At 45.5% G+C, this 72089-nt stretch overlaps 1 protein-coding gene across 1 annotated transcript; it reads left to right on the top strand.

Annotated features, from left to right (window-relative positions):
- The first annotated feature begins 22995 nt into the window (after positions 1-22995).
- On the top strand, positions 22996-43471 carry LOC138259795 (carbohydrate sulfotransferase 9-like). The gene is made up of 3 exons (XM_069207686.1): positions 22996-23081; positions 23201-23440; positions 42736-43471. The coding sequence occupies exons 1-3, from the start codon at positions 22996-22998 to the stop codon at positions 43469-43471; spliced, it is 1062 nt and encodes a 353-aa protein (XP_069063787.1).
- The last annotated feature ends 28618 nt before the right edge of the window (positions 43472-72089 follow it).

Below are 72089 nucleotides of genomic sequence, written 5' to 3'. Positions count from 1 at the left end.
CCAGTCTTCTGCACTGCGATGTGGTGCCTTGATGCCATGCCCCTTACCTTCTCCCACAGGTCGTTCCATCTCTTCCGGATGTGTTCCCTGGTGCGTGGATGGTGTCCCACTGCATTGACCCTGTTCACAATGGTCTGCCATAGCTCCATCTTCCTTGCGATGGGTGTGTGCTGCACCTCAGCCCCGAATATTTGTGGCTCCACCTTTAGGATCTCATCCACCATGGTCCTTAACTCCCTTTCGGTGAAGTGTGGATGTTTGGGGGTGACATGGTGAGTGTGGTGAATGGTGTTGGGGCTGGGAACGTGGTGAGGGTGCTCTTCTGTGGGTCAGTGTGCGTCTCCTGTATGCCGGTGTTCGATGTCTGCCTCTGGTGCTCTCTGTCTAAAGGATTGTGGGGTATGTCTGGGGGTGTTTTATGGGGTTATGGATGTGTGTCAGGTGTGTGGGTTACACGCTTATCCAATGTGTGCACTTCTTGCTGTTAAGTCCACTTGCCGCCCGTGGCGGTCGAGCGCCAATGGTTGTTAGGCCTCCACAGTCCGCCAAGGTCATTTGTGCATCAATATTTGGAGGGCGGAATGTGGGTGTGCTTGGCGGTGGCAGGATGGAGAGGTCCGGGATTCCCGCCGACAGGGTCACGGTGGGGAGTGGTGATCTGGTGATTTTTGGCGGGGTTGGGATTTTCATTCATTGTATGGTGGGTTTCCATTCACCGCCAACGGCAGCATTCTGTTCACCCGTTTCCCGCTGTGCTCATAATGACCACCTTAGTGTTGTTTGTGGGCATTGCTCATAGTCCTACGGTCTGCAGGTACTCTCCAAATACCACACTAGCCAGGTCAAGAGTCTCTCATTGTTTAGGTAGGATGGTGGGGACTGCTGAAAGTACACTAGAACATTGATCCTTGCTAGGTTCCAAACTCATTATCAATTATAGAGTAGAGACTCCTGGTGTGATCTGGGACATTTGACTTTTGTCAGGTCCCGTCACTCTCTGTTTTTGAACTCAAGGCTAGCAAGTTATTTCTTTTTCCTCCATCTTATTCTTTTTATTTTTATTCATACACCTCGACGTGAGAGACTCCTGATCTTCGTTAGGGCAAAGGACTACTTAAGTATTGATGTTCATCGATTGAAGCTTGAGTCCTCTCTCAATTTTTCTGCTTTTATTGCAAACTTTGAGTTCTCTTTAAATTTTTGGATTCCAGCAGATGGGAGTCCTCTTTATTTCAATGATTTACTAAATGGTCACCCTCAATCTTTAAACGGGAGATAGCAGAGGATGGGGCTGGCCCTAGCATTGATGACCGGCTCACAGGCCCGAGCCTTCCCGGAGACAAGCAATCAGTTCTGGCTTACTGCATGGAGCTACCGCCAACTCTTCCGCACCCTGGCGAGAGAGTGCTCCGCAATCCTCTCTCCTTTCACCAGACCCTCTAGTGGTAATGTTATGAGCAAGAAACACAGCATGGTTCTTCATGGTCCTCACAAGGTGGATGTCTCAGGTCGGCCTCGTGAAAGCTGAATTACTAATGATTTTCATGTATTTTGGATTAATGGTTTGCATAACATTTGACTAATGTAGAAAATAATGTGCAACTTGGAAAATGTGCCCACTTGAGTGGCCGCTATTAATTATGAAGTTTCTTTATTAAAGGAGGAATAATATTAATTGAAGTGCCTTCATTTAGAAATTGTACTAGTGTATCATGTTAAAGATTTTACTTTATGTATTTAGCTTTATTAATTATAGACTTTAAGTTACCGAGGGTTGGGACTAGTCTGCACAGCCTCATATTAAGCAGCACTGTTTGAGAAAATTGTGGGTATGTATGTTCAGAGAAATAGAGATGTAATGTTTACACTGTGTTGACCAAATATTAGCAGATGTCTTTAACTTTCTCATGAGAACTGCCTGCTAGAATGTCTTGTAGTAGAAATTGTTACTTTGTATAGTTTGATGCGTGAGACAGCTATGTTCCCAGGAGCTAACAATGGATGCACTGACTGGAGTACGGATGGATAAAAAAAGGATACCTGATGAGCCTGACAATGGGAACAGGAGAAGAGGAGCTAAACATCGATATGTGAAGGACAGTTTAGTTATATCTTAGATTTGGGTTTTATTCCTTATTGGACTAATTGTAAACATATGATTTTCTGACAAATGGCAACATAGGAAGTTCTTTAGGTGATTCTAACTTAGCCCGATTGCACAGAGAGGGAGCGCCCTTTTTTACTACTTTGATTTCCTCCGTAGAAGGCTCATTCTATTCCGTCTGAGGAGCTGAACATTTCCTGATGATTTTATTTCTATCTTTTAACTTTATTGCTTACATTTCTGAGGTTGAATGCTGATCCCTTAAATATTGCTTCTTAAATGGTTCAAATAGTTTAGAGCCCCCGTCTCAGAACCATTCCCTTTGCTGAAGCTGACCGAACTGATGACCAGCTGTCGAAGAGAATCGCAGCTTGCTGATCCATATGAGGAGAGGTATAACGAAATGCTATTATTCTTATTGTAGGTTATGTTCTTTGTTTGAGGTACTAACCGCTATTTTGATAGAGCCATAGTTAGATGTTTTCCAAATTAACTTTGACTAAATTGTTTTGCATGAAGTCCAAACATGCTATTCTAATCAGAAGGTTAGTTAAGGTGACACCGAAAATGATAACAAATTATTACTAAAAAAGTTGATGTTGTTCATTTGCTGAATCTATATGTATGCCATTTCTATTGTGCAGTTGTTCTTGCTCTTAATTTGTACTGTAACTCTTGAATGCTTAGTATTCAATGCGTTAGTTAAATTAAGATTCTTTAGAAGATTTGGTCAACCGATGTTGTTTATGTATGTCTACCAGTTGGTTTTGAGACTAATTTACATGACATTAGTATTGTTAATATAGGGAAATAATCTTTCTAACTTTTACCTAAAGATGTGGTTATTCATGACCAAATGGGTCATGGTGTGTGTAGATTGCTGTCTCCAAAGAAAATCCGATGATGTTTATTGATTATGATGATGTAATTGCATTGAATTTGGAACTTATGGTGGAATCACTCCAAGCGTGGTCAAAAGGTCTATCAAACCACTAACGCGTCCCCTTATAAATGTAACAATAAAAAGGCCAAATAAGGACAGACACGCTAACAGCCTCTAGGCATCAAGATGCTGTCCAGACCACGAGGAACAATACAAAAACCGTTGGACCAGGGCACTTCGTTGGCACCATTATGCTCAGGGCTCCCACCTCTATTTAGAAGGAGAGCATTGCTTTTGCCTGGCGGAGACTCCCATGACCTTTCAATGACTGGTCTCTGCAGCGCTCCAGCTCCTAGGTGCCGTCATGTTCACACCACAGCACCTTCCCACCAGGCTCTTCCCTCCATGAATTTCCCCCACAGAAGAGTGATCAGTTGTGGGGATGAGACTGTTGTTTAAAATGTCTTTCTGCAACCTCACCAATGCCCTCACCTCCCCAAGTTATCTATCTGAGTGGTGGATGGCTGGGGCAAGTGCAGGATTTACACTGATAGTGATCCTGGCCCCTGAATCTCATTCTAGAACCTGTTCCTCTGTCAGCCATCTTGGATATCTTGGATTAGTATTTTATAAACTATTCTCCAATTTTATATATGGTCCAGCTAGGCCTTCCACAGTTCAAATAGCTTTTAGGGTCTTATCACGACAGAGACATCGTAACATTAATTTTCTATATGTCCCACTTATAAATGCAATGGACTCTACCTTGTGGACTCCAGGATTAGGATTAGGATAGGAGTGATTTGCTAATATTTCAAAGAAAGGTTTTTACCTGTCAGAAAGGGTTGTTTTAGCAGGTCATGCTGCCGGTCTTACACTGCAGCAGTCAGGCTACAATGGCAGGCCTGCAGCTATGTTTGCACTGTCACTATAGTAGATGACACATAAAGTGCTGCAGCCGGCAAGCAGTCTTTAACTTTCAGGCCCTGTGTGCCTTTTAAACAGCGTATATTAGTGACTTACAAGCAAGTTCAATATGGCATTTAGGAATAAACAAATGTAACCATGTTTAAAGTGGGAGTACAGGCATGTTACCCCTGTTTAGCAGGGATAAAGGACACAGAGTTATAAAGCCAGCAGAAATAGGGTCCAGAAAAAGGAGAAAAATCTGGGCTGACCATACAGGAAAGGAAGGATTTCCTACAATAACGTTGACCCTACGGCCCGTGTAAGCACTGTAATTGTGTTTGGGGTTGTGTCTTGGCCACAGAAGATGGTTAGACCTTCTATTTGAAGCAGCGGAAGCAGCGTTATTTCAACCATTCAGTGGCAAATGGTTTCTAGTTACGGGGCCTTAAAGACATACACTGTTTTTGGCTGAAAATGTAGCATAATTTGGTGACATAAACAACTGAACATAACACATTAACGAGCAAAAATTAACATAACAACACAAATAAAACATTACAGGGCACATCAGAACAAACCCACCAACAAAGCTTGGTAACAGAGAGCAGGGTTTGCCTCTGTCTGGTTAGGAGCTGTGCTCTCTAAAGTAATGCATTAACTCAGAGAAATATTGGGTTACATGATTTCACTTTACACTCTGCTGGTGCATTAAAATAAGTCCTCAGCTCTGAGCCAGTCCAGCGCATCATGATCTGACCCATTGTGATCAAACCATATTCCAGAAAGAAACAGGATCCACAGTCCATCCTCTTCTTTAAGTGGGTGGAATTGCACTCTTTCTTCTAAAGCAATCTCTGATGTTAGGGTTACATGATAAAATATTTATGGCTAACCAAACCAACATGAGGATTTCCTCTACTAGTTACTAACTGTACCCACTGCTCGGTGAGAGATATAAAGATATTATTGCTAGCTGATAGGACACTTGCGTGTCCAAGACAGGATACAACCATTTCATCTCTGCAGCAAGAACCAGAAGGTGCATGTTTTGAAGGGCAGTGAAGGATATTCCACCCATACATCAGCTGACTTCAAAACAAGAAGGGAACTTCACTGGCTCATAGTAAATGAAAAAATCAGTTAAAATACCTCACACTGATACATAAAATGATTTATGGGTGTGGCCAGATTATGCAGACTTGCCATCCAATCAGAAATCTACTGCCCAAAGATAACATGCTCATTGGCCAGAACTGAATCACCAGGTCCACAGCAGTGGGAAAAGTTTTTCCCCAAAGAGTGGCAACATTGTGGAGCAATTAGGCGATTGGTCTTGGACTGATTGTGCCTTCCCGGCCCATGGGGGCCGACCCCCACATCCCAGGGGCTGCAGGGTGTTACGTCCCAGCTGTGAGTCTGTCAGATGTGCACTATTTATATAATGTCTGCAGTATTTTCTTGAAGACGCATAGAAGCAAATGTGTGTGAATTCCATTCGGCGATGAGCATTTGAAGATTTTTCTATTTAATATCTTTTTGAATACTGTATAAAATGGCTGGTGCAAATCTAAGATTCTAATGGACATCTCTGCAGTTGGCAATGAGGTACTGCAGAGTGGCTCTCTTTTTTGAGACTGCTGACTTCAGAAGTAAATATATGCGGTGGCGCCGGACCCCACATGCTGATGTTGTAAGTAGCAATGAAACGGCCTACTGAAGAACCTGTGTGCTAAGAAAAGTGAATGAGCCCTGGTTACATTCATGACGGAAGACAACCCGGCAGCTAAACAAGCCCTGAAGTGTGCAGGAACCTGCACTCTGGATTGCAGGGAATGGCGTATTGATCTCAATATAGCGATAAAGTAAGCTGAGTGGATCTAGTTCAAAAAGTGACAAGTTGGGAACCAAAGGATCACTGGAAGGTGAACATGCAAAAACCGAGGAAGATATGGTGCGAGGTTAAGAAGGGCAGAGCTCTATTTACCATTTGAAGGTTGTTGCACCCATAGAATGCACAAGTCCTGCTTCTAGGCGAACTGGAGAATTTCGACAGGATGCTAGGAGTTTTGCCGACCCAAAAAAGACTCATAGAGTGCCAAATGTTTGACACAGTATGCTCCTTAAAGGCCAACGAACTAGAGTGAAGTCCGAATCCTTAGAACAAAAGAAGAATCCATAAAAACTTGAAAAAGTTACTACTGTTCCATTATTTGGTGGTTTCCCACAATGTCATACTCAAAAAGCATACATTATTATTTTCTAAAATCATTAGATCAGGTATTCTTAACCTGTGGTCTGCAGACCCTTTGGCGACCACAATGCCTTCTGAGGAGCTAACAGACTATTTAGAAGACTACATAATATTAGCAGATTAATAGAGTACATGTACATAAAAAAGCAAAAATGAAAATTGCAAGTTTTAAAACGCTCTGTAATTGTAAAGTAAACTTGAAATTGGATGTTAAAAATGAAGGTGCAAACGGAATCTAGTTGTAGGAAAGTACCCTCTTTTTGGCCTGTTACCCCCAATTTTTGTCTGATGTCAGTATGTTTGACTGTGTCACTGGGATCCTGCTAATCAGGGCCCCAGTGCTTATGCTCTCTCTCCTCTCAAATTTGTCACTGCATACTGGTAACCCAGTATTTTATCCCAAATTGGCATACTGATCACCCCCTCTAAGTCCCTAGTATATGGTACTTAGGTACCCAGGGCATTGGGGTCCCAGGGGCTCCCTATGGACTGCCGCATTACTTTTGTCACCCATAGGGAGCCCATGCAAAGGCTTCTGCAGGACTGCCATTGCAGCCTGCGTGACATGGTGCATGCACCCTTTCACAGCCATTTCCACTGCACCAGGTCACTTATAAGTCACCTATATGTCAGGTCTTTCAACCCTGAAGACTAGGTGCAAAGTACCTGTGTGTGAGGGCACCCCTGCACTTGCAGAGGTGCCCCCACGTCATCCATGACCATTTTCCCAGACCTCGTGAGTGCAGGGACACCATTTTACGGGTGCACTGGACATATGTCAATACTTATGTCCAGCTTCACAATGGTAACTCCGAATAGGGTCATGTAAGGTGTCTAACACCTGGGAATTGTACCCCAATACTGATTCTAGTATTGGTTGTACAACTCCATGCACTCTGGTGGCTCCACAGTGGACCCCCAGTACTGCCAAACCAGCCTTCTGAGGTTTTCCAGACAGCCCCAACTGCTGCCACCTCACAGACAAGTTTCTGTCCTCCTGTTGCTCAAGCAGCTCAAGCCCAGGAAGGCAGAATAAAACATTTCCTTTAGGAGAGGGGTGTTACATCCTGTCCCTTTGGAAATAGGTGTTACAGGCATGGGAGGGGTAGCCTCCCAGAGCCTCTGGAAATGATTTGAAGGGCACAGATGGTGCCCTCCTTGCATAATCTAGTCTACACTGGTTCAGGGACCCCCAGTCCCTGCTCTGGCGCAAACTGGACAAAGGAAAGGGGACTGACCACTCCCCTGTCCACCGCCACCCCAGGTGTGGTGCCCAAGGCTCCTCCAGAGTGTCCCTGGGTTTTACCATCTTGGATTCCAAGGTGGTGGGGCACTCTGGGAGCATCTGAGTGGCCAGTGCCAGCAGGTGACATCAGAGCCCTCCCCTGATAGGTGCTTACCTGTGTAGCTGACCAATCCCCATTTCAGGGCTATTTATGATCTCTCTCCTGGGTGTTTCTTCAGATTCAGATTGTAAGACTCCAGCAGGAATCCTCTGCATCCTTTACTCCATCTTCTACCGACGAAACTGCATCTGGACCCTCCAGGAACTCTACAAACTGCAACAAAGAAGCAAAGATGACTTCTGCAACATTGTATCTTCAGCTTCTACCAGCCACTGCAACTGTTTTCAGGTAGTGCATCCTCTGAGGACTGCCTGTCTTCAGCCTGCAGCAGAAGAAGGGAAGGAATTACTGTTGAAGAGAAGGAGTCACTTCCCTGCTTCAGCAGGCACACCTGTGCAGCGACAACCAGTGGCGTGGGTCCCCTCTCCAAAGTGCGTGGATCCAGCAGCACAGGTGGTGGACTGAAGTTGTCCTGATAGTCCTAAGGTCCAGCTGTCCAACTTTGGTGGAGGTAAGAGTTTGCCTCGCCATGCAAGACAGTACCCCCATGCACCGGGTGTTTTGCAGTTGCCAAGGCTTGTGTGCGACCTTCCACCATGTTCTTTGTGCACAACACAGCTCCGGCCCCCAGCACTCCTTCCTGTGACACAGCTTCCTGAGTGGTTCTCCGGTGGCGTGGGATTCCTTTGTGTCATGCTGCATGGGTCTCCATTTGCACCTTCTTTGTCCCCGTACTGTGGGACTCCTGTGAGCGCTGGCTGGTATTCTGAGGGCTGTCTGAGTTGCTAAGAGCCCCTTCTGGGTAGAGGCCACCAGTTCCCTCCTGGTCCTGGGCATTGCCATTTTCTGCTAACTGCGAGCTTTGCGTATGCCAAGGCTTGTTGGCGGAATCCAGCGACTCAAACCAGACTGCAATCATCCATCCAGTGGGGACATCATCTGCACCAACCAGGAACCCGCATCCGTCTTCTTGGTTGCAGTACTGACTGTTCTTCTTCACCAGTGGTTCTTCATTTGCACCTTCATCATGGTTAGCAGGGGCTCTTGTTCTCCCTGGACTCTTCAGTGCTTTATGGACTTGGTCCCTTTCTTCCACAGGTCTTCAGATCCAGGAATCTATTGTTGGTGTCTTGCAGTCTCTTCTGGTTCTTGCATTATCTTCTATCACGTGTTCTTGTGTTTCCTAGGAAACATACTGTGATTTACTCCTGCTTTCCCGGGCTCTGGGGTGCGTTCTATTACTTACCTTTGGTGTTTTCTTACACTCCCAGTGACCCTCTACACACTGCACTTGCCTAGGTGGGAAACCGACTTTTGCTTTCTACTATTTTAGTATATGGTTTGTGTTCCCCTAGACCCATTGCTATCTATTGTGATTTTCACTATTTGCAGTTTTCTAACTGGTTTTACAGCTATTTCTGCATTCTAGTGTATATACTGTTTATATTACTTACCTCCTAAGGGAGTATAGCCTCTAAGGTATGTTTGGCATTTGTATCACCAAAATAAAGTACCTTCATTTTTCTTCATGTGTGTAAGTACTGTGTGACTACATTGGTATTGCATGAGCTCTGCATGTCTCCTAGATAAGCCTTGCCTGCTCAGCTACAGCCACCCCTAAATAGCCTGGCTTCTAGACACTGACTACAGTTCACTAATAAGGAATACCTGGACCTGGTATAAGGTGTAAGTACCTTTTGGTACCCACTACAAACCAGGCCAGCCTCCTACACTAGTATGGACAATTGGTAGCTTTAATTGACGCATCATGAGTGTGCATTGACAAACAAAGAGAATGCACAAGGAGCAAAAAAGACAAAGGGATATGCTGGAGTCTGGCATATTGTCCCATCTTTTAGAAATGAAAGTACAGTTTGAAAAACTCCATTCAGCTCAATAAAATTAAAATTTCAATGGTCCCACTTTTTTGTTTGTGAATGTAATGCCTCGTTTTGCATGATCATCGCCATTTTTCTGAACTGATGCTGTTGGTTTTTGGACTCAATACACTGGGACCTTGCTAACCAGAAGCCATTGGATGTTCTCTGACCCCTAAAAACTTGTTGAAATTGTAAAAATTCTAATTGCCACATTTACCTCACCTATAAGTCTCTAGTATATGGTACCCAGGGCCCGTAAGTTAGATGCCACTAGTGGACTGCTGCACCTATTGTGCCACTACCCAAGTGCCAATGAATAGTATGTCATCAGGCCTGCTCGTGCTGCCCAGGTGGGCAGTTTTAAAACTGCAAATGCGATCTGGCAAAATAAATCTTTTGCTAGCCCTAACATTTCTTTTTAATACTTATAGGACACCCCTATGGTAGACCCTAAATGCCCATAGGACCGGGTGCATGGTATTTAAATAGTAGGCATGTGTATTTAAGTTTTATATGTATTGAAGTCTTTTTTTCACTGCACCTAGGTGACGGCCCCTGAGATTAACTTGGCTCCACCTGGCATACAGGGGTCACAAGCCATGCACTTAAGGTGGCATCGCTCTTTGGGTCACAACATTGCACAGGGTGCTGACTCTATGTTAACCACAGTGCTGCACCTTTGCAATGGCCCTTAAGCTTCACTGCAGGTCCCTACTTGGCATAAGGTGGTTTTCAAGCCACGTCCTCTTCGGTTCACAACACTATGGGCCAGATGTAGCAAGGTCCGAATTTGCGATTCGGAAATTGCGAGTCGGTGCGACTCGCAATTTCCAAATCACTAATTCGGATGCAGAACGGTGTCTCAGACACCGTCTGCGACTCGCTATGGGGTCGCAAAGACCCACCTCATCAATATTAATGAGGTTGGTCGCATTTTGCTACCCCATAGCGAGTCCCTGCACTCACAGGGTGGCCTGCAGAAGTCAGCAGACCTCCATGTCTGTGACTGCTTTTTCAATAAAGCAGTTTTTTGTTTTTTTTGCAGCCCGTTTTCCTTAAAGGATAACGAGTTGCAAAATAAAAAAAATAACAAAACCTTTTGGTTTCATTTTATTAGTGTAGGCAGTGGTCCATTGGACCACTGCCTCCTCTGAAAAAAACTTTTTGCCAACATGCCCCTTCCCCATGGGACCCCTTCCCTTTTGCGAATGAGTTACCACCAGTGTGGCATTTGCGGTCACAAAGCAATTCTGCATTGCGATGCGATTCGCAAATAGGAAGGGAACACCCCTTGTTATTTGCGAGTCGCATTCACAATTTGCGAGTCGGTACCGACTCGCAAATTGTGAATGTGCATCGCTGAAGGCTGTTTGCATGGCGCAAACTGCGATTTGCACCATGCAAACTGCTTCCTACATCTGGCCCTATGTCCCTATCTTCACCACAGTGCTGCACAAGGGTGACGGCCCTTAAGATTTACTGCTGCTCCCACCTGGCATGTGGTGGTGATATTCCATGTACAGAGAAGACAGCTACTTCGTTATGGTGAGCCTGATGGACCAGAATCTCACACTCAGTTCCTGGGATCCACTCGGAAGGATTCCCACTGGACTTCGTACATTCCAGGTAATATTAATCTCCTCACAGGTACCTTTTGCCTCAGGTCCGGCAGAAGCTGGTACTCTAGGTGACTGTTCTTGATCCCCCTGGGAGATGTCCCCTCATCTGTTGAGTAAACTAAGACCGTGGCTTAGCTCTAAAAGGTTCGGTTTCACATCTGCAGGCGATGTGGCTGAACAGTACAATTCTCCAACGATTGGATGTGAAAGATAAGTTACTGTAACCCCACAGGATGCCACCCAACGCATAGCTGAAGTGGCGTCAAATGCTTTTGAGTCACTTACAGTCCCTAAACAGGGATCCTGGGATGCAGCAGTAATTTGAAATGCCAATTTTGTTTCTTACAATATCACAAACAAAACATGCACTTAGTAAAAGACACTTTAACTAAAAAGTGTGCATTTCAACAGCCTCATCCTGTTGCTTAGCACATCTAAAATAACCACACAGAATATCATTATAACAGCAAAAATGTATGTATCGAACAGCAAGAATAAAATGAACATTTTTACCATAATTAAAATGTAATCTAACAACCAAACACCCTGAAACCTCTTATATGCCCTACACCAGGACATGGAGTAGCATAACTTGCATCTAGAATTTCTCCGGATGAACAATGCACTGTATACCTATTTACAGCAAAACTCTGTACTCAGAAGTTGAGGGTGCAGTGTTCCTGTGAAAGGAAAACTAATATTGCATCAGCTCCTCTACTCCCGCAGTTTGCTTTTGTATCAGCTTTCAGTGTCAAATGGAATGCAGCATCCCTGCAATCTGGCTGTCAAGAACTTCTGTAGCAGTATCTTGTGCAATTATCTGTGGCAAAGATCTCTTTTGATAAGTGGTCAAGTGGCATGGCTTTTATACTGTATCTTATCTAAGATGGGAATTGCTGACATAAATTCAGGAATGTCCGCCATAAGTTATAGGCATCAAGATGGAAGTCTTAGGTGCTTTCCTATAACCAAATAAGGAAAAAACACATCAATTCAGACTACATTGTTTATGTTATTTTTCTTGACTGACCTTGAGACAGAGGTAAGAATGCACTTGTCCCCGACTGATGATGCATCAAACGTTTTTATCGCAGACATTGTCTGAGTGACTTGACACTTTCACTTTATCTTGTAAAGATAAGTAAAGGTGAGATCTGCATTAAAGGCAGACGTGTTGATGATTCTCCTTAAACAAAGAAAATGGATTTTCGGCCTGCACAAGACGGACTCTGGCCTTATGGACTTTATGTTACACCCAGCATGGAAGACTGACAGACCCTCTGTCCACAGTCATGATCACAACCGGCATACCTTCTGCCGAGCTTCTACACTCAGTTTGACAATTTGGGAGCCTCAAGCTCACCTTTCTATAATCCATTTCCAGAAACAAATGTGATTTAGTGTCTCTAGACATGATTCACAGAGGCAAGCTTACACTTTTGTGTTAAGTTTATGATTGTTTTCTATGAATAAAGATATTTAACTAGTAGTATCTTTGTGACTGAAGAATCTCTGCACACTATCTTTTATAGTGCAGAGACTGTGCATTTGTAAAGATACTACTAATAAAATACCTTTCTGAATAGCAAAAATTCAAAAACTTACACAAAAGTGTTCCTTCGTGAAACAGGCCCTTTGTCTTTGAAGCTCATGTTCTGGGGTTGCCCTCTCTGAAGTGCCCACTCCTCTGTTGTGCTCTTCCTCTAGAGCACCATCTATCACAGTAGGATTGTCTCCATATTAGATAGCTCCAAACACAGGGCATGAGAGTAACTAGATGATCACACCTGGGTGACATTGATATGTGTGCCAAAAAGTTCCATAGACATCCAGCCCTGCTCTTTATGACTCTCTGATCAGCCCCATCTCCATCCTGTCCAGGCCTCTTTGACCATGACCTTTCCTTTGAATAAAAACGCCCTTTCTGAACTGTACTGAATATCCTGGATCTTCCTTCCTACAGAGTGTGGGTGTGTGTGTCCTACCTAGCTCATGAATGCAGCAACCCACAATATGCCTAGGGGCTCCTCTACCTCTGCATGTTCCTCCAGCTGGCCTTGGGGTTCATATCAGGCTCTGTGTTCCCTCACAGACACTTATGAGTTAACAGTAATGCATGCACACACATGCAGCCTTCTGTGTTCTGTGCCACTCTTGGACACATGCCAGCTAATTGCCATGATACACTCCACGTTGCCTTTCCAAGTTTCTGCTGAGACCACTTCTTTACCTACAATCACAGGTATGGGGATGGGGTTCCTCCAGGGGGCCTAATAGGCAGATTAGAGCTTACACTGCCATGCTCTTGTAGGGAATCACAGTAGTGCAGGTAGGGATTTTAGAACCATTGTTGTGACAGGAAGGTGGGATTTTTCCTATGTTTCACTTTCTTTGTCACTGCCTTGCTTTTATTATTTGAATGCAATTGATTCAATAAAACCTATTGAACCTAGCCCTGCTTCTGTTTTGCCTTTGTGTGTGTGAGACAAATGTGACTGAGAGAAAGGGGTGTGATCTGTTTTACCACCATTTCCCTCAGAAATCCAGATGACATGCTAAGGACTGCAACAAACCACCTTTTACTCATGTGTACTGGTGATGTGCTGCTAGCAGACCGGAAGGGTTTGGCCGACAGTTGTCATGTGGAGCAGGATCAGACTCACTCCCCGCGCCCAGTGGTGCTGCCGCCCGAATCCAGCAGTCTCATTACTGTAACAAGAGCCTTTAAGACAGGGCTAGGTCGAGGCTCACACTCATGACCTGAAATCTGTATCAAGGATCCAGATATCACCTCATTTGAGGCACTCAGGGTAGGAGTACACCAGCATTACCATGCGAGGGACTTTTCTGTCCCAATAAGCTTTCTTTCTATAAGAGCCAAATGAATCTCCATTAATGGCCAACATATAATTTTTTAACAGTGTTTCCACTTCTCTCAACCCATGCTCATTAAAAAATGGGGCGGTTGACTATCACACTTCATGGCAACAACTTTTAAACAAGTGACAGACAGCCATTTTTATTGTATGGAAGTGATGAATGGGAATGGATTGTATCAGGGAGAAATAGTATATAAACAGGAGATTAGCTGTATGCAGCAGAAAAAGTGAACAATTCTGCACAACAGCATGCAGATGCCACTCGTGCTGGTAAACACCAGTGCTGATGTTCTTCCTTCCTGTGCAGCAGCAATATATCAGCCACATAAACAACATATACCATGTGACTCTAAGTCCTCTAATATGTTCTGGAATTATTTAATACTTTTTGGTTCTGCGAAGCATCTGCTGGAACCGAAGCTTATATGACAATAAAGTAACCTTGTCTTGTAAGGTGACAAACACTTGGGGTCTGATTTGGAGTTTGGCATCAAATGTGATAGATGTAGGAGGGTGGCCCTCTATGTAATGTGCAAAACTAGGCACACTGTGCATGGGTTCCAGGCAACTGCACGTTGGTTTCCCGAGGTAAAAAATAGATCACATAATGTTCTAATTTATATGGTAGCTTGGTCGAGCAGTTAGGCTAATCTTGGAGAAGTGCAAAGCATTTGTTGCACTCGCAGTATGAATAATGCAACTCATACATTCAAAGGAATAACTCGAGTCCAATTTATAAAAATACTTCAGATTTTTATATAGATTTTGAGACCAAGATTGGTTAAGTACTTTTGACGATATGAATTTGTGAAGTTTTAATAAATGCAGTCTTTTGTGTGTAATTACGCACCATAGGAATCAGTAGGAAGACACCTTTAAATTTTTTTATAAAATCACACAGTTGCTTTACCAAGTTCCGCTTTTGCAGGTTAGTCGAGGCTGTTCGTAGGCACTTTGTGCCAGCTGGAGAAGTTCAGGTGGCTCCTGGTTCTGGCGGCAGCAGCGTTGGAATTTCTCTTGGAGCTGGTGCAGGGCCACTTAGGGGGACCACTTGGCAAAGGTCTGTTCTTGCAAGTTTAAAGGTGGTGCCTTGGGGTCCCCTTGGAGTGTCGAGGTTGCAAGGGGTGAGGGACCCTTGGGGCACAGCTGGTGCTTTATTGCAGGGCACAGGGCGGCCAGGGGCAGAGCAAATTGGTGAGCCAAAGACTGTGCGTAAAGGTGCCCTTTGGATCTGGAGGTAGGTCTCTTTGAAGGTTGCTTACAGGACAACGGGGCACTCTGGGAGGAGGTCCAAGGTGTTCCTGAAGTCCCTCGACTAGGGCTTCCTCCTGGTCCTTTTTCAGCTCTGGGCGAGCTGGTTTTCCTGGTGTCTGACATCAGCTGACCAGTACCCAAGCCACTGAAGGGCACAGTGCCACCAAACTTGGCACACTTGCAGAGTTTGTCCTTGTGGTCGTTGTTGTGTCATCGAGTCCGACTGCACCTTACGGTTCGGAAGTTAGAGGCCGGTCAGTGAAGTGACCCTCATGGGTTGCTGGTTCCTTTGTTGTTGCAAAGTGGTACCTCCACTCAGGAGGGAGTTCTTGGGCGATTGGTGAAGCCTGGAGGTCTTCTGGGTTTCTTGAGGTTAGTCCAGTATCCAGCTTCTCCGCATCGGTGATTGTTGGGTCCTAGGTGCAGCAGGCAGGGTTTGGTGCCTTTTCTTGATGCAGGAGGGCCAAAGTTCTCATGCCTTGGTTCTTCTTTGTGCTGGTCTTCTTTGTGCCTTTCAAATCTGTCTTCTGGGTCTAGGGATGCCCACTAAATACTGAATTTAGTGGGCGTTTTAGGGGATACTTGGTAGTGTTCAATGGGACACTTACCCTTGGGTGGCTACACCCACTATAGTGACCACTTTCTGTGGGAACGGTCACTTTCCTAAACCTGATTGGCTATTTTCCTTCCATCTAAGATGGAGGAAAATGAAATGGAGTGTCCACCTCGCAGGCAACATCTTAGGGGCGGTGCATGCCTGGTGGAGCCACTCCTCCTATCCTTTGTGTGGTTTCCTACCTTTGTTCCCGCCAAATGTGGGGGTTTGTAAAGGGGGAGGCCACCTGCTGCTAACAGCTAACAGTTTGTGTGTCTGTTCGTATATTTTGCTTTTTATTCTATTCAGGGGCTATAAGCCCTTTGAAGCTCACCCCCAGGGCAATGCGCATTCCTGAGGGAGGGGGTGTTAGCTCCTCCACCCAGGAAGGGCATTGTTTTATAAACCAGAGAGAAAGGGCTCTCCCCCAAGGTTTGTATATTGGCTGTCTGGAGGTGTCAGGCTGGATAGAACCAGTCAGCAACCATGCCAGGCTAGTTAGCTTTTGCAGGGGGCACCTCTAAGGCGACCCCTGGGTACATTTAGGGATACATCCAGTACTTTTACCAGTTTGGATTTATCATTCTGAGTTGTTTGATACCAAACAACCCAGGGTTCAGAGTGGCCATCATGTAGCTGGGAAACTTCTGTTGACCAGTGTCGAGCACATATATTAAAATGGCTGCTCTGTTCACTCTCTATGTCCCAGGTTTGGCAAGGACACAGTAGGGGCATATTGCTCATGCAGCTGTGCCCTCACATATAATATGGAGCACCCTGCCTTAAGGCTGTAAGGCTTGCCAGAGCGGTGTCTTACCCATAGTAAATGCAGTGTATGGTGGACAGGGCACACAAGCAGTGTGCCTTGTCAGGTTTGTGTTTTAGTTTTGCACCAGGTCAATCAGCCTGCAATGGCAGTGCTGGGTGCATCTGGATACATTGCCCTAGAGGGTGGCACAGTCAGTGCTGCTGCCCTCAGGGGCCTACCCATAGTAACCAATGCCCTGGGTACCTAGGTACCCATTTACTAGGGACTTATAGTGGTAGTTAAGGGTTTCTACAAATGTGCCAATGCATCACATCAGCTTTACAGAAAGAGCTCTAGCCCAAGGAACCTGGTTAGCAGGGGCCCTGCGCACTACAACTTCTAGGCTACATCAAACATCAGGCAAAAAGTGGGGGCTAACCATGTCAAAAATTGGCCTTTTCTCACAAAGGGTATGCTGCCATTCAAACTCTTGATCCCCTCAATCCATTTTGGGTTGGGTGGATGGTCAGTTTTCCAACTGTAGTGTCCCGGGCAGCACTACCATCGGAAAGTATATTCTTCTGACCCTCTGGAGTAGGTGCTGTTAGACCAAGCTTCTCCAACGAGTGGCTCATGAGCTACTGGTAGCTCTCTAGCTACGAGTCAGTACCTCTCCTGCGTGCACCCCAGCCTTCTAAATTAGAGCATTTTGCTTGATTAAATTAGCAAGCGTATTACAAAAAGAAAATGTGTATATTTTTAGAACGCAAAAACTGATGTTTGGAAAAAATGGCTGAATTAGCAAAATATGTTTAAAGGTGATTTTTTTGCAATAAATCATGCGCAGAGACTTATTGCTAATATGATTACTTTTATGCCTAGGGCACTGCAGCTGTGACTGGCATGTATTACCTACATATAGGCATTCCAAATTGACAGAGACTTTTTAGGTTCAATCCTGCAAGTGCATGGGCCAGCACATGCGTCTCAGTCGCGAGACTGCTGTTTACAGTAAAGAGCTTGGAGCCTGTCTGTCGCTCACCATTTGTTGGTTTGCGTGGCACTCTTCTTTTCAGCCTGGTAATTCGACTAGGCACGCCTGGCATCATTTCCGTTTCTGTGTGTGGAGCAGGGACGAAGCACTGATTGATTCAACTTAATTAGTGCCCGTCCGCTGCTCCCAACATTATCAAGGTACTATTTTATTATTTTTAACTTTTAGTGCCCTGCAAACAGAAGGCATGTGACTGGCAAAAATTTACCCAGCAGGACAAACAAAATTGCTAAGTTTTATTTTTGAAGCTAACTTTCTTTTATTTTGCCAAGTTGTCTTTTCTCACTTTCCACCATGTTTTCTTTTGTATTTGCTAGTGGGTGCTCTTTCAAAAGATGTCAATTAACTTGTTCAAAATATTGCAAAGCAAAAGTGTTTCTTTATTATGTGTAATCCCTGAAATGATGCTTTAACACAGTCATGCAGCCCCACTGCAACCTGCCCCTCTCCACTCCAAACCGCCACAGTCTAGTCTGCTCCACTCCAGTCAGTAACAGTCCCCTCCACTCCAATCCGCTCCACTCCAGTCTGCCTCTTTACAATCCAAAACAATATGTCACACTCCAATCCAATTCTCTTCACCCCAATCCAATCCACCCTACTCCATCCCAATTCACCCCACTGCAATCCACCCCATTTCCATCCAATCCACCCCACACCAACCAAACCCACTCCAATGCAATATGCCCCATTCCAATCCATTTCAATCTGCCCCACTCCAATCTACCCCGCTTCAACCCAAACAATCTGCCCTACTCCAAACCAAAACAATCTGCCCCACGTCAACCTGCCCCACTTCAGTCCAAAACAACCTGCCCCCACTCCAATCCATTTCAGTCTGCCCCACTCCAATCTGCCCCAATTTAATCCAAAACAAACTGCTGCACTCCAACCTGCCCCACTACAATCCCAAACAACCCACTCCAACCCAAAACAATCTGCCCCACTCCAGTCCAAGCCACTTCACCTCACCCCAGTCAAACCAACTCCATCCCAATTCACCCCACTCCAGTCCACCACAATCTACCCCACTACAACCAAGTCAACCCCACACAAATCCAGTCCACCCCACACCAAACCAATCCACCCCAAATCCAGCCTAGTCCGATCTACCCCACTCCAGTCCAATCAACCCCATTCCAGTCCGATCCACCCTACTCTAATCCACCCCAGCCTACTCCAATCCAGCCCACCTCACTTATCCCACCCACTCCAGTCATTCTGCACACCCACTCCAATCCAACCCACCCTACTCCAATCCCGTCCAACCCACTCCAATCCCACTCACCCCACCCCACCCCAATCCAATCCAATCCACCCCACTCCATCAAGTCCACAGCTACCCAATCCAGCCCAATCCAATCCAGTCCACTACAGTACAATCCACTTTAATCCACCCTACTCAGTCCAAATCCAGTCCACATTAATGCACCCTTCTCCATCAAATCCAACCCACTCTAAACCACCTTATTCTACCCCACTTCAATCCAGTATACCCCTCTCCAATCAATCCACCCCACATCAATCCACTGCACACCAATCCAATCCATCCCACTCCAATCAAATCCATGCCACTCAATCCAATCCTTCCCGCTCCAATTAAATCCACCCTACTCCAGTCCAGTTCACCCAGCTCCAGTCCAAACTACTCCAGTCCAATCCATCCCACTCCAGTCCAGTCCACCACAATCCAGTCCACTCCAGTCCGTCCCACCCCACCCCTGTCCAATCCACCTCAATCCATTCCATCCCACCTCTATGCAATCTACCGCAATCCGGTCAACCACACTCAATCCACCCCACCACACCCTAATCCACCCCACTCAATCCAATCCACCCCGCTCAATCCAATCCACTTCACTTCCCTCCACCTCTATATGATACACCCCCAATCCGATTGACTCCCTCCAGTGCACCCCACACAATCCACTCCACCCATTTCAATCCAGTCCACCCCACTCCACTTCACCCCAGTCTACCCCAATCCGCTCCACCCCATCCCAGTTCAGTCCAATCCATTCCAATACAATCCATCCAGCATACCCCACTCCAATCCACCCCACTCCTATTCACCCCAGCCCAATCAAATCCACACCACCCCATCTCAGTTCAGTCCACCTCATCCCACCCCACTCCAGTCTGATCCATCCACTCCACTGCACTCCAACTCCTTGCAATCCACCCCACTTCAATCCACCCCAATTCAACACACCCAACCCCATTCCAATCCAAACCACCCTCTCCAATCCTCCCCTCTCCAATCTACCAACTCACTCCATTCCACCACACTCTAATCCAGTCCAAGCACTCTTTCCCAATTCAATCCACCCTATCCCAGTTCAGTCCGCCTCACTCCATTCCTTTCGGCTCACCCAATGCAATCCACCTACTCCAATCTAATCTAATCTAATCTAATCCAATTTACTCCACGCCAATCTAATCCACCCCAGCCCACTCCATTTCAATCCACCACACCTCAGTCCAATCCACCCTCACCCCATCACTCCAATCTGAACATCCACCCAATCCAGTCTAATCCACTCCACTCAAATCTACCCCAATCCCATCCACCTCACCCCATTTCAATCCACCCCACTCCAACACACCCAACTCTACTCAATTCACCCCCACTCTGCCCCAATCCACCTCATTCTTACTCCAATCCAATCCACCCCACTACTTCAATCCACTCCAACCCACCCCACTACCTTAATCCACTCCAACCCACTCCACCCTATTCCACCTCACTCTGCCACTCTCTGCCACTGAACCCTTCTCCCCTCTGATCAACTCTACGACACTCTAATCATCCTACTCCACTTTAAGACATTCAAACAAATCCACTCTACAACACTCAATCCCCCCCACCCTCACTCTGCCACTCCACACCACTTACATTTAGTTATGCTGAACAGAAGCCGCACTGGTGTACAACAGGGCAAAACACATTGCCAAAGCCAATAGCTCTTGTATAGGCGAGATTTATTGGCTTTGTCAATGCCTGAAGGCCAGGAACTACTCTGAGTGACAAGCAGCTCCACCGGACTGTCCCGTGCTCCTGACCCCACCCTCGCTGCTGCTGCTGTGAGTTCGAGGCCCTCCACCACCCGCAGGCACCTGCAGGCACCCGCCTGTGCCTCATCCCTGGTGTCTAGTGGTAGGCTTTGTATTGTATCGTTTAGTTTTGTTTTCCTGTATTTTTTCATTCCTGCTTTTTTGCCTGTTTTGCTCCGTTTGCTCCTTTTGAGCTGTTTTGCCCATTTGTTCCTTCTTTTTTGCTTGTTTCCGGCTTCCCCGCGGCTGCGTCCCCTGTGGCCCGCCACCCTCGAGCCGCCATTCGACACTCCCTCCCGGCTCCCAGCTGTTCCTCCCGTCCACCTCCCCTTCTAAATAGCTGCCGCTGTGCGCTGCCCAGAGTGACCCTTGACCTGCCTGAAAGCCAGGAACCATTCTGAGTGACGAGCAGCTCCACTGGACAGCCCCTGGTCTCCTGACACCGCCCTCGCTGCTGCCGCGAGTTCGAGGCCCTCCACCACCCGCAGGCACCCACCTGCGCCTCATCCCTGGTCTCTAGTGGTAGGCTTTGTATTGTATAGTGTTTACTTTTGTTTTCCTGTATTTTTTCATTCCTCCTTTTGTGTCCGTTTTGCTGCTTTTGAGCTGTTTTGCCCATTTGTTCCTTTGTTTCTGCTTGTTTCCTGCTTCCCTGCCGCTGCGTCCCCTGCAGCCCCTACCCCCTCGAGCCTCCATTCGACACTCCCTCCCGCCTCCCAGCTGCTCCTCCCTCCCACCTCCCCTTCTTAATGGCAGCCGCTGCGTGCTGCCCAGAGTGGCCCCTGACCTGCCTGAAGGCCAGGAACCACTCTGAGCGATGAGCAGCTCCACCGGACTGCCCCCGTGCTCCTGACCCCAGCCTCGCTGCTGCCACGAGTTTGAGGCCCTCCACCACCCGCAGGCACCTGCCTGCGCCTCATCCCTGGTGTCTAGTGGTAGGCTTTTATTGTATGGTGTTTAGTTTTGTTTTCCTGTATTTTTTCATTCCTGCTTTTGTGCCTGTTTTGCTCTGTTTGCTGCTTTTGAGCTGTTTTGCCCATTTGCTCCTTCGTTTCTGCTTGTTTCTGGCTCCCCCTCCGCTGTGTCCCCTGCGGCCCCGCCCCCATTCGACACTCCCTCCCGGCTCCCAGATGCTACTCCCTCCCACCTTCCCTTCTTAGTGGTAGGCTTTGTATTGTATAGTGTTTACTTTTGTTTTCCTGTATTTTTTCATTCCTCCTTTTGTGTGGCCGCGCCGATGGCGCACCGGAGGCGGGCCAGATGCCAGCCCGTCTGCGCCCATCCAAGCCTGGACCGCGCCAAGCGCCCGTCCCCTGGACCACGCATCTCCCACACCTTTAAACGCTTCTACACCACCGCAGAGCTCCATGCTCTCAACCCCGGATGGCGCACCGCCTGCGCCCAGGCACACCCACAGACCTTTTGCCTGTCACTCATGCCACTTCGCCTGCAATCAAGCGAAGAAGCACCATAACAACACTAGACACTCCAACCATCTCAGCTGCATCCTCCTCAACACCTGCTCCGTCCACAACCACGCCATCGAGCTCTGAGACCTACTCACGACAGCCTCACCAGACATCGCCTTCCTCACTGAAACATGGATTAACCCCTCATCTGAACCCGACATCACCATAGCCGTCCTGGAGGGATACAAAGTCACCCAAAGAGACCGTGTCAACAAACCAGGAGAAGGAATCGCCATAGTACACAGAAGTTCCATCAGGATTTCCACCAACACCAGCGACACCCTGGATGCCGCAGAGCACCTACACTTCCAGATACACATCAACACCAACACCACCCTGAGAGGAACCCTCATCTACAGACCACCAGGCCCCCGCTCCCCATTCTGTGACATCATCGCCGACACTATCAGCTCCTACGCCCTCGCCTCCCCGGACTACCTGTTCCTCGGCGACCTCAATTTCCACCTGGAGACCGCAAGCGATTGCAACTCCACTGCCCTGCTGGAAAACCTCGCAAACCTCGGCCTCAAGCAACTGGTCACCTCGCACACCCACTCAGCTGAGCACACACTTGACGCCATATTCTCCTCCAGCAGCCACATCACCTTCACTCACACCACCGAACTCCATTGGATTGACCACCACTGCGTTCACTTTTCCTTCCTGAAGCCCACCAACAACATCCGATCCCTCACCGAAAGTGGAACAAGATCTCCAAAGAACAGTTGATCTCTAATCTTGCCGAATCTACACCGCCCAGAACCAACGACCCCAACACCTCCGCCCTCAACCTCAATAGATGGCTCGACAACTGCGCAAACACCCTCGCTCCACTCAAAATAACCAACAACACCTGCATCAACAAGAAAGCTTCCTGGTTCACCGCAGAACTCCAGGCCTCCAAACAAGAATGCCGGAAAACTGAGAAAGCCTGGAGCCAAGAACAATCAATGAGCAACTACACAGCCCTCAAATCAGTCATGCGCAAACACCACCAGCTCATCCAGACCACCAAAAGATCCTTCTACAAAGAGCGGTAGACAACAACACACACAACAGCAAGGAACTATTCAACATCATCAAGGAACTCACCAAACCCAAATCCAGCGCCATCGACCCTCCCCACTCACAAGACCCCTGCGACTCCCTCTCCAGCTACTTCCACCGCAAGATCGCAGATATACATGAAAGCTTTGCAACGCCGTCCCCCACCACCACCACTGACCCGTTCTTCACCACCGCACCCTACCGCACCAACGTACTAAGCACCTGGACCCCCACCAATGATGAAGAAACCACCAAAACCATGAGCACCATCCACTCAGGCTCCCCACCAGACCCCTGCCCCGACCACGTCTTCAACAAGGCCAGCCAAATCAACGCTCCCCAAATCCGGTACATCATCAACAGTTTCTTCGAGACCGCCACTTTTCCAGATATCTGGAAACACGCCGAAGTCAATTCCTTACTCAAAAAACCCAAAGCCGACCCCGATGACCTCACAAACTACCGACCTATCTCTCTACTCCCCTTCCCCGTGAAGGTCATAGAGAAGATAGTCAACAACCAACTTTCCCACTTCCTGGAGGACAACAACATACTCGGCGTCTCCCAGTCTGGATTCTGCAAAAACCACAGCACCGAGACCGCCCTCATCTCCTGCACCGACGACATCAGGACCAGGCTCGACAAGGGTGAAACCGTGGCCCTCATCCTTCTCGACCTCTCTGCAGCCTTCGACACTGTATGCCACCAAACCCTTGCACACGCCTCTTCAACGCCGGAATTCACCACAAAGCCCTGGACTGGCTCACCTCCTTCCTATCCGAAAGAACCCAAAGAGTTTGCCTCCCCCTTCCTGGTCTAAAGCCACCAAGACCATATGCAGAGTCCCCCAGGGATCCTCACTCAGCCCAACCCCCTTCAATATCTACATGGCTCTGCTCGCCAGCATCGTCCGACCCCACGGCCTCACCATTATTTCCTACGCCGACGACACCCAGCTCATACTCTCCCTCACGAGGAACCCCTCAACCGCCAAGAACAACCTCCACACCGACTTCTCGCGATTGCTAATTGGATGACAGCAAGCCACCTCAAGTTGAACTCAGGAAAAACTGAAATCATCATCTCCGGACCCAGCAAGTCTGCATGGAACGACTCATGGTGGCCGGCCACCCTGGGGCCACCCCCGACACCCACCACCCACGCACGCAACCCTCGGCTTCATCTTAGACTCTTCTCTCTCCATGACCCAGCAAGTCAACGCCATATTGTCCTCTTGCTTCAACACCCTCTGTATGCTCCGCAAGACCTTCAGGCGGATTCCTGTAGAAACCAGAAGAATGGTCATCCACGCCCTCGTCAGCAGCAGACTGGACTATGGCAACGCCCTCTACGCTGGAACCACAGCCAAACTCCAGAGAAAACTCCAGCGCATCCAGAAAGCCTCAGCACATCTCATCCTCAACCTCCCTCGCCACGAGCACATCTCCGCCGACCTCAGCACTCTACACTGGTTACCTGTCAACAAAAGGATTGTCTTCAAAATCCTAATCCACGCTCACAAAGCCCTCCACAACACCAGACCGGCCTACCTCAACGACTGACTCAACTTCCACATCCCGACCCGCCAGCTCCGCTCCGCCGACCTCGCCCTTGCAACAGTCCCTCGCATCCAACGCACCACGTTGGCGGCAGGTCCTTCTCCCCCCCTCACCGCCAGAACCTGGAACTCCCTCCCCACCAACCTACGCAAGACCCAGGACCTCCTGTCCTTCAGAAAGCACCTCAAGACATGGCTCTTTGAGCAGTACCCCTCCGCGCCTTGAGACCCTACCGGGTGACTAGAGCGATCAAAAAATGTATTGATTAATTGCTTGATTACATTACTGCTGGCAAGCCTCCTGATGCACTGTGGTGAACACTTCTAGTAGTCTTGGACGTGGTGGTCACTAATGTAATTTTGTCTAACGTGGTCACTATTACTACGCTAATAATATTTGTAGCCTGTGATGATTTTTGTTTAATATTAATAGCTCTTATTACACAAAAGGTGGGAGACCCCTGTGGTAAACTAAGTGCATCAGACCACCTGCTGTGTTTAGAGCAGAGACTCTGATATGCTGTGTTTTTTCCCCTCACCACTAGGTAAAAGCTGGCAGGCATGAGCAGAACAAAAATATAACGACTTCCACCATCTGGGAGAAACCTCCCAGGTTATAGGGCGTCATTAGTTTAATTTTTTGTTTTTCGGAAGCAAACTTCTGGTTTGGAACTTGTTTCTGAAAAATAGAATAATTTAGTGCAAGGATTTCAGAAACATGGCGAACATAAACCAAACTTTTTGTACCTTCACAGGAACCGAGCTCGCGATCACATAGAGTGGGTGGTACTTTCTAGAAACTCTGATGGACGTCGGCCATCACGCCACACGTTATATCAGGACCTATGTTGTGTCGGAAATAGCCTCAGACTTGGCGAAACAGAGAGTCTTGGAAGAAGCGCATGGGCAACAACCGATGGCAAATCAAAATGTATCTCAGATATATGATAGACAGAAAGGACAGCCAGATCCAAGGATTAAAGAAATAGGATTTAATATAGTCGGAGCCCACCCACCAACTGCATGACACCCAGCAAAAGGAAAACAGCAACTGATAGAGGTTGGAACATGGAACAACACCTGAAAATACAGAAAGCCAAATCCAAAATACAGAATTACTCATTTGCACAGAGAAGACCAGGAGAAATTATGCTTATTTTTGAGGAACTACCTTTGATCGTATAAAAGCGAGTTGTTGCAATATCGTCTCAATAACATCGTGCTATCAGAATGTAGGGGGAAATATCAAGGACCATAATATTGACAAGGAAAGTATACATAGGGACGTATACTTATCCATAAGTACTTACCTCACAGATATGTTGGTCCTCGATATTTTGACCACGATATACTGCTAGCCCAATGTTATTTACCGCACCGAAGATTTCCTTTATCGTCGCTAGAAACAGAAAGTAAATAGCAGGTGCTCACCAGCTTAGTTTGTAAGGGAACTCCCGGGTGGGCATGAAAAGAGTGGAGTGAGAGATGCAGTGAGATGTCCCTCGGAATTTGGGCAACATTGTGAAATACGTTTTTAGTTCTCTAGGCATATGAAATGAGGAATTAGTCACTTTGGACAAAGTTTTCAGATACGATAATGTTTAAACAATTCTAAGTAGTTTATTTGCAAATAAACGACTTTCAGCATGCGTAAATAAGAACGAAAAAAGAACAGTATGGCACTGATTAAAACTGGCTTGGAAAATCCTGACCCCTGGTTACGCAGGGTCGAAACTATGAGTTGTATAGACTTTATCGCACCCATAAATGTTCTAGTTTCTGGGCTGATCTCCCAATCCCCATAACAGCCCCGCCCCCCACCCACAGGTCCCAGACCCTAGGTCTTAGAGCTGGCAATGAAACAGGTCACAATCGGCCCTATATTCATGTCCTTAACTTTAGTGGGAAAAACACTTCCGATTTCTGGAGAATTAATGTAATAAATATTCAGGTAATCCATGTCAATGATTTAGTTCCCATTTGTATTTCACATGTTTTGCTGAATCTTGCAATGCATTGGACTGTTAGCTATTGCCAGGATGTTGTGTTTTTGTTTTCCTCGTTCATGAGTACTCTTGTATAGTGCCTGCTTTGAATTGAGTCGCCTCCAGGGGTTTATAATGGGCCATGATTAAGAGCACGCTGGAGTTGAGGCTGAATGGCGTTGCGAGTTTCTCGCAGCACCTGTCAGTGGGTCACAAAGGTGTTCGGTAAACGTGGTGATTCAATCCTTGGCCTCTCTGCAGAGCACACACATACAACTATTGACAAAGCCAATAGACCAGGCAGGTTTTAGATGTATGTCAGTTGTGTTATTATAACTGGATGTAATAACAGAAAGCTCAGAGAGGCACCGAAATACAGAAATTTATCAGGAGCGTAGCTTCAGGGGGGTGATTGGGGTGTTGCACCCCCATATTACATGTATTTTCTGATACGCAGCTGGTCATATATGCTTTCAATCGGGCATGGCCAAATGTCTGTCTGATTTCACCACACTGTTTTCCATACACACAATCAAAAAAACACACACACACTCCCTCTCTGTTTTGAAAATCCTCAAAAGGATGGTTATTTTACAAAGTATTGTTTTTTCTCTCATAATCCTCCCACCAATCTGCATTCCTCTCCTTGGCTCCTTAGGCCCCTCTCATGCACCCTGTATAATGCATAATATGCCAGCCTGATTGATGGAAAATCGGAAGCACCCCCACCCCTAATCTTACTGACCTAACTACACCCCTGAAATTTAGGGGTCCCTTTTGGAGACCTCCGGCATTTTTCATCCCACTTAAAACCCTGCCTAATTCAATAGAGTGGCATAACATTAGTGTTAGACCTGACAGCCTTAGGGTAGTCACCCCTAACTTTTTGCCTGCCTCCCTCCTCGTTTTGGATACTGTTTTGCTGGTTTTTAGACTCTGCGCACTTTACCACTGCTAACCAGTGATAAAGTGTATATGCTCTCTCTCTGTAAACATGGTAACTTTGGATCATACCTGATTGAACTATTTAATCTACTTATAAGTCCCCAGTCATGTGCACTCCAGGTGCCTAGGGCATATAGATTAAATGCTACTAGTGGACCTGCAGCACGGATTGTGCCACCCACTTAAGTAGCCCCTTTTCCTTGTCTCAGGCCTACCATTGCTAGGCCTGGGTGTGCAGTTTCACTGCCACCTCGACTTGGCATTTAAAAGTACTTGCCAAGCCTAGAACTCCCCTTTTTCTGCATATAAGTCACCCTTAATGTGTGCCCTGGGTATCCCCTAGAGCAGGGTGCTGTGGAGGTAAAAGGCAGGACATGTACCTGTGTAGTTATATGTCCTGGTAGTGTAAAACTCCTAAATTCGTTTTTGCACTACTGGAAGACCTGCTCCCTTCATAGGCTAACATTGGGGCTGCCCTCATACACTGTTGAAGTGGCAGCTGCTGATCTGAAAGGAGCAGGGAGGTCATATTTAGTATGGCCAGAATGGTAGTACAAAATCCTACTGACTGGTGAAGTCGGATTTAATATTACTATTCTGGAAATGCCACTTTTAGAAAGTGAGCATTTCTTTGCACTTAAATCCTTCTGTGCCTTACAATCCACGTCTGGCTAGGTTTAGTTGACAGCTCCTTGTGCATTCACTCAGACACACCCCAAACACAGGGTACTCAGCCTCACTTGCATACATCTGCATTTTGAATGGGTCTTCCTGGGCTGGGAGGGTGGAGGGCCTGCCCTCACACAAAGGACTGCCACACCCCCTACTGGGACCCTGGCAGACAGGATTGAACTGAAAGGGGACCTGGTGCACTTCTTAGCCTCTCTTTGAAGTCTCCCCCACTTCAAAGGCACATTTGGGTATAAAACAGGGCCTCTGCCCTACCTCATCAGACACTTGCTGGAGAAGAAACCGGAACCAGAAACTACATCCTGCCAAGAAGAACTGCCTGGCTGCTCAAAGGACTCACCTGTCTGCTTTCTACAAAGGACTGCTGTCTTGCTGTTGCCCTGCTGCCTTGCTGAACTCTTGTCTGGCTGTGAAAGTGCTCTCCAAGGGCTTGGATAGAGCTTGCCTCCTGTTCCTTGAAGTCTCAGGACCAAAAAGACTTCTTCCTTTCACTTGGACGCTCCGTGCGCCGAAAATTTCGACGCACAGCTTGTTTCGCGGCGAGAAAAACGCCGCACACCGACGCTGATCGACGCGACGCCCTCGGGACGATCGAGACTTCGACGCACAACCTCGCAAGGACAAAGCCGCTCGACTTTCCAGGAGAAATCGACGCGACGCCCACCGTGAGTGCGAAACTTTGACGCACGGCCTCGCAAGGACAACGCCGCCCGACTTCCAAGGAGAAATCGACGCGACGCCTGCCGTGAGACCAAACTTTCGACGCACGGCCTCGCAAGGACAACGCCGCCCGACTTCCAAGGAGGAATCGACGCGACGCCTACCGTGAGATCGAAACTTCGACGCGCAGCCCCGCAGAACGACGCGCAGCCGGAAAACAAGCGGGAGAATCCACGCACAGACCCGGGACATCTGGTAATCCCCGCGATCCACAAAAAGAGACTGTCTGCGCGCCGGAAACCGACGCCCGACTTCCCCGCGTGGAAAAGACCGACGCAAGTCTGTGTGTGCTGAGGAGAAATCGACGCACACACCCCTTTTTCCACGCATCTCTTCTCCTGTGGCCCTCTGAGGAGATTTTCCACCAGAAACCAGGTACTTTGTGCTTGAAAGACACTGTATTGCATTCTAAAGACTTAAGACACTCTATATCACTTCCCTGTGATATTTCTACAATTTTCCATTGCAACTTTATTCTTTTTGACCTACAATTATCCTGATAAATATTATATATTTTTCTAAACACTGTGTGGTGTAGTTTTGTGGTGCTATATGGTGGTATTGTATGATTTATTGCACAAATACTTTACACATTGCCTTCTAAGTTAAGCCTGACTGCTCGTGCCAAGCTACCAGAGGGTGGGCACAGGATAATCTTGGATAGTGTGTGACTTACCCTGACTAGAGTGAGGGCTTTTGCTTGGCCAGGGGGTAACCTGACTGCCAACCAAAAACCCCATTTCTAACATTGGTGATCAGCGGTGAGGATAGGACTTGTATTTGTGCAGTGACATACAGTAGCTAAGTATCTCACTACCTACCCACAGTTGAAGGTCAACTTGGTTTTGATCTCTTTTTGAAAATCCGTTTTTTTCCTGACAATTTTCAAAAACTAAATCCTCACTCAACATGTCTCTGACTGGGTCTCAGACAGGGGACTTTGACCTAGTCCAGTTGGATACATACACGGTCAAACAACTAAGAGGATTCTGCAGGGCATTGAGGGTACCCACCCAAGGGGCCTCCAGAAAGGAGGACTTTCAAGTGGCGCTGAGGGCCTGGGCAGAAGCCCATTTAGAGGATGATGAGGAAGGGGAGCCAGAAAATGGCCCCTCAGAAGGATTTTCACTATCTATGGATGGTGTTACCACTGCAATTGTGCACCCTTCCAGACCAGGGAGCAGTGTCTCCATGCAAAGCCTGACCGCAGAGGAAAGGAGAGAGGAAAGGGAGTTCCAATTGCAAATGGCAAAAATGAAAATTGAGGCGCAACAGGAGGAGAGGAGGGCAGAAAGAGAAGCCAAACAAGCTGAGGCTGAAAGAGCAGCCAAACAGATTGAAGCTGAAAGGACAGCCAAACAGATTCAAGCAGAAGCTGAAAGGGCAGCCAAACAAGCAGAAGCTGAAAGAGCAGCCAAACAAGTGGAAGCTGAAAGAGCTTTGGCTGAAAAGAAACTACTGTTGGCTCATGAACTGAGTCTCAAGGAGCTGGAGATCAAGGCAAGACAGTCTGAATCCAGCAATAATGGTGGCAGCATACAGACAGGACCTGCTGGAGAAAAGAAGGTTCGTATACCCAAAAATGTGGTGCCCAGTTTTGTGGTGGGAGATGACATAGATAAATGGTTAGCTGCTTATGAAGTTGCACTAAGGGCTCATGAGGTTCCTGAAGGGCAATGGGGGGTAGCTATGTGGGGCTATGTGCCGCCATTGGGGAGGGACACACTTCTCACATTGGATCCACCGGATCAAAACACATACCCACTCCAGAAAGCCACTTTACTTGCCAAGTTTGGGCTGACCCCTGAGGGATACCGTCAGAGGTTCAGGGACAGCACCAAACAAACCACACAAACATGGGTAGATTTCTTTGATTTCTCTAGTAAGGCACTGAATGGATGGGTGCGGGGCAACAAAGTAGCAGATTATAAAAGTTTATATGATTTGATCCTGAGAGAGCATATGCTTAATGTTACTTATGCAGATTTGCGCCAGCACCTAGTGGATAGTAAGCTGACTGATCCCAGGAAGCTTGCTGAGGAGGCGGACCTCTGGGTTAGCACCAGAGTGTCCAAAAAGGTACCTGGGGGGGACTCCCACAAAGGTGGTCAGGGTTCCCAACAGAAGAAAGAGGGGGGAGATAAACTTACAGATAAGGAACTCTCTAAAGGCCCCCAAAAGAATTCCCAGGGAGGGGGTGGCAACCCTTCCTTTTCCAAATTTGGGAGAAAGCCAGGGACATTTGACAGGTCAGGAAAATCTAGCCCCAAATGCATGGAATGTTACCAATATGGTCACTACAAAGGCGATCCTCAGTGCCCCAAGAGGGCACCGTCCACTACTGGACAGGCACCTGGGTTGACTAGTGTAGCACTCGGGGGGGAGATGGACCCAACTAGCTTTGGGGAACAGGTAGAGATTTCCCTAGTGTCCCTGGGAGAAGGAGAAATGGTGCCCAAGGCCCACATGCCTAGAAATACTTCCAAGTACCGGCAGTGGGTCACCATTGATGGGCAGAGGGTGGAGGCTGTACGTGACACAGGAGCCAGTATGACTACTATCAAGAGTCAGCTGGTGTCAGCAGAGCAGATAATGCCTAATACATTCCACCAGGTCAGAGTAGCTGACAATCGCGAGAGTCACCTACCGGTGGCTCTGGTTCCCTTTGAGTGGGGGGGGGTCTCTGGTACTCTGAAAGTAGCTGTGAGTCCTGCCATGCCTGTAGATTGTCTGTTAGGCAATGACCTTGAGCACACTGCTTGGAAAGAAGTAGAGCTCAGGTCTCACCTGGAGATGTTAGGGTTACCTGAGTGGGTCTGCATGACCACACGGTCCATGGCTGACCGAGAGGGAAGTCAAGGGCATCTGGAGCCTGGAACGATGGCCCAGAGAGCTGCCAGGAGGGGGGACCAGGGGTGCGGGAAACCGGCCCCCGCTGTTCCCACAGTGGCTGACGGGGCTCCTGAGGAGGAGGCTTCCGAGCCAACTGGGGAAGACATCGCCGCCCTAGGTGACTTACCTGAGCTTGCTGGTTGGCAAGTTGAGGGTGGACCCACCAGGGAGGACTTCTGCAAGGCGCAGAAAGAATGTCCCACTCTAGAAGGTTTGAGGAAACAAGCCTCAAACCAGGCAGCCGGCGACGCCTCTGGCAATCACCACCTATATTGGGAGAATGATCTCCTTTACAGTGAGCCTAAGGTTCCGGGCTTTGGGGCAGCACGTGTGCTGGTGGTCCCTCAATGTTACCGAACCTTCCTACTGGGTCTGGCTCACGACATTCCCCTGGCAGGACATTTGGGGCAGGGCAAGACCTTTAACAGGCTTGACACCCACTTTTATTGGCCCAAAATGAGGACCCACTCAGACAAGTTCTGCAGATCCTGTCCTACCTGCCAGGCCAGTGGTAAAGCAGGAAAAAGGGTTAAAACCCCCCTGATTCCCCTTCCTGTCGTTGGCACCCCCTTTGAAAGGGTGGGCATCGACATTGTTGGCCCCTTGGACCCCAAAACTGCCTTAGGCAACAGGTTCATCCTGGTTTTGGTGGACCATGCCACCCGTTACCCAGAGGCAATCCCTCTAAGGACAGTAACTGCACCGGTGGTGGCCAGAACCCTGATGGGGATATTTACCCGTGTGGGGTTCCCCAAGGAAATAGTGTCTGACAGAGGCACTAACTTCATGTCCGCATACATGAAGTCGCTGTGGGATGCGTGTGGTGTAACTTACAAGTTCACCACACCCTATCACCCCCAGACGAACGGTCTTGTGGAGAGATTCAACAAGACCCTGAAAGGCATGATTGGTGGCCTTCCTGAGGCCATGAGGCGTAAGTGGGACGTCCTCTTACCATGCCTTCTCTTTGCTTACAGAGAGGTCCCCCAGAGAGGGGTAGGGTTCAGTCCCTTTGAACTTCTCTATGGGTACCCTGTCAGGGGACCCTTAAGCATTGTCCAGGAGGGATTGGAGAAAGCTCCAAAGACACCCCCTCAGGATGTGGTCAGCTATATGTTGGCCCTCCGCAACCAGATGACCCGCTTCTGGAAAGAAGCCCAAGATAACCTTGAGGCCAGTCAAGAGGTGATGAAACAATGGTATGACCAGAAGGCCACCCTGGTAGAGTTTCAACCTGGAGACAAAGTGTGGGTAATGGAGCCAGTAGAGCCCAGAGCTCTCCAGGACCGCTGGTCTGGCCCATTTGAAATAAAGGAGCGGAAAGGGGAGGCCACTTACCTAGTGGACCTCAAAACCCCTAGGAATCCCCTAAGGGTGCTCCATGTGAACCGACTAAAAGCTCATTGTGAGAGGTCGGAGATCAACATGCTTCTGGTCACAGATGAAGGAACGGAAGAGGAGAGTGAACCTCTCCCCGACCTCCTCTCTGCCCAAGAAGGTGATGGGTCAGTAAGCGGGGTCATTCTGTCTGACACCCTGACTCTAAATCAGAAAGGAGACTGTTATGAGCTGTTGGAGCAGTTCTCCCCCCTGTTCTCCCTTACTCCTGGGCTGACCCACCTCTGTGTTCATGATATTGACACCGGTGACAGTCTCCCTGTGAAAAACAAAATTTACAGGTTGTCGGATAAGGTGAAGGCCAGCATCAAGGAGGAGGTCTCCAAGATGTTGACTCTAGGGGTCATTGAGAAATCCAGTAGTCCCTGGGCCAGCCCAGTGGTATTGGTCCCTAAGGCTACTGCCCCAGGTGCGAAGCCAGAACTCCGGTTCTGTGTGGACTACCGGGGTCTCAACTCAGTCACCCGGACTGATGCTCACCCCATCCCCCGAGCTGATGAGCTCGTGGACAGGCTAGGCGCTGCCAAGTTCCTGAGTACGTTTGATCTTACTTCAGGGTACTGGCAGATCGCCCTGACTGAGGGGGCTAAGGAAAGGTCCGCCTTTTCCACCCCTGACGGCCATTACCAGTTCCGAGTGATGCCGTTTGGATTAAAAAATGCCCCCGCTACCTTCCAACGGTTGGTTAACGGGGTCCTGGCTGGCAAGGATGCCTTCTGTGCAGCCTACCTGGATGACATAGCTGTCTACAGTTCCAGCTGGGAGGAACACCTGCTCCACCTCAAGGAGGTGCTTCAGGCCCTGCAACAGGCAGGCCTGACCATCAAGGCTAGTAAGTGCCAGATTGGGCAGGGTTCCGTGGTGTACTTGGGACACCTAGTAGGTGGTGGCAAGGTGCAGCCACTCCAGGCCAAGATCGAAACTATCAAGGCCTGGCAACCACCTCGAACCCAGACTGAGGTGAGAGCCTTTTTAGGCCTCACCGGATACTACCGCAGGTTTGTCAAGGGCTATGGTACCATTGTGTCCCCCTTGACCGAACTCACGTCCAAGAAGCAACCTAGGTTGGTGAATTGGACAGAGGCTTGTCAGAAAGCCTTTGACGCCCTAAAGGAAGCCATGTGCACGGCCCCCGTGCTCAAGGCCCCTGACTACTCCCAGGAATTTATCGTGCAGACAGACGCTTCAGAGCATGGCATAGGGGCAGTCCTAGCACAGCTAAATGAGGAGGGCCAAGATCAACCGGTAGTCTTTATTAGCAGAAGGCTATTACCACGGGAACAGAGGTGGAGTGCTATTGAAAGAGAAGCTTTTGCTGTGGTCTGGGCCCTGAAGAAGCTGAGGCCCTACCTGTTTGGGACTCACTTCCTAGTTCAGACAGACCACAGACCCCTCAGATGGCTCATGCAGATGAGGGGTGAGAATCCAAAACTTCTGAGGTGGTCCATTTCCCTACAGGGGATGGACTTTACGGTGGAACATCGCCCAGGGGTTGACCACGCCAATGCTGATGGTCTCTCCAGGTACTTCCGCCTTAGCGATGAGAGCTCCCAGGAGGTCGGGTAGCTCTCCCCACTTTCAGCTGGGGGGGACACATGTTAGACCTGACAGCCTTAGGGTAGTCACCCCTAACTTTTTGCCTGCCTCCCTCCTCGTTTTGGATACTGTTTTGCTGGTTTTTAGACTCTGCGCACTTTACCACTGCTAACCAGTGATAAAGTGTATATGCTCTCTCTCTGTAAACATGGTAACTTTGGATCATACCTGATTGAACTATTTAATCTACTTATAAGTCCCCAGTCATGTGCACTCCAGGTGCCTAGGGCATATAGATTAAATGCTACTAGTGGACCTGCAGCACGGATTGTGCCACCCACTTAAGTAGCCCCTTTTCCTTGTCTCAGGCCTACCATTGCTAGGCCTGGGTGTGCAGTTTCACTGCCACCTCGACTTGGCATTTAAAAGTACTTGCCAAGCCTAGAACTCCCCTTTTTCTGCATATAAGTCACCCTTAATGTGTGCCCTGGGTATCCCCTAGAGCAGGGTGCTGTGGAGGTAAAAGGCAGGACATGTACCTGTGTAGTTATATGTCCTGGTAGTGTAAAACTCCTAAATTCGTTTTTGCACTACTGGAAGACCTGCTCCCTTCATAGGCTAACATTGGGGCTGCCCTCATACACTGTTGAAGTGGCAGCTGCTGATCTGAAAGGAGCAGGGAGGTCATATTTAGTATGGCCAGAATGGTAGTACAAAATCCTACTGACTGGTGAAGTCGGATTTAATATTACTGTTCTGGAAATGCCACTTTTAGAAAGTGAGCATTTCTTTGCACTTAAATCCTTCTGTGCCTTACAATCCACGTCTGTCTAGGTTTAGTTGACAGCTCCTTGTGCATTCACTCAGACACACCCCAAACACAGGGTACTCAGCCTCACTTGCATACATCTGCATTTTGAATGGGTCTTCCTGGGCTGGGAGGGTGGAGGGCCTGCCCTCACACAAAGGACTGCCACACCCCCTACTGGGACCCTGGCAGACAGGATTGAACTGAAAGGGGACCTGGTGCACTTCTTAGCCTCTCTTTGAAGTCTCCCCCACTTCAAAGGCACATTTGGGTATAAAACAGGGCCTCTGCCCTACCTCATCAGACACTTGCTGGAGAAGAAACCGGAACCAGAAACTACATCCTGCCAAGAAGAACTGCCTGGCTGCTCAAAGGACTCACCTGTCTGCTTTCTACAAAGGACTGCTGTCTTGCTGTTGCCCTGCTGCCTTGCTGAACTCTTGTCTGGCTGTGAAAGTGCTCTCCAAGGGCTTGGATAGAGCTTGCCTCCTGTTCCTTGAAGTCTCAGGACCAAAAAGACTTCTTCCTTTCACTTGGACGCTCCGTGCGCCGAAAATTTCGACGCACAGCTTGTTTCGCGGCGAGAAAAACGCCGCACACCGACGCTGATCGACGCGACGCCCTCGGGACGATCGAGACTTCGACGCACAACCTCGCAAGGACAAAGCCGCTCGACTTTCCAGGAGAAATCGACGCGACGCCCACCGTGAGTGCGAAACTTTGACGCACGGCCTCGCAAGGACAACGCCGCCCGACTTCCAAGGAGAAATCGACGCGACGCCTGCCGTGAGACCAAACTTTCGACGCACGGCCTCGCAAGGACAACGCCGCCCGACTTCCAAGGAGGAATCGACGCGACGCCTACCGTGAGATCGAAACTTCGACGCGCAGCCCCGCAGAACGACGCGCAGCCGGAAAACAAGCGGGAGAATCCACGCACAGACCCGGGACATCTGGTAATCCCCGCGATCCACAAAAAGAGACTGTCTGCGCGCCGGAAACCGACGCCCGACTTCCCCGCGTGGAAAAGACCGACGCAAGTCTGTGTGTGCTGAGGAGAAATCGACGCACACACCCCTTTTTCCACGCATCTCTTCTCCTGTGGCCCTCTGAGGAGATTTTCCACCAGAAACCAGGTACTTTGTGCTTGAAAGACACTGTATTGCATTCTAAAGACTTAAGACACTCTATATCACTTCCCTGTGATATTTCTACAATTTTCCATTGCAACTTTATTCTTTTTGACCTACAATTATCCTGATAAATATTATATATTTTTCTAAACACTGTGTGGTGTAGTTTTGTGGTGCTATATGGTGGTATTGTATGATTTATTGCACAAATACTTTACACATTGCCTTCTAAGTTAAGCCTGACTGCTCGTGCCAAGCTACCAGAGGGTGGGCACAGGATAATCTTGGATAGTGTGTGACTTACCCTGACTAGAGTGAGGGCTTTTGCTTGGCCAGGGGGTAACCTGACTGCCAACCAAAAACCCCATTTCTAACAATTAGCCCTTGCGGTGCGGGGGAGGGGTAGGCCGTAGCTCCAGGGGCCCCCCTCAGCATGATACACTGTGCACAGATGGCTGCCCCTGGCCTGAGATCTCCTGACTGGTTCCAGGTGCCCCCCTCCATGTACTTTGCAGGGTTGTGGGGGCTTCAAGTTTCGTTATGCCGCTGGTTCAATACATTTCTCCCCCACCCTCTGCTTACATTTCATTTCAGGATGACAAATTTGCTGTCATTAAAGAATTAAACTGGTGAAAAAGGTCTGCAAATTACCCACACTTAAGCAACAAAATCTGCTTGCTATTGCCAGACCACTGGAATTATCTGATTCTGCTGCTGTGGCGTTTTCCACGTCAATTTGGATTTATAATAATGGATTTGCTTCCCTTGCCACATAATCCATTACTTTCTGCATAGTTTACGGTTTAAAAAAAAAAAGTGTTTTTTCTGGTTCGACTGGATACAATGTTAGTAAATTCCTGCCACAGGTGTTGCCACATAGTATGAGGCCCTTTGCTGCAGCATGGCAGATCACATTTCAACTGCTGATTGATGTATTTAGATATTAAACTGATGCTAACGAGGCAAATCATTTGGCACACATTGTTAACAATGTGAAAATGACAAAATAGTCAAGTAATACTGCCCCTACATATGCATTATCACGCTATAATATATTATAAAAATGTCTAAAACGCATGAATACCCCAAAGGTTCCACCCGTCAATAGTCACAGGTAAGATTTAGCTGCAGTAGGACACCCAACAGTAGCCTAGCTAGAAAACAGCCAAGATTTCAGTTGTTTCTGGATTTGTAAGTGGTCCTGATTTTAGCTAATGTTAGATAGCATAGAGTTCCAAAGGGTCTGGACTAAGGCGTGAAAAGAGAGGCTTTCCATTCTGGCTCTACAGTAGCGGGCGACATAGGCCAAATTCAAATCAGCAGAGTGAAGTGCTCTAGAGAGCGTGTAGAAATTAATCAGGGTCGACAGGTCGGAGAGCTCCTTGCTTGTACAGGTTTTTGTGAGAAGTACAAGGCTTTAAATTTGGTACACTTTTCAATAGGTAGCCAGTGGAGCTTGACAAGAAGATGAGAGGCAGAACTGAACTTGAGGAGGGGAAAAAAGAAATCTCGCAGCCGCATTTTGAATGGCCTGCATATGATTCGGAACGGATTTTTTTTAGTCCCAGATAGAGGATGTTCCACAAATCCAGTTGTGAGATAACCAAGGTTTGCATGATCAGTTGGCGTATTTGCTCGGGAATGCAGCCCAAAATGGGTTTAAGACTCCTGAGGGTGCCAAAACAGTGACCGGCTAGCGTTTTGATTTGTGTTTCGAAAGATAGATAGTTATCCATATGTATTCCTAGGTCTTTCACCACTGATTTGGGAGCAGGAGGAGAACCCAAAATTTTCGTCCACCACTGGCCACTCCAGAGATGTGTATGCCTGCCCAGCAAGACAATCTCAGTTTTGGTGGCATTAAGTTTTACCCATTTATAGAGCATCCACCCAGTGACTGCAGTCAAACAAATTTTAAAGTTGGCGCAGTCGCTAGGCGATTCTGCAGGCAAGGAAGTGAGCAGCTGAGTGTCGTCAGCATAAGACACTGGTGAGATTTGGAAAGTATCATCAGCATATGACACTAGTGAGTTTTGGAAAGTATCATCAGCATACGACACTAGTGAGTTTTGGAAAGATTTCTCTACTTCAGCCAGTGGTCCAACGTAAATGTTTAAAAAGGTAGGGCTGAGCGTCAGAACCTGAGGAGCACTGCGCGCCACTGTTCTGTGGGATGATGCAAAACGGGGGGATAATCACATGAAACAATTGCTCTTTTAGGAATGAGGCAAACCAGGATAGAGTTTTACCCTGTACTCCCAATTGAGAAAGACGTGGTAGCAGAATTGCATGGGAGACAGTATTAAATGCCGCACTTAAATCTAAAAGGATCAGAGCTGGGATTTGCCACCATCTATGGAGCTGCAAAAGGTTTCAGTGACTGTTTAAATAGCAGTTTCAGTACTAGGTGACGCTTAAAGAGATGTGAAGTATTTGATTTTGTTGTAGAAATGTTGTAAGAAGGTTGTTCACATGCTTCTCCACCAGCTTGGATAGAAAAGGCAGGACGGAGATGAGACAGTTGTCAGGCTGAGTAGCATCTATTGAGGGTTTTTGTTAAAGAGGGATAGTCTTGACATGTTTCCAGGAAGCTGGTACTTCTGCGGTACTCAGTGAAAGTTTGGCTACTTCCAGAAAGATAAGGATGATACTTTCCAGAAATTTTACAGTAAGACAAGGTTTTAAAGGGTCACCCAGGGATCCTGATTTTACTTGACACATCAAAGTGGATATAATGTCAACGTCCAGCAGGGCAGAGTTACAGTTGCATAGTTTGTCTTTTGTTGCCGTATACATTACAGAACCCCGCTACATAATTTGTTTCTTCTTTCCCCATAATTTTATTAGCCCTGGTTTTTGCCCATCATCAGGGGAACATTCTTGTGATATGTGCTATTCATCGCACCCATTAAATTCCGAACACCGGAGTGTCAGATTTTATCATGCTGCTCTGGGGCACTGAGGGCTTAAGTAGTGTTAATTTGTTCTTGCAAAGTATTTCCGCTGGGCAGTAAAGCATCTCAAAGTACTTTAGATAGTTTGCTAACTTTTGCAGTTAAGGTGAATTTGTTATGCACAGATGGACTATATCAGTCACATTCAGTCCCAGGTTGCCTAACAGCAGCGCCAGAGCACCTATCTTATTATACTACCAAGGCTTAGCAGCACCATGTATACTGTGAAAGCCAGCGATCATTTTGAGCATGCGCAAAAAGCAGAAGCTGGCTATGTTAATAGGGATGCACTGTGATGCTAAAAAAAGAGGAGTCAAGCATAAGAACTAGCTGACCATCTGCATTAAAAATGTGTTGTTCTAAGATTTTACCCCACCAAATATGCTAGGAACTAAGGGCCACATGCACGACCGTCAGATTTTGCGACTCACAGTTTGCGATGTTTAGTGAGCCGCAAATTGCGAGTTGCAAAATCTGATGTATGACGTGTCTGAGTCTCTGGGACCGCTGCCTGCTCTGTAGAAATATTGGCTCCCCAATTCACAAAGGGGAAGGGATCACTTGGGGACCCCCATCCCGTTTGCAAATGGTTTAGCACCAATTTTAAATTGGTAGTAATCTGTGAATATTTTTCAACCGCATTTTGGTTGCAAAACATTTGTACATGGCCCAGCGAGTCGCTATTAGGAAGGGATGCCCTTTACACACCACTTCCTAATAACGAATCACAAACTCAAAATGTGATTCGGTAATAAGTTACAGAGTTGCATTTTCCCTTTTATACATGTCAAAAAGCATTTTATCGGTCGGCATGGCCAGATGGGCCATTTACCACCAGTAAAATGCTTCATATATTTGTCCCTCAGTATGAGGAGGTTTGGTGTTATGGGGGGGCTTATACCACACACACTGTAACCAATACAAGGAAGCATCACCAGTTGATCACTATGGGTTGGGGAATAGCATGTGGAAGTCCATGTTCCTGCATTGATTACCACTTTTTTTTAGCAGCAATTCCATGAACTTTATAGAGTACAAAGCTTGCAACAGTAATGGCATCCAGGGAACCACACTGAGCCATTACTGAAGTTAGTCCCCCATCCTAAGCAATTTGGACGATTTGAACATCAAAAGAATACCAAACAATACAGAAACAAGCATTCACCGAACAAGCACAGAAATTATTAAATATTTAATGAAAACGCACACATGTAAAGAACAACATTTTAATTTTAAAGGGAAGTTTGGAGATTATTTAAATTCAATCGAGGTGGACAATCATCCATATTATGTTCTGTTTGATGCAGTTGCGCTGCTCCCTTGAATCAATCTGAGGATACTACTACATATTTAGGCTCCAGTTTCAAATCCTTTTACTTTCACTGAAGGTTTTAAAATTGTCAGTTTTACATTTAGCTTCTTTATTTATAAACACTTTAATGATCTGTTAATACTCTTTAATTTACTATGTAGTTGTGGACCCCCTGTCTAGGTGTTGTGGACTCCAGGTTAAGAACCACTGGCCTAGAGACTTGAGATTGTTAGACACTTTATATATGTAGTCAGGGATTAGTATACCCAAAGTAAAACAAACATTGGCAAAGAGAGTAGGTTTGATGGTCGCATTTAAACTCTGAAAAGTGAAAATAAATGCCTGCTGCAGCATAAAACAATTATGACACGAGTAACTAAATGTGTGATGACAGAGAATACTTTTCAGATGTAAAACAGTCCCTTTCCTAAGGAGGTAGAAGGATACGCCCAAACAGCCAATTAAAAATTGATGAGACTAAAATATTCCCATGTCCTGATACATATGTGATTGAAAATCTCTCATGCCAGTAGCTGAAGGTTACTGAGCCAAAGGAATCAATGTCTGAAGGAGGCTCAGCTAAAGTCAGGTAAGCATGTATACAATACAGTATGTTCACCATGAATTGTGCAAGAGCCATTACATGCCAAAACCTACAAAGAGGCTGAATATGAGATAACCCATAATGGGTTGCCATCCTTGGGTGCCAATACTTGTGTTTTTGGTGCTTCTTTTATGTAACCACTAATTACTACTTACTGTATTCCAGGAATACTCTTACTCTGTTGGGCTGTCGGAGAAATATGTCAGTGATGAAGTAGTCTCCATAGCTGACATACTTTTCCAGCTAACTCTAAATGAGATTTGCAGTAGTTCAGTTTGGCAGAGTGTACTCCATCTCAGGTGGAACACCCTCTCTGTCAAAATCTAAGTTAAGCCTATAGTCTTTAGTTTAAAAGTTTCACAAATCTTTGCAATAATCATTGACAAAGCTAAAGTTTTACTACATATAGTATAAACACACATATGGAAAGACACGTCTCAACACACATTGACATAGATGAAACATTTATGCAAATATGTAGACAGAACATCACACCTACCGACATCCATGCACACACAGACAAATGCACCTATAGCCACACACACAAACTCATGGAAAATCCGTGGTGGTCATGTCCTTTTGTCAATGACCAGTGACATTCCATACATAAGCTCAGCTTTGCGTCACCTTTTGACAATCTGGTCTGGCTTTTATTGTGCACACAACTACTGGCCTCCACTGATTGCTTTTTTTCACTGATCCTCTTCAGATTCTAAATGCTGCATTTTTGGGTAGGTGTGGGTATGTAGCCAATGATTCCCATTTCTACACCAATGGTAGGTGGAGGTCCACAATTCATTACATGTGCTGAAGAGTGTGTACTCAAATGTGAATTTGAAATGTGCTCCATTAAGTTGATGGAATTACACTTTCATTCCACACGTATTTCAGTGTAACTTGCAATAAACCATTTTATTTTAGGTTGCAGAAATATTGTTAGCATTGTCAAGGTCATATTTGCCTCAATATGTGCGCTTATGCCATTCCTATGATTATCATCTCTTTCAGGTGCTACACAAGACTGGCTAGTAACTCAACACCAGCGTAAGGCTATCTTAAACTCCACTTGCTTAAAATTTAATCTCACGAAGCCCACATTTTCACTAAGCTTTGAGGTTGGAAGACAGTTGTATGTTGAACATAAGCACCGGTTCATATACTGTCAGGTACCCAAGGCAGGCTGCTCCAATTGGAAGCGGTTCATTCTTCTACTCAAGATGAATCTCAGCATAGAGGCTGGAGAGCTGAAGAACATCCACGAAACCACATTGCTCACAAATCTTAATTATTATCCCCCTGCCTGGCGGAGGATGCTGCTTAAAAACTACACCAAAGTGATGTTTACCCGCCACCCACTGCAGAGGTTGATCTCAGCCTACCGCGACAAGTTCCTCTACAGCGACAATGAACAGTACTACAAGAAGACCATTGCAAGCGTAATTAAGACAAAATTCAGGAAATCTCAAACTCTTGTAGGGAACGTGACTTTTCCAGAACTTGTTCGCTATATCCTGAAATGGAAGCCCAGCCACAGTGACATTCATTGGCGGCCAATGTTTGAACTTTGTGATTCCTGCAATATCCAGTATGATTTTTTAGGCAAGTTTGAAACACTGCAAGAAGACGCTGACCATGTGCTAAAACGCATTGGAGCCCCCAAAGGCTTGCAGTTCCCCAATGTTATAGCATATGCCAACGAAGCAAGGACCAGTGCACGGATCACAGAAAAGTATCTTAAAAAACTCACCAGTCATGAATTGCAGAGGCTTCTGAAGATTTACCATTTAGATTTCACAATTTTTAACTACCCAATTTGGCACAATGACACTTTGCAAGAAGATTGACAGAATATAATCATACTGTGGCCGGTGATTTTTATTAATTTGTTTCAACATTTTCTGTGTACTGTGGTCATGATGATGAGTCAAGTTTGTGTTTCTATTTGCCAAGCCTTCATGTACTCCCCATTAAACTACTGGTTTGCTTGTTGGTGCATGGAATTCATGGGTGTAGCTCTTTGCCCCTGTAGCAATGTCATGGCCTTTCCCTCACATTTTTTCTGATGCAACTGGTGGAATATGCGTCTAGTACATTGGCCCTGTGTTATGTGCAGGTTTGGAGCGCGGTGCTGCTTGCCGAACCCGAACTGTCTCGCGGAGCGCCGCTGTCGCGTCTGCTGGCCAGCTTCTCCTCCTTCCAACCGTCAAGAACAAGGCCTGGTCAACTGTGCTACTGTGTAAGATGAACCCCAATAATTTACTGATCCACAATCACTCCAAAATGTACTGCTGAAAGATTCAGCTCCAGCACCCTTGATCTAACAGTAAGAGGCACCACCTTCAAAACATCAGACCCACAGAAAATAGCTGAGTAAATCAAAATATTGGCTGGGACCAATCAATAATGTAGTTTTAGATCAACAAAAGTCAAAGAGTTTTATTGAAAAAACATTCGTGTAGACAATACAGAATAAATCAGTTCATGGACATGGTGAGAAGACTCAGATACAGAGTACACAATCAGAAATCAGAAGCCAATCAGAAAGCAATCTAAATATCAGGCCCATAAAGAACACCAGCAGCATTTCTAATAGGAAAAGAAAGACTCCGTTCAATCAAAGAGAGTTCTGTGAAAAATTAAAAGTCTCACTCTCGACAACATAAAATACAGGGGCTTTATACACATTTTACACATAAACAACAAGAAAAACAATGAATTCAGTATAGCATGACTAGCGATACCACATTTTGGACAAATCAGAGACTGGATCTTCATATTAAGGTTTTATAACACTAGCTGTTAGTATCTTCCATGACGTTCCACAGCAACAACAATCAGGAGATGCAAAATACAATGTGAAACATTCTCAAAGACTAAAACACGAATGTACTAGGAACTTGCATCACAACTTCCAGCAGAAGTGTCCTTCAAACAATTATGCCAGGAACACAATGTAAAGTTTCATTTACAATACATGCTCTTTAAAAGAATATTCAAATACGTCACATTGTACTATGCTCCACAGGAACTGTGGGGAGAGAAGACGTGCATAGGAACATTGATTGGAAGAGGAAATGAGCAGGAGTATAATGAAAAAGATACTAGAAACTGCATCTATTTTTAATAAAATGGTGTTGTCACAAAATGTGTCAAAATTAAACAACATTATTAATCACACTTCTAATCATCACTAATAATTTAAGTGCAACATCATTAATTCATTGCTTACGACTTTATGCATCATAGAAATTATAAATGTGCATACATTATTTATTACTCAGAATTGCACAAGTGACAAACACCTCGACACTGCCTTGTTAAAGAGCAACGTAAAAGCATAAGGAGTTCTAAATCCAGATGAGAATTTACTGGTGGAACGTCTTCCATTGTCCTCCTCTGATTGTTTCTCCTCCTTATTTAGAAGATGCTGAGAATTGTCATTTAGCACCCACCTCTAAATCAGGCCCTAGTAGTGCTGGGGACTGCCGACCATCTACCTCTGAAAGATTTCCTCTTGTTTTTCATACTGCTTTAGCTTGGACAGCTCATGTGGTTGGTAGTTGATAGCTAGAAAAAATGACAAAACTAGAAGACAAGGCAACATCACAGTGGAGGGAGGAACCACACACAAGTTACACTACGGCAACCTCGTAGGTTGCAGTTACACCAGAATACGTTTCTCATACAGCAGAAGTTACTATGACAATATATTGGGCACCCACAAAATGTTTGTTAATTTTAATTACTTTTTCCGTATTACAATAGTGGAAGGTTGTTTTGGAAATGGTCTATCCCAGTGATACTCAAAGTACCGCCCGGGGGCCGCATGCGGCTCTCCTGACATTTACATGCGGCCCCCAGGTCAACAGCAGCACTGTGCTGCTGTTTATTCGACTCAGCACTGGCACTAAAAATTGTAAAATAAACGGGCAAGTATTTATTTGGCGTCTAATTGAAGTTAACGAAAAGGAGTAACTAGGGTGTTCTGGAACTCTTAACTTTAGAAACACCTTCATTAAAAAATGCCATCTTGCAGCAAAAATATAAAAGTATTATCTGTGTGAAATTCAAACAGTGCATTTCATTAACCTGTAGAACCATTTCTCCTTAGTACACAACATTATATCACTGCATTGATAAGTATTTTCAAAGTCAGAGTTTCAAACATGAATTTAGAAATTTTCATCCCCTTCCACCCCCCACACCCTGACAACAATGTGAACTGTGAACTAAAAGGCAAGTCAGTTGTTATGTGAACTCTTTGGGACTGCTGGGTTTCTATAAAACATGAACAACGTTATAGTTTATTAAATCAGACACAGAAGGTTTTATACAACATACATCCTGAAGACATATTTCAAGGTTCTTATGTGTGATGATGAAGAAAAACGAAAAAAGGAGGTAAAGTGAAATAAAACATTTGCCTAGGATCACACAATATGGTTAAGTGGAGAAGCCGGGATTTATACCCAAGTCTCTGGTTCCACATTGGGCAATTCAGACCCTAGATGTATATCCTTCACTTCCCCTACACACACTTTACTACCTCCCCTCCTCGCCCTACCCCCAGTCCTCCGACTGCTACCATGCTGGCATCAATGCGGCCCTCGGCCACATCAAAGACCAAACAGTGCGGCCCCTGGGAAAATATTTGTGAGTACCCATGGTCTATCCAGTCAATAGTGTGTTAAATGTGCGGCAGAGAATAATCTGAAGCGACTTGTCACAAATAAAATAAAATACATTTACAAGGAAACAATTTACAAGGTGTAGTCCTGACATATTTCAAATCAGGACTAGAAAACAAACTAATCCACGTTTATTTTACCTTCGTTTGCAGGTATGGTCAAAACCGCTCACTTTTAAATGACTCCTTTTTTGGTTACCAATTGATGCAATTTATCCATGTAATTAAGAACAGTGCATCAGAATATATCATTGAACTTCGTTCTTGCAAAATATATCTCAGAGTATCTGTTCCACCACCATTCCCCCTACATACGCAGAATATCGAATTAAGGTTTTTGGCTTTTTTGCTGCATTTACTGGTTCAGTAACACAAGGCAGGTGTTTTAGATCACCTATAATTTTGTTGCGCTCATGTCCCCGACCTGCACCTCAGTTAAAAAAAAAAGGTTCCGCACAACTGGATTCCTTCGGGCACCCATTGAAATGGCTTTTGCATTTGACTGTGAAAACAGTTCTGTAGGTAATTGGCTGAATATAAATTGTTTGCTAAAATGTACTGCAAATAAATCACTCCCTAGTAACTCAGTGCAGGCAGCCATGAACCGACAACAGTAAAGAATGGACTGTACTCCTATAATTAGTGAATATTGTGTCAGTGACCAGGTATCCATGACGTCCATCAGGCGTGAAGCCAGGATCTTAAAAGATGTGTGTAGGTCTCACCGTTAAAAGTGTGCCTACTCTGTCCCGACCTTTGCCTTTGAATACATGCCCGGGGCACTTGAACCAGCTGTGCATGCCTGGTATCGAACCCTTGAGCCAATGTTGTTTATATATTTTATGGGGGGACACAAGGAACCACAGATAATCGGCTCAATAGCAGCCTCCTGATCACCACAATTCAGTGCAAATGGGAGTTTGCACACAAATCAAGATTACAGCTTGAGCGATAATACCCTATATTGCACTTTTTCTCACACCTAAATTTCACCAGCTAAAATCTAGCTAAATTTGTGAAAGCAAAATTCAGCACATTCTAATTTTTGCAATTCAGAATGGGGTCTACCATATCATCACCCGTTTTAAGATATGAGCCTCAGAGTGCCACTGTAATATCTCATTAATTAAATACTGCACCCTCTGCTACAGGCACAGGACGTGTAAGAATAAGCGGATTCTATGAATGGGGACCTAAATCTACAGGTCCTTATCGACTTCCAGCTACAAAATAATATTCTTTGCACTAGAAAATTACTGTTAGCTTGAGTAGCTGCAGGAAGGTAGGTCTCTATCTACTGTACTAAAATGAAGTGCACTGTGCAGAGAGTCCAGTGGATCCCCAGAAATGTGCAGAGGCAGAAATAGATAGGTCTAGAGCTCTATTTGTGTTATTGTGGGCGAGCAGCTAGGCTTATCAAGGAGTCGTGTTAAGCATTTTTTGTACTCAGAGGCAATAAATGAGATGCACACACCAAGAATAAATCTGAGACCAATGTAGAAAAATAACAGTTAATTTTATTTATACTTTGAACCAAAGAACTTCGTTATGAGGTTAGCAGTTTTTAATTTTAAAATACTTTGCTGATTCAAAAATCGGCAGTGTAATTTTCAGTCTTCAATGTTCACCTGTGGAGGGAAACAAAGATGCTGTTTTGCAGGTAAGTACACCACTTATGGTTCAATACTTTAGACTAGCACCAGGGAAGGTTCAGGTTGGTACCAAGGGTGCACCCACAGAGGCACAGGGGCGGCTGGGTGCAGTAGTCAATGTTGGAGTCGGTGCCCAATGTTAGTCAATGGAGGGGGGAAAGTTGATACGCTGCTCACAGGTAAATACTAGCGGTGGCAGAAGTTGGTCTCCCAGGGCTGAGGCGAGCACTGCGGGGGCCACAAGTCAGCACCAAACTTACACCCTAAGTGGCACCGCGGTGGCCGGGTGCAGAGTGGCAACACAGAATTGGGCGCCCTGTGTATTTCAATTGAAGAGATGGCTTCCAGAAATGGGCTGCAGGCTCTAGCCAGGAGGCCGGGAGGGGTCAACCTACAGCTGCCCAGGTAGGTTATGGTTCAGGTAGGATATATTCATCGGGTTCTAATGTGCTACACTGCACAAGTGAACAGGCAATGCAACTCAGGGTTAGGAGGTGCTCCTACAGTGCCCAGCTGCTGAGTGATAGCATGGTATGCTCCTCTACATCTGCTACACCCCTGAATGCAGTGTTTGTTCTGACAGTCTACAAGTCTGCATTTTGAGATGAAGGAAGAACATGCTTTCGCTTGAAGGTGATCCTCTTTAAACACTGTACCTGCACTGCTAACAGATCAGATGTAATGTGTTCCACAAACCTGCCTTATTGAAATCAAGTATCGGATCTCACCCTTCCTCCACCTGAGCTATAGATTTCCAATATACATGAAAAACAGAAACCTTCAACAGATTTGCAAGAGTGATAAGAAGTGCTTGTGTCAAACCTTGTTCAGGCCATTTCCTCCTCCGATCTTTCCTTCCTTTCCTTTCAGAGGAAGTAACAAACGACAAAGTGAATCATAGAACGGTTAAATTAATCTCAGCCACTGACGACAGGTTGGAAACACATCGCAATCCATCATGTTTCCCACATCATGCAAGTCGAGGTAGAAGCTCACATTATGCAAATCAGGTATCACACTGCTTCTCTTGGGTTTGAAAATCTATATATAGCTACTACTTATTCTTTCTATATTTATTTACATGTAGAGACAATATTGATAGATATGTTCCGTGTGGGTATAACAAGAAATTGTGTCACAAACCCAACATTATTATTCTTTATATATGTACCAACCTGCACTTCAATGTATTGGTAATACATCTAATGGCATTACAACTTTGCCTTGTTTGTTTATCCATTTTCACATATGTAAGTACAATATCACTGAACAGACATGCCTTTATTTCCAATCTTATGTATGTATTTCTTCTTTATTATAATTTCAAACAATGAACATGTAAAAACAATATTTAACATAACCATGAATACGGGAATGGACATTGTTCCCACCTCCACTTGAAACAAGAAACAGCTGCTACTGATCTACATCAATACCTCATTCACACCCTCTCATACCCAGACACAACCAAAGTACTATAAAAAACTATACAATAAAACATTCAAAAACTGATACAAAGACCTACTCCAGTATACTAAATGAGTAACATACAAGTCCTATACATAAAGTGTGCAAGATCAAAATGTACCAGACAGTTATTAATAAATTCTTCTTATTCAATAATAATAAAGGAACACAATTTTTTTTTTATATATAAAAAAACATAACATAAAAAAGAAGCCCAGTTATTGGAACTCAGTGCCTACGTGCGTTTCGGTGTCACTCTCATTGGGAGGCCACCTTCATCAGAGCGGTTCCAATTTTGCAACTGATTGAGTGAGAAAACACGGTAGAAAACGCCATTCTGTATGGATAAGGCCACCTCTTGTGGGTCAGTTTCTTTAAAACACCATTCTATATGGACAAAGCCACATCTGTAATTGTTTAAAAAAAAATAAGATACCAATATCTTTTGGGTTCGCAAGACAAATATCCACGTGGGGCAAGTGTCTAGATAGGATCCGTCATCATGTGCATTAAATTAAAGATAGTGATGTGCCAAAGTGCGCCAAACCTTCAGTGGGTGCCACCTTAACTACCCAAACAATTTGTGGGCAGTTCAATCCATCCACCAAGATACCTAATGATTACTAGTTAAATAATATCACCTTATAGGTCAATTTCTTAGAATACTTTCCTATTCATGCAAGTTCCAAAACACATGCATGTATGGAACTTCAGATCAGAGCCTCTAAGCTTTCTCTGAAGTCAGAAAGGTAATCCAGGATAGCCGGAAGCTACGATACAATAGAGGGCCTACAAAATAATGATGCATTATAAATATAGCGTAGTTAGCTATACTTACTACCTCACATGTGGTTCGCCAAACATTAAATAGAACTACCTCCAGATTATGTGAGAATCCGGATCTCCTAGGTCCATATATATATATATATATATACATACATACACACACACACACGGCCCCTCAGGATATGATACTCCACAACACATACCATGAATCTGCAGAATGTAGAAGGAGAAAGAAAAAGATTTAAAGATTTAACCCTCTCACACGAGGCTCATAAGCATATGTTAAAACAATATACCGGGCTAATCCCTGTGGGGGTAGACCATTTACCTTGTACTATCTACATTATAAGGAGTCTAAGCTTTACTGACAATAATCCATCCTGATTAAATTGCCTACCTGTTTATATTCCCCCTCAGCATACCTACCTTTGACTGTTGGCGCCCTCTGTTCGCGGCAAGGGTTGCATTTAAACTGAAACAATATTGTAATATCCGCCCATTCCGGATTGGCGTACCACGTGAGCTGGAAATGTACAATATCACGATGCAATTCAAATGCGGCCACCATCTTATAATGGAGACAACTTGAGGTCTTGATGATAGGGAGGACCGTTAAGATGAGTGCGGGTGGATCGACAAATCCGCCCACAACATCAATTCAAGTAAAAAACCTAAGTCGACTACTCATGCTTGAAGATAAGATATGTGTGCATACAATTAAGGGGGCACGGCATATAGTTATACAATATATGTGGTCCATGATAACTGGCATCTCAAACTGCCATCCAGTCATCACAGTTGGAACAAGTAAATTATATCAGGATCGTCTGAACTGCATGATGGACAAAATCCCCAAGGCGGATGATAATATCACCCAACTACAATATCAAAACCCATCTAAGGAGGAAAGATCCAACTAATCTCAACATATTGGCATATTCAGCAGAGCTGCTTCCTATAATCAGCTATAACAAAGGAAAGTTCAAAAAGAAGAAAGGTCACTCTCCTGCACTAAGTTGCTAGATCTAATAATATATGTCAGAAATTGTCTATTCTCTCATACATAGGAAATTATGGTGCCAATAAGGCCCACCATGGTAATGCATAGATCTTTCAAAAGTACAGTGTATTCTCATGTATATAGACTATAGGACAAGTACTAACCCAAATGGCAAACCTAAGGTCAAATAACGGACAGTTACAACAGAGCATATCCAGTTGGACCAAGATGGACATATAGCCCCTATTAGTCTAGAAATACATTCATTTAATAGGATCCCCTAATGATGGGTAATGTTAGGGATATACGTATCCTGGATACTGTTCAAATGATCGCATTCTCCCATGGTATGTGTTCATTCAGGCCATTTTGACATGTGTCCAAGGTAAAAATCCTATACACCTCTTGTTTTCTCCTGATTTTATTACATTCATTTTATGGGTGTTCTTTATTTTTTCCAAGACTGTCCACCTAAGGTCATTAATGTGATGTCCCATGGTTTCCCAGTGCTGTTCCAGGGGAGCTTCCTCTCTTCTGTTCCGAATATTGGATTTATGTTCTGATATTCTGACTCTCAGTTCACGTCCTGTTTCTCCCACATATCCTTATATGCAGGGGCAACAAATTAGATACAGACAATTAGATGTTCTACAATAAGTCGTGTCATTAAGTTCAAAATCCTTATGTCTCCATAGTCGGGTGTCTGATATATTGGCTCCTGGAAAGGCCTTTCAGGTCCCACATTTATGGTTACCTTTGATAGGTTGCTGCCCCAAAATACATTTTTGACAGAAATCATTATCCTTAGGTATAGCTGATCTAACCAACTGATTCCGGATATTTTGATTCTTCTTGAATGCGAGTAATGGTTTATCAAGGGGGGAAAATCTTGATTAGAATTAAGAATATGCCACTTTGTCCAGATTACTTTTCTAATATTCTCATTCAAATTAGAATGCTGAACAACACATACCACTTGTTCTGTCGAGTTTTTACTTCTTTCTTCAAACATGCTGTCCCTATTGAAATATTTAGCTCTTTTGTAGGACTCCCGTATGAGTCGTTTAGGGTAACCTCTTATCAGTAATTTCTGCTGTAACAGCTCTGCATGTTTATCATAATCTGCCAGAATAGTACAATTCCTTGGAATATGTAGGAATTGGCTAAAAGGTATGCCTTGCTCCTGCCTTCTAGGGTGAAAACTATTGAAATGTAGTATGGTATTCGTTGCTGTGGGTTTAGTATGTAGAGACACTTCTATTGCTTGATTCTTGTGCCCTATCCAGATATCCAAAAATTCAACTTTTTCCCTGCTCATGTGAGTGGTAAATTTATGGTTAGAGTCACAGGCATTAATCTAATGACAAAATGTGTTGAGCTGTTCTTCATATCCTGACCAAATAAAGAAGATGTCATCTATATATCTAAAGCTTAAGAGAACATTTTCAAAACACGGCGCCACCTCATTGTATATAGGGGTTTCCTCAAACAGGCCCATATAGATTTTAGCTACACTCGGGGCACAGGCTGCCCCCATACTAACTCCTTTCTTCTGCTAATAGATGTCCCCATCAAACTTAAAGTAGTTCTCATTGAGAAGTATTTTCAGACATTGCAAAACAAATTTTAGATGGTCCGTCATGTCCTCTCAGATGGCTGAGAGACTGCTTTCAGAGCTTGCATTTGGGGGATGTTAGTATATGGTGCCTCAATATCCATAGTCACTAAGATTTGAGTTTCTGGGTCAAAAGGTATACCTTCAATCTTTGAGATAATATGCCCTGTGTCCCTGACATAAGCTGGAAGACATACAACTCTCTGTTTAAGGAACTTTTCCACAAACTTCGATAATGGTTCTGTATTCAAACCTACTGTCGATACTATTGGGCAAAATGGATGGTCAACCTCACTTCTATGGATCTTAGGTACCCCATACAGAACAGGGGTCCTAGTTTGTTGAGAGTTCAAATATTCATACTCTTGGTCACAAATGAGGCCCTCCATCCGTGCCTCATGACAGGTTTTCTGGATTTCGCACTAGTGTGTGTTTCACAATTAGCTTTTACCTCTGCTATAATGTTGAGGGATGGCCAGCATCAACCGCATCTTTTGTTTGTATTTATTGGTGTCAAGGAGAACAATACCTCCCCCTTTATTACTAGATTTAACAGTGATCTGTTTATCTTTTTGTAATCTACACAATGCCTCATATTCATTCTAGGACAAATTATATAGCGGTTTCAGTATGGATTTGAGCATGGTGCATTTTTCTCTAGGACCACATTCTCAGAGATTCTAATCTCCGGTCCCACCATGTCCAAACCCGGTGTAAAAGTAGATACTGGTTTCAATACTGATAGATTAATTTCTCTGCTGCTTAACCTTCCTTCGAAGAATCTTTTGAGTCTGATGCGTCTGAAGAAGGAAAACAAATCCCTCATCAGTCCAAATTTGTTTATCAAGGCACTGGGGATGAAGGAAAGTCCTTTCTTAAGTAAAGTCCTGGTATTGAGGTCCATTTGGGAGAGGCTCAGATTAAATACTAGTATGGAATTCAATCCCTCCCATACTGTTATCTCCTGGTCTGTAGTACAGGTTGGGAGTTGTCTGTATTTTGATACCTCCCACGTTTCTGATTTCTGAAGCTGGTCCTGTATGTCCCTCTCCTGGACAAAAAATTATTGTTACAATTTTGTCCTTTGATCTGTCCTGTTTTATTTCCAAATTTGTCAAAATGATTGGAATTTCCTTCTCTTTCTGACTCAGATGTATCTGAGAATGTAACAATCTTTTTATTGGTCTAAAACTGGCGGTCCTGCTCTGACCCATTTTGTCTTGTACTCTGATATTAGTTGTCTGACAAATATGGGTAAGCCCGTTCCTGTGAAAACCATCTGATATCTTTCTTCAATTTATCAGACTCTCTTTTAATGAGATATGTGTTAAATTATTTGAGTTCTAAGTTCAATTTTCTTAGCCTCCTCCAAAGAATCCTTAGCTGTTAGCTCATCTTCCAATGTCTTGATTTCCTTGGTCAATAGTTCTGCAATCTCTCTAGCTGTCTCAACTATCAGGATCATCCAATCGACGTGAGCATCGGATTGATATTAATGACCATTTTTCCAAAAATTGTCTAATTTCAATAAATAAAACAGGCCATTTCTCACTCTAGGACCAGCTGGTCCCTGAACATTATAGCAGAGGTAAAGCTAATTGGGAAACACATGTTCTGTATGGGGTACCTAAGATCCATAAAAGTGAGGTTGACCATCCATTTCGCCCAATAGTATTGACAGTAGGTTCGATTACAGAACCATTATCGAAGAATGTGGAAAAGTTCCTTAAACAGAGAGTTGAATGTCTTCCAGCTTATGCCAACTTGTCATGGGTATGCTGGTAGGCCCCCAATACCTCTGATATCACGTCTTGGGCTGCTGCATCCATCCCGTGGCCTCCCCCAGCCCACTGCCACCCTTGCACTTGCCCTAGCAACCTGTGCCTGTGTCCCTTGCACAGGTCTGGTGTACCACTTGTAAAGGGGCTCTCGCCTTCCTGCATGTTGGGAGTGGGAGACTGTGGTCTCTCTACCTGTGTTCCACCAGTCTGTGGCCTGGATACACTGGTGTGGGGACGCTTGCCCTGGGCTACTGGTCTTGACTGGGTGGTAGGGGTGACAGTGGTTTCCTGGGTGGGGCTGCTGCATGGTGAGAGTCCAGAACTATATGAGGGGCCTGCCTGCTCATCAGTGTCCAGGGATCCTTCACCAGTGTTCTGTGAGGTGCCTCTGTCTCCCTGGGGGGCTGTGGCACTCCTTGTCCCGTCCGTTAGGGTTGCATGGGTGGTGGTGCCTGTTGGGGGACATAGACATGTCCGTTACAGCTGCATGAACATTTGAGGTGAACAGGACTAGGCTATTTTGTGCTGGGGTTACTTTCCGTGGCCTTACAGGGTGCCTTTGTGTGGTTGACACTGCATTTAGCGTCGACGGTAGGTTTGCATTGTGGTGGGGGGTGTCGTTCCATTGTGGGTACTTGCAGGGGTAGGTGACTTTGCACAGGGGGAGGGATGTGGGCCTGTTAGTGGGTTTGTGGTCATGCGGGGGGGGATTTAGTGGCTGATACCTGGGTGGGGTGTTGAACCTGGTGGGTGTGGGTGGGGTGGTGCCTGCATTACAGGTATGGTGTATATGGGGTATATGTTGATGACTTACCCGAGTCCATTCCTCCAGTAAGTCCAGTGAGTCCCTCAGGGTGCAGGATGGCCAGTACCTTTTCCTCCCAGTCTGTGTATTCTGGTGGTGTTGGTGGGGGTCCTCCCCCAGTCTTCTGCACTGCGATGTGGTGCCTTGATGCCATGCCCCTTACCTTCTCCCACAGGTCGTTCCATCTCTTCCGGATGTGTTCCCTGGTGCGTGGATGGTGTCCCACTGCATTGACCCTGTTCACAATGGTCTGCCATAGCTCCATCTTCCTTGCGATGGGTGTGTGCTGCACCTCAGCCCCGAATATTTGTGGCTCCACCTTTAGGATCTCATCCACCATGGTCCTTAACTCCCTTTCGGTGAAGTGTGGATGTTTGGGGGTGACATGGTGAGTGTGGTGAATGGTGTTGGGGCTGGGAACGTGGTGAGGGTGCTCTTCTGTGGGTCAGTGTGCGTCTCCTGTATGCCGGTGTTCGATGTCTGCCTCTGGTGCTCTCTGTCTAAAGGATTGTGGGGTATGTCTGGGGGTGTTTTATGGGGTTATGGATGTGTGTCAGGTGTGTGGGTTACACGCTTATCCAATGTGTGCACTTCTTGCTGTTAAGTCCACTTGCCGCCCGTGGCGGTCGAGCGCCAATGGTTGTTAGGCCTCCACAGTCCGCCAAGGTCATTTGTGCATCAATATTTGGAGGGCGGAATGTGGGTGTGCTTGGCGGTGGCAGGATGGAGAGGTCCGGGATTCCCGCCGACAGGGTCACGGTGGGGAGTGGTGATCTGGTGATTTTTGGCGGGGTTGGGATTTTCATTCATTGTATGGTGGGTTTCCATTCACCGCCAACGGCAGCATTCTGTTCACCCGTTTCCCGCTGTGCTCATAATGACCACCTTAGTGTTGTTTGTGGGCATTGCTCATAGTCCTACGGTCTGCAGGTACTCTCCAAATACCACACTAGCCAGGTCAAGAGTCTCTCATTGTTTAGGTAGGATGGTGGGGACTGCTGAAAGTACACTAGAACATTGATCCTTGCTAGGTTCCAAACTCATTATCAATTATAGAGTAGAGACTCCTGGTGTGATCTGGGACATTTGACTTTTGTCAGGTCCCGTCACTCTCTGTTTTTGAACTCAAGGCTAGCAAGTTATTTCTTTTTCCTCCATCTTATTCTTTTTATTTTTATTCATACACCTCGACGTGAGAGACTCCTGATCTTCGTTAGGGCAAAGGACTACTTAAGTATTGATGTTCATCGATTGAAGCTTGAGTCCTCTCTCAATTTTTCTGCTTTTATTGCAAACTTTGAGTTCTCTTTAAATTTTTGGATTCCAGCAGATGGGAGTCCTCTTTATTTCAATGATTTACTAAATGGTCACCCTCAATCTTTAAACGGGAGATAGCAGAGGATGGGGCTGGCCCTAGCATTGATGACCGGCTCACAGGCCCGAGCCTTCCCGGAGACAAGCAATCAGTTCTGGCTTACTGCATGGAGCTACCGCCAACTCTTCCGCACCCTGGCGAGAGAGTGCTCCGCAATCCTCTCTCCTTTCACCAGACCCTCTAGTGGTAATGTTATGAGCAAGAAACACAGCATGGTTCTTCATGGTCCTCACAAGGTGGATGTCTCAGGTCGGCCTCGTGAAAGCTGAATTACTAATGATTTTCATGTATTTTGGATTAATGGTTTGCATAACATTTGACTAATGTAGAAAATAATGTGCAACTTGGAAAATGTGCCCACTTGAGTGGCCGCTATTAATTATGAAGTTTCTTTATTAAAGGAGGAATAATATTAATTGAAGTGCCTTCATTTAGAAATTGTACTAGTGTATCATGTTAAAGATTTTACTTTATGTATTTAGCTTTATTAATTATAGACTTTAAGTTACCGAGGGTTGGGACTAGTCTGCACAGCCTCATATTAAGCAGCACTGTTTGAGAAAATTGTGGGTATGTATGTTCAGAGAAATAGAGATGTAATGTTTACACTGTGTTGACCAAATATTAGCAGATGTCTTTAACTTTCTCATGAGAACTGCCTGCTAGAATGTCTTGTAGTAGAAATTGTTACTTTGTATAGTTTGATGCGTGAGACAGCTATGTTCCCAGGAGCTAACAATGGATGCACTGACTGGAGTACGGATGGATAAAAAAAGGATACCTGATGAGCCTGACAATGGGAACAGGAGAAGAGGAGCTAAACATCGATATGTGAAGGACAGTTTAGTTATATCTTAGATTTGGGTTTTATTCCTTATTGGACTAATTGTAAACATATGATTTTCTGACAAATGGCAACATAGGAAGTTCTTTAGGTGATTCTAACTTAGCCCGATTGCACAGAGAGGGAGCGCCCTTTTTTACTACTTTGATTTCCTCCGTAGAAGGCTCATTCTATTCCGTCTGAGGAGCTGAACATTTCCTGATGATTTTATTTCTATCTTTTAACTTTATTGCTTACATTTCTGAGGTTGAATGCTGATCCCTTAAATATTGCTTCTTAAATGGTTCAAATAGTTTAGAGCCCCCGTCTCAGAACCATTCCCTTTGCTGAAGCTGACCGAACTGATGACCAGCTGTCGAAGAGAATCGCAGCTTGCTGATCCATATGAGGAGAGGTATAACGAAATGCTATTATTCTTATTGTAGGTTATGTTCTTTGTTTGAGGTACTAACCGCTATTTTGATAGAGCCATAGTTAGATGTTTTCCAAATTAACTTTGACTAAATTGTTTTGCATGAAGTCCAAACATGCTATTCTAATCAGAAGGTTAGTTAAGGTGACACCGAAAATGATAACAAATTATTACTAAAAAAGTTGATGTTGTTCATTTGCTGAATCTATATGTATGCCATTTCTATTGTGCAGTTGTTCTTGCTCTTAATTTGTACTGTAACTCTTGAATGCTTAGTATTCAATGCGTTAGTTAAATTAAGATTCTTTAGAAGATTTGGTCAACCGATGTTGTTTATGTATGTCTACCAGTTGGTTTTGAGACTAATTTACATGACATTAGTATTGTTAATATAGGGAAATAATCTTTCTAACTTTTACCTAAAGATGTGGTTATTCATGACCAAATGGGTCATGGTGTGTGTAGATTGCTGTCTCCAAAGAAAATCCGATGATGTTTATTGATTATGATGATGTAATTGCATTGAATTTGGAACTTATGGTGGAATCACTCCAAGCGTGGTCAAAAGGTCTATCAAACCACTAACGCGTCCCCTTATAAATGTAACAATAAAAAGGCCAAATAAGGACAGACACGCTAACAGCCTCTAGGCATCAAGATGCTGTCCAGACCACGAGGAACAATACAAAAACCGTTGGACCAGGGCACTTCGTTGGCACCATTATGCTCAGGGCTCCCACCTCTATTTAGAAGGAGAGCATTGCTTTTGCCTGGCGGAGACTCCCATGACCTTTCAATGACTGGTCTCTGCAGCGCTCCAGCTCCTAGGTGCCGTCATGTTCACACCACAGCACCTTCCCACCAGGCTCTTCCCTCCATGAATTTCCCCCACAGAAGAGTGATCAGTTGTGGGGATGAGACTGTTGTTTAAAATGTCTTTCTGCAACCTCACCAATGCCCTCACCTCCCCAAGTTATCTATCTGAGTGGTGGATGGCTGGGGCAAGTGCAGGATTTACACTGATAGTGATCCTGGCCCCTGAATCTCATTCTAGAACCTGTTCCTCTGTCAGCCATCTTGGATATCTTGGATTAGTATTTTATAAACTATTCTCCAATTTTATATATGGTCCAGCTAGGCCTTCCACAGTTCAAATAGCTTTTAGGGTCTTATCACGACAGAGACATCGTAACATTAATTTTCTATATGTCCCACTTATAAATGCAATGGACTCTACCTTGTGGACTCCAGGATTAGGATTAGGATAGGAGTGATTTGCTAATATTTCAAAGAAAGGTTTTTACCTGTCAGAAAGGGTTGTTTTAGCAGGTCATGCTGCCGGTCTTACACTGCAGCAGTCAGGCTACAATGGCAGGCCTGCAGCTATGTTTGCACTGTCACTATAGTAGATGACACATAAAGTGCTGCAGCCGGCAAGCAGTCTTTAACTTTCAGGCCCTGTGTGCCTTTTAAACAGCGTATATTAGTGACTTACAAGCAAGTTCAATATGGCATTTAGGAATAAACAAATGTAACCATGTTTAAAGTGGGAGTACAGGCATGTTACCCCTGTTTAGCAGGGATAAAGGACACAGAGTTATAAAGCCAGCAGAAATAGGGTCCAGAAAAAGGAGAAAAATCTGGGCTGACCATACAGGAAAGGAAGGATTTCCTACAATAACGTTGACCCTACGGCCCGTGTAAGCACTGTAATTGTGTTTGGGGTTGTGTCTTGGCCACAGAAGATGGTTAGACCTTCTATTTGAAGCAGCGGAAGCAGCGTTATTTCAACCATTCAGTGGCAAATGGTTTCTAGTTACGGGGCCTTAAAGACATACACTGTTTTTGGCTGAAAATGTAGCATAATTTGGTGACATAAACAACTGAACATAACACATTAACGAGCAAAAATTAACATAACAACACAAATAAAACATTACAGGGCACATCAGAACAAACCCACCAACAAAGCTTGGTAACAGAGAGCAGGGTTTGCCTCTGTCTGGTTAGGAGCTGTGCTCTCTAAAGTAATGCATTAACTCAGAGAAATATTGGGTTACATGATTTCACTTTACACTCTGCTGGTGCATTAAAATAAGTCCTCAGCTCTGAGCCAGTCCAGCGCATCATGATCTGACCCATTGTGATCAAACCATATTCCAGAAAGAAACAGGATCCACAGTCCATCCTCTTCTTTAAGTGGGTGGAATTGCACTCTTTCTTCTAAAGCAATCTCTGATGTTAGGGTTACATGATAAAATATTTATGGCTAACCAAACCAACATGAGGATTTCCTCTACTAGTTACTAACTGTACCCACTGCTCGGTGAGAGATATAAAGATATTATTGCTAGCTGATAGGACACTTGCGTGTCCAAGACAGGATACAACCATTTCATCTCTGCAGCAAGAACCAGAAGGTGCATGTTTTGAAGGGCAGTGAAGGATATTCCACCCATACATCAGCTGACTTCAAAACAAGAAGGGAACTTCACTGGCTCATAGTAAATGAAAAAATCAGTTAAAATACCTCACACTGATACATAAAATGATTTATGGGTGTGGCCAGATTATGCAGACTTGCCATCCAATCAGAAATCTACTGCCCAAAGATAACATGCTCATTGGCCAGAACTGAATCACCAGGTCCACAGCAGTGGGAAAAGTTTTTCCCCAAAGAGTGGCAACATTGTGGAGCAATTAGGCGATTGGTCTTGGACTGATTGTGCCTTCCCGGCCCATGGGGGCCGACCCCCACATCCCAGGGGCTGCAGGGTGTTACGTCCCAGCTGTGAGTCTGTCAGATGTGCACTATTTATATAATGTCTGCAGTATTTTCTTGAAGACGCATAGAAGCAAATGTGTGTGAATTCCATTCGGCGATGAGCATTTGAAGATTTTTCTATTTAATATCTTTTTGAATACTGTATAAAATGGCTGGTGCAAATCTAAGATTCTAATGGACATCTCTGCAGTTGGCAATGAGGTACTGCAGAGTGGCTCTCTTTTTTGAGACTGCTGACTTCAGAAGTAAATATATGCGGTGGCGCCGGACCCCACATGCTGATGTTGTAAGTAGCAATGAAACGGCCTGCTGAAGAACCTGTGTGCTAAGAAAAGTGAATGAGCCCTGGTTACATTCATGACGGAAGACAACCCGGCAGCTAAACAAGCCCTGAAGTGTGCAGGAACCTGCACTCTGGATTGCAGGGAATGGCGTATTGATCTCAATATAGCGATAAAGTAAGCTGAGTGGATCTAGTTCAAAAAGTGACAAGTTGGGAACCAAAGGATCACTGGAAGGTGAACATGCAAAAACCGAGGAAGATATGGTGCGAGGTTAAGAAGGGCAGAGCTCTATTTACCATTTGAAGGTTGTTGCACCCATAGAATGCACAAGTCCTGCTTCTAGGCGAACTGGAGAATTTCGACAGGATGCTAGGAGTTTTGCCGACCCAAAAAAGACTCATAGAGTGCCAAATGTTTGACACAGTATGCTCCTTAAAGGCCAACGAACTAGAGTGAAGTCCGAATCCTTAGAACAAAAGAAGAATCCATAAAAACTTGAAAAAGTTACTACTGTTCCATTATTTGGTGGTTTCCCACAATGTCATACTCAAAAAGCATACATTATTATTTTCTAAAATCATTAGATCAGGTATTCTTAACCTGTGGTCTGCAGACCCTTTGGCGACCACAATGCCTTCTGAGGAGCTAACAGACTATTTAGAAGACTACATAATATTAGCAGATTAATAGAGTACATGTACATAAAAAAGCAAAAATGAAAATTGCAAGTTTTAAAACGCTCTGTAATTGTAAAGTAAACTTGAAATTGGATGTTAAAAATGAAGGTGCAAACGGAATCTAGTTGTAGGAAAGTACCCTCTTTTTGGCCTGTTACCCCCAATTTTTGTCTGATGTCAGTATGTTTGACTGTGTCACTGGGATCCTGCTAATCAGGGCCCCAGTGCTTATGCTCTCTCTCCTCTCAAATTTGTCACTGCATACTGGTAACCCAGTATTTTATCCCAAATTGGCATACTGATCACCCCCTCTAAGTCCCTAGTATATGGTACTTAGGTACCCAGGGCATTGGGGTCCCAGGGGTTCCCTATGCCGCATTACTTTTGTCACTCATAGGGAGCCCATGCAAAGGCTTCTGCAGGACTGCCATTGCAGCCTGCGTGACATGGTGCATGCACCCTTTCACAGCCATTTCCACTGCACCAGGTCACTTATAAGTCACCTATATGTCAGGTCTTTCAACCCTGAAGACTAGGTGCAAAGTACCTGTGTGTGAGGGCACCCCTGCACTTGCAGAGGTGCCCCCACGTCATCCATGACCATTTTCCCAGACCTCGTGAGTGCAGGGACACCATTTTACGTGTGCACTGGACATATGTCAATACTTATGTCCAGCTTCACAATGGTAACTCCGAATAGGGCCATGTAAGGTGTCTAACACCTGGGAATTGTACCCCAATACTGATTCTAGTATTGGTTGTACAACTCCATGCACTCTGGTGGCTCCACAGTGGACCCCCAGTACTGCCAAACCAGCCTTCTGAGGTTTTCCAGACAGCCCCAACTGCTGCCACCTCACAGACAAGTTTCTGTCCTCCTGTTGCTCAAGCAGCTCAAGCCCAGGAAGGCAGAATAAAACATTTCCTTTAGGAGAGGGGTGTTACATCCTGTCCCTTTGGAAATAGGTGTTACAGGCATGGGAGGGGTAGCCTCCCAGAGCCTCTGGAAATGATTTGAAGGGCACAGATGGTGCCCTCCTTGCATAATCTAGTCTACACTGGTTCAGGGACCCCCAGTCCCTGCTCTGGCGCAAACTGGACAAAGGAAAGGGGACTGACCACTCCCCTGTCCACCGCCACCCCAGGTGTGGTGCCCAAGGCTCCTCCAGAGTGTCCCTGGGTTTTACCATCTTGGATTCCAAGGTGGTGGGGCACTCTGGGAGCATCTGAGTGGCCAGTGCCAGCAGGTGACATCAGAGCCCTCCCCTGATAGGTGCTTACCTGTGTAGCTGACCAATCCCCATTTCAGGGCTATTTATGATCTCTCTCCTGGGTGTTTCTTCAGATTCAGATTGTAAGACTCCAGCAGGAATCCTCTGCATCCTTTACTCCATCTTCTACCGACGAAACTGCATCTGGACCCTCCAGGAACTCTACAAACTGCAACAAAGAAGCAAAGATGACTTCTGCAACATTGTATCTTCAGCTTCTACCAGCCACTGCAACTGTTTTCAGGTAGTGCATCCTCTGAGGACTGCCTGTCTTCAGCCTGCAGCAGAAGAAGGGAAGGAATTACTGTTGAAGAGAAGGAGTCACTTCCCTGCTTCAGCAGGCACACCTGTGCAGCGACAACCAGTGGCGTGGGTCCCCTCTCCAAAGTGCGTGGATCCAGCAGCACAGGTGGTGGACTGAAGTTGTCCTGATAGTCCTAAGGTCCAGCTGTCCAACTTTGGTGGAGGTAAGAGTTTGCCTCGCCATGCAAGACAGTACCCCCATGCACCGGGTGTTTTGCAGTTGCCAAGGCTTGTGTGCGACCTTCCACCATGTTCTTTGTGCACAACACAGCTCCGGCCCCCAGCACTCCTTCCTGTGACACAGCTTCCTGAGTGGTTCTCCGGTGGCGTGGGATTCCTTTGTGTCATGCTGCATGGGTCTCCATTTGCACCTTCTTTGTCCCCGTACTGTGGGACTCCTGTGAGCGCTGGCTGGTATTCTGAGGGCTGTCTGAGTTGCTAAGAGCCCCTTCTGGGTAGAGGCCACCAGTTCCCTCCTGGTCCTGGGCATTGCCATTTTCTGCTAACTGCGAGCTTTGCGTATGCCAAGGCTTGTTGGCGGAATCCAGCGACTCAAACCAGACTGCAATCATCCATCCAGTGGGGACATCATCTGCACCAACCAGGAACCCGCATCCGTCTTCTTGGTTGCAGTACTGACTGTTCTTCTTCACCAGTGGTTCTTCATTTGCACCTTCATCATGGTTAGCAGGGGCTCTTGTTCTCCCTGGACTCTTCAGTGCTTTATGGACTTGGTCCCTTTCTTCCACAGGTCTTCAGATCCAGGAATCTATTGTTGGTGTCTTGCAGTCTCTTCTGGTTCTTGCATTATCTTCTATCACGTGTTCTTGTGTTTCCTAGGAAACATACTGTGATTTACTCCTGCTTTCCCGGGCTCTGGGGTGCGTTCTATTACTTACCTTTGGTGTTTTCTTACACTCCCAGTGACCCTCTACACACTGCACTTGCCTAGGTGGGAAACCGACTTTTGCTTTCTACTATTTTAGTATATGGTTTGTGTTCCCCTAGACCCATTGCTATCTATTGTGATTTTCACTATTTGCAGTTTTCTAACTGGTTTTACAGCTATTTCTGCATTCTAGTGTATATACTGTTTATATTACTTACCTCCTAAGGGAGTATAGCCTCTAAGGTATGTTTGGCATTTGTATCACCAAAATAAAGTACCTTCATTTTTCTTCATGTGTGTAAGTACTGTGTGACTACATTGGTATTGCATGAGCTCTGCATGTCTCCTAGATAAGCCTTGCCTGCTCAGCTACAGCCACCCCTAAATAGCCTGGCTTCTAGACACTGACTACAGTTCACTAATAAGGAATACCTGGACCTGGTATAAGGTGTAAGTACCTTTTGGTACCCACTACAAACCAGGCCAGCCTCCTACACTAGTATGGACAATTGGTAGCTTTAATTGACGCATCATGAGTGTGCATTGACAAACAAAGAGAATGCACAAGGAGCAAAAAAGACAAAGGGATATGCTGGAGTCTGGCATATTGTCCCATCTTTTAGAAATGAAAGTACAGTTTGAAAAACTCCATTCAGCTCAATAAAATTAAAATTTCAATGGTCCCACTTTTTTGTTTGTGAATGTAATGCCTCGTTTTGCATGATCATCGCCATTTTTCTGAACTGATGCTGTTGGTTTTTGGACTCAATACACTGGGACCTTGCTAACCAGAAGCCATTGGATGTTCTCTGACCCCTAAAAACTTGTTGAAATTGTAAAAATTCTAATTGCCACATTTACCTCACCTATAAGTCTCTAGTATATGGTACCCAGGGCCCGTAAGTTAGATGCCACTAGTGGACTGCTGCACCTATTGTGCCACTACCCAAGTGCCAATGAATAGTATGTCATCAGGCCTGCTCGTGCTGCCCAGGTGGGCAGTTTTAAAACTGCAAATGCGATCTGGCAAAATAAATCTTTTGCTAGCCCTAACATTTCTTTTTAATACTTATAGGACACCCCTATGGTAGACCCTAAATGCCCATAGGACCGGGTGCATGGTATTTAAATAGTAGGCATGTGTATTTAAGTTTTATATGTATTGAAGTCTTTTTTTCACTGCACCTAGGTGACGGCCCCTGAGATTAACTTGGCTCCACCTGGCATACAGGGGTCACAAGCCATGCACTTAAGGTGGCATCACTCTTTGGGTCACAACATTGCACAGGGTGCTGACTCTATGTTAACCACAGTGCTGCACCTTTGCAATGGCCCTTAAGCTTCACTGCAGGTCCCTACTTGGCATAAGGTGGTTTTCAAGCCACGTCCTCTTCGGTTCACAACACTATGGGCCAGATGTAGCAAGGTCCGAATTTGCGATTCGGAAATTGCGAGTCGGTGCGACTCGCAATTTCCAAATCACTAATTCGGATGCAGAACGGTGTCTCAGACACCGTCTGCGACTCGCTATGGGGTCGCAAAGACCCACCTCATCAATATTAATGAGGTTGGTCGCATTTTGCTACCCCATAGCGAGTCCCTGCACTCACAGGGTGGCCTGCAGAAGTCAGCAGACCTCCATGTCTGTGACTGCTTTTTCAATAAAGCAGTTTTTTTTTTTTTTTTGCAGCCCGTTTTCCTTAAAGGATAACGAGTTGCAAAATAAAAAAAATAACAAAACCTTTTGGTTTCATTTTATTAGTGTAGGCAGTGGTCCATTGGACCACTGCCTCCTCTGAAAAAAACTTTTTGCCAACATGCCCCTTCCCCATGGGACCCCTTCCCTTTTGCGAATGAGTTACCACCAGTGTGGCATTTGCGGTCACAAAGCAATTCTGCATTGCGATGCGATTCGCAAATAGGAAGGGAACACCCCTTGTTATTTGCGAGTCGCATTCACAATTTGCGAGTCGGTACCGACTCGCAAATTGTGAATGTGCATCGCTGAAGGCTGTTTGCATGGCGCAAACTGCGATTTGCACCATGCAAACTGCTTCCTACATCTGGCCCTATGTCCCTATCTTCACCACAGTGCTGCACAAGGGTGACGGCCCTTAAGATTTACTGCTGCTCCCACCTGGCATGTGGTGGTGATATTCCATGTACAGAGAAGACAGCTACTTCGTTATGGTGAGCCTGATGGACCAGAATCTCACACTCAGTTCCTGGGATCCACTCGGAAGGATTCCCACTGGACTTCGTACATTCCAGGTAATATTAATCTCCTCACAGGTACCTTTTGCCTCAGGTCCGGCAGAAGCTGGTACTCTAGGTGACTGTTCTTGATCCCCCTGGGAGATGTCCCCTCATCTGTTGAGTAAACTAAGACCGTGGCTTAGCTCTAAAAGGTTCGGTTTCACATCTGCAGGCGATGTGGCTGAACAGTACAATTCTCCAACGATTGGATGTGAAAGATAAGTTACTGTAACCCCACAGGATGCCACCCAACGCATAGCTGAAGTGGCGTCAAATGCTTTTGAGTCACTTACAGTCCCTAAACAGGGATCCTGGGATGCAGCAGTAATTTGAAATGCCAATTTTGTTTCTTACAATATCACAAACAAAACATGCACTTAGTAAAAGACACTTTAACTAAAAAGTGTGCATTTCAACAGCCTCATCCTGTTGCTTAGCACATCTAAAATAACCACACAGAATATCATTATAACAGCAAAAATGTATGTATCGAACAGCAAGAATAAAATGAACATTTTTACCATAATTAAAATGTAATCTAAAAACCAAACACCCTGAAACCTCTTATATGCCCTACACCAGGACATGGAGTAGCATAACTTGCATCTAGAATTTCTCCGGATGAACAATGCACTGTATACCTATTTACAGCAAAACTCTGTACTCAGAAGTTGAGGGTGCAGTGTTCCTGTGAAAGGAAAACTAATATTGCATCAGCTCCTCTACTCCCGCAGTTTGCTTTTGTATCAGCTTTCAGTGTCAAATGGAATGCAGCATCCCTGCAATCTGGCTGTCAAGAACTTCTGTAGCAGTATCTTGTGCAATTATCTGTGGCAAAGATCTCTTTTGATAAGTGGTCAAGTGGCATGGCTTTTATACTGTATCTTATCTAAGATGGGAATTGCTGACATAAATTCAGGAATGTCCGCCATAAGTTATAGGCATCAAGATGGAAGTCTTAGGTGCTTTCCTATAACCAAATAAGGAAAAAACACATCAATTCAGACTACATTGTTTATGTTATTTTTCTTGACTGACCTTGAGACAGAGGTAAGAATGCACTTGTCCCCGACTGATGATGCATCAAACGTTTTTATCGCAGACATTGCCTGAGTGACTTGACACTTTCACTTTATCTTGTAAAGATAAGTAAAGGTGAGATCTGCATTAAAGGCAGACGTGTTGATGATTCTCCTTAAACAAAGAAAATGGATTTTCGGCCTGCACAAGACGGACTCTGGCCTTATGGACTTTATGTTACACCCAGCATGGAAGACTGACAGACCCTCTGTCCACAGTCATGATCACAACCGGCATACCTTCTGCCGAGCTTCTACACTCAGTTTGACAATTTGGGAGCCTCAAGCTCACCTTTCTATAATCCATTTCCAGAAACAAATGTGATTTAGTGTCTCTAGACATGATTCACAGAGGCAAGCTTACACTTTTGTGTTAAGTTTATGATTGTTTTCTATGAATAAAGATATTTAACTAGTAGTATCTTTGTGACTGAAGAATCTCTGCACACTATCTTTTATAGTGCAGAGACTGTGCATTTGTAAAGATACTACTAATAAAATACCTTTCTGAATAGCAAAAATTCAAAAACTTACACAAAAGTGTTCCTTCGTGAAACAGGCCCTTTGTCTTTGAAGCTCATGTTCTGGGGTTGCCCTCTCTGAAGTGCCCACTCCTCTGTTGTGCTCTTCCTCTAGAGCACCATCTATCACAGTAGGATTGTCTCCATATTAGATAGCTCCAAACACAGGGCATGAGAGTAACTAGATGATCACACCTGGGTGACATTGATATGTGTGCCAAAAAGTTCCATAGACATCCAGCCCTGCTCTTTATGACTCTCTGATCAGCCCCATCTCCATCCTGTCCAGGCCTCTTTGACCATGACCTTTCCTTTGAATAAAAACGCCCTTTCTGAACTGTACTGAATATCCTGGATCTTCCTTCCTACAGAGTGTGGGTGTGTGTGTCCTACCTAGCTCATGAATGCAGCAACCCACAATATGCCTAGGGGCTCCTCTACCTCTGCATGTTCCTCCAGCTGGCCTTGGGGTTCATATCAGGCTCTGTGTTCCCTCACAGACACTTATGAGTTAACAGTAATGCATGCACACACATGCAGCCTTCTGTGTTCTGTGCCACTCTTGGACACATGCCAGCTAATTGCCATGATACACTCCACGTTGCCTTTCCAAGTTTCTGCTGAGACCACTTCTTTACCTACAATCACAGGTATGGGGATGGGGTTCCTCCAGGGGGCCTAATAGGCAGATTAGAGCTTACACTGCCATGCTCTTGTAGGGAATCACAGTAGTGCAGGTAGGGATTTTAGAACCATTGTTGTGACAGGAAGGTGGGATTTTTCCTATGTTTCACTTTCTTTGTCACTGCCTTGCTTTTATTATTTGAATGCAATTGATTCAATAAAACCTATTGAACCTAGCCCTGCTTCTGTTTTGCCTTTGTGTGTGTGAGACAAATGTGACTGAGAGAAAGGGGTGTGATCTGTTTTACCACCATTTCCCTCAGAAATCCAGATGACATGCTAAGGACTGCAACAAACCACCTTTTACTCATGTGTACTGGTGATGTGCTGCTAGCAGACCGGAAGGGTTTGGCCGACAGTTGTCATGTGGAGCAGGATCAGACTCACTCCCCGCGCCCAGTGGTGCTGCCGCCCGAATCCAGCAGTCTCATTACTGTAACAAGAGCCTTTAAGACAGGGCTAGGTCGAGGCTCACACTCATGACCTGAAATCTGTATCAAGGATCCAGATATCACCTCATTTGAGGCACTCAGGGCAGGAGTACACCAGCATTACCATGCGAGGGACTTTTCTGTCCCAATAAGCTTTCTTTCTATAAGAGCCAAATGAATCTCCATTAATGGCCAACATATAATTTTTTAACAGTGTTTCCACTTCTCTCAACCCATGCTCATTAAAAAATGGGGCGGTTGACTATCACACTTCATGGCAACAACTTTTAAACAAGTGACAGACAGCCATTTTTATTGTATGGAAGTGATGAATGGGAATGGATTGTATCAGGGAGAAATAGTATATAAACAGGAGATTAGCTGTATGCAGCAGAAAAAGTGAACAATTCTGCACAACAGCATGCAGATGCCACTCGTGCTGGTAAACACCAGTGCTGATGTTCTTCCTTCCTGTGCAGCAGCAATATATCAGCCACATAAACAACATATACCATGTGACTCTAAGTCCTCTAATATGTTCTGGAATTATTTAATACTTTTTGGTTCTGCGAAGCATCTGCTGGAACCGAAGCTTATATGACAATAAAGTAACCTTGTCTTGTAAGGTGACAAACACTTGGGGTCTGATTTGGAGTTTGGCATCAAATGTGATAGATGTAGGAGGGTGGCCCTCTATGTAATGTGCAAAACTAGGCACACTGTGCATGGGTTCCAGGCAACTGCACGTTGGTTTCCCGAGGTAAAAAATAGATCACATAATGTTCTAATTTATATGGTAGCTTGGTCGAGCAGTTAGGCTAATCTTGGAGAAGTGCAAAGCATTTGTTGCACTCGCAGTATGAATAATGCAACTCATACATTCAAAGGAATAACTCGAGTCCAATTTATAAAAATACTTCAGATTTTTATATAGATTTTGAGACCAAGATCGGTTAAGTACTTTTGACGATATGAATTTGTGAAGTTTTAATAAATGCAGTCTTTTGTGTGTAATTACGCACCATAGGAATCAGTAGGAAGACACCTTTACATTTTTTTATAAAATCACACAGTTGCTTTACCAAGTTCCGCTTTTGCAGGTTAGTCGAGGCTGTTCGTAGGCACTTTGTGCCAGCTGGAGAAGTTCAGGTGGCTCCTGGTTCTGGCGGCAGCAGCGTTGGAATTTCTCTTGGAGCTGGTGCAGGGCCACTTAGGGGGACCACTTGGCAAAGGTCTGTTCTTGCAAGTTTAAAGGTGGTGCCTTGGGGTCCCCTTGGAGTGTCGAGGTTGCAAGGGGTGAGGGACCCTTGGGGCACAGCTGGTGCTTTATTGCAGGGCACAGGGCGGCCAGGGGCAGAGCAAATTGGTGAGCCAAAGACTGTGCGTAAAGGTGCCCTTTGGATCTGGAGGTAGGTCTCTTTGAAGGTTGCTTACAGGACAACGGGGCACTCTGGGAGGAGGTCCAAGGTGTTCCTGAAGTCCCTCGACTAGGGCTTCCTCCTGGTCCTTTTTCAGCTCTGGGCGAGCTGGTTTTCCTGGTGTCTGACATCAGCTGACCAGTACCCAAGCCACTGAAGGGCACAGTGCCACCAAACTTGGCACACTTGCAGAGTTTGTCCTTGTGGTCGTTGTTGTGTCATCGAGTCCGACTGCACCTTACGGTTCGGAAGTTAGAGGCCGGTCAGTGAAGTGACCCTCATGGGTTGCTGGTTCCTTTGTTGTTGCAAAGTGGTACCTCCACTCAGGAGGGAGTTCTTGGGCGATTGGTGAAGCCTGGAGGTCTTCTGGGTTTCTTGAGGTTAGTCCAGTATCCAGCTTCTCCGCATCGGTGATTGTTGGGTCCTAGGTGCAGCAGGCAGGGTTTGGTGCCTTTTCTTGATGCAGGAGGGCCAAAGTTCTCATGCCTTGGTTCTTCTTTGTGCTGGTCTTCTTTGTGCCTTTCAAATCTGTCTTCTGGGTCTAGGGATGCCCACTAAATACTGAATTTAGTGGGCGTTTTAGGGGATACTTGGTAGTGTTCAATGGGACACTTACCCTTGGGTGGCTACACCCACTATAGTGACCACTTTCTGTGGGAACGGTCACTTTCCTAAACCTGATTGGCTATTTTCCTTCCATCTAAGATGGAGGAAAATGAAATGGAGTGTCCACCTCGCAGGCAACATCTTAGGGGCGGTGCATGCCTGGTGGAGCCACTCCTCCTATCCTTTGTGTGGTTTCCTACCTTTGTTCCCGCCAAATGTGGGGGTTTGTAAAGGGGGAGGCCACCTGCTGCTAACAGCTAACAGTTTGTGTGTCTGTTCGTATATTTTGCTTTTTATTCTATTCAGGGGCTATAAGCCCTTTGAAGCTCACCCCCAGGGCAATGCGCATTCCTGAGGGAGGGGGTGTTAGCTCCTCCACCCAGGAAGGGCATTGTTTTATAAACCAGAGAGAAAGGGCTCTCCCCCAAGGTTTGTATATTGGCTGTCTGGAGGTGTCAGGCTGGATAGAACCAGTCAGCAACCATGCCAGGCTAGTTAGCTTTTGCAGGGGGCACCTCTAAGGCGACCCCTGGGTACATTTAGGGATACATCCAGTACTTTTACCAGTTTGGATTTATCATTCTGAGTTGTTTGATACCAAACAACCCAGGGTTCAGAGTGGCCATCATGTAGCTGGGAAACTTCTGTTGACCAGTGTCGAGCACATATATTAAAATGGCTGCTCTGTTCACTCTCTATGTCCCAGGTTTGGCAAGGACACAGTAGGGGCATATTGCTCATGCAGCTGTGCCCTCACATATAATATGGAGGACCCTGCCTTAAGGCTGTAAGGCTTGCCAGAGCGGTGTCTTACCCATAGTAAATGCAGTGTAT

Source organism: Pleurodeles waltl, chromosome 9, assembly GCF_031143425.1.
Source record: "Pleurodeles waltl isolate 20211129_DDA chromosome 9, aPleWal1.hap1.20221129, whole genome shotgun sequence".
Taxonomy (NCBI): Eukaryota; Metazoa; Chordata; class Amphibia; order Caudata; family Salamandridae; genus Pleurodeles; species Pleurodeles waltl.
This window is presented reverse-complemented; position numbering and strand designations above follow the sequence as displayed.

Bases quoted from the DNA above. Each gene is read 5' to 3' on its own strand.
- LOC138259795 (XM_069207686.1), top strand. From the start codon at position 22,996: ATGAGCAACTACACAGCCCTCAAATCAGTCATGCGCAAACACCACCAG. The intron at 23,082-23,200 runs GTAGACAACAAC...CTCCCTCTCCAG, and splicing joins AGATCCTTCTACAAAGAGCG to CTACTTCCACCGCAAGATCG. The intron at 23,441-42,735 runs GTACATCATCAA...ATTTTCACTAAG, and splicing joins ATCAACGCTCCCCAAATCCG to CTTTGAGGTTGGAAGACAGT.